The following is a 72,089-nucleotide window of genomic DNA, read 5'->3' as shown; positions in this document are numbered from 1 at the left end:
GCCTCAGAGTGCACCGCAGGTATTGTTCGTGGTAATGCACATGATGGGCGTAACCTCACCTCAGGTGGTTATACACTAATATCCTCTTCATCACTGTCATTTCCAGCCTCAAACGCCCCCAAGGTGTCAAACCATTCCAGTGAGATGGGTGTCTGGCGGAGGCCCCTACTCTCTTCCCTTTGTAGTGCCTCGCCCTCAGCCTTACCCCAACGTACAACTTCCGCCCTCCACATGTCAGGGTTGGGCGGTTTCGACGACTTCCACCGTATCGTGATGGCACGCTTAGCCAACAGTAGGGCCAGATCCGAAAAGCGCGCCGCCACGGTCCTGGTGCGGGTCGATGGACCCAGTCCTAGGAGCATGTGTTCAAGTGTAGGTGATCGGGTCAATGTACCAGCCTTCTCAAGTGAGTCATGGACTGTGGTCCAGAAATACCCCAGTTTGGGGCATTGCCACAACATATGCACCAGAGATGCGTCGTCTGCATCACACCGGGGGCAGTTGCTCCTGGATGTAGGGAACATCATATGTAGGCGGTGTGGTGTTAGGTAAGCTCTATGCAGCAACATCAGTTGTATGAACTTGTACTTGGGATTTCTAGCTACCTTTCTGGGAAATTGCAATATGCGTTCCCACTCCTTGTCCCTTAATGGCCTCCCAATATCCGCCTCCCAAGTCGCTCTTAGTGGTGCCAGTGTAAGCGCCCTCCCCGATTTAATGCTAACAGTGAGCCACTTAGTTAGATGGCTGCCCGTCCCCATGAGGTAAAGCATTGTAACCAGAGGATGTGCAATAGGCTCCTGCCCGTCGGGTGACCAGATGCGCAAGATATAGTGTCGGAGACCGGCATGCAGGAGAAAGGAGCCGCCGGGTATGCCCTGCGTGGTTTTGAAGTCTGCGAAGGACAACAAGTGCCCCCCCGCAAACAGGTCACCCACATGTGTCACACCCGCGTCATGCCAGGGCTCCAGTAGAGTCGTAGTAAGTGTGCCCGGGCCCAGTGGTACGCCCAGGAGTGGTATTGTGGGGGCATAAGGTGTCCCTGCGGATGTATATTTCAATGCCCTTCGCCAAAGTACGATCGCCAGTTTGAGTAGTGGCGTAGTGTTTCTAGGTAGATTCGATCCAGGCAGGAGCAGGGTGTGTATTCTCCCTTTAGCATGGTCCTCTTGGGTCAGATTAATCTCATGAAGATTGCGGCCCGCCACCCAGAAAGCCAACCATTGTAACTGACATGCATAATGATAAGCCCTAAAGTCTGGCAAGCCCATGCCTCCGGAGGTGGAGGGAAGCTGCAACTTAGCCAGCCCTATTCGCCTGCGGCCATGTCCCCACACAAGTTCTGTGAGCAGGGAGTCGAGGGTCTTGAATGTTACCGCTGGGATCTGGAACGGCAGGTTGGTAAAGTAGTAGATAAGACGGGGCAACATCACCATCTTGGAAATTGCCACTCTGCCGGGTATGGAGAGCGGCAATGTGAGCCAAAATTGAACTTGAGACTTCAGTGCTCTAATGGCCCTCCCCAGGTTGCCGTCTATCATCATGGTCGCCTCCCTATATATCTGTATCCCCAGGTAACGGAAGGTGGTCTCCGCCATCTGGAATTCATGTGGGGCAAAAGACAGGGGGGTCGAATCACCCGCATCTACAAAGGCAAATCCGTAGGACTTAGACTCGCTGATGGTGAGGCCAGATATTTCTCGAAAATCCTCAAAAACCTTGGAGACTGGGCCCAGCTCACCCCTCAAATCTCGGAGATATAAGATAATATCATCCGCGTATGCAGAAACAATGTGGTCCGTACCATGCCGCCGTATACCGTAATGGGGGGCTAGCAGCCTAAGTCTGCAGAGCAGTGGCTCGAGGGCAAGAACGAAGAGGAGGGGGGAAAGTGGGCAGCCCTGCCTGGTGCCTCTGGCAATGGCCATGGGGCCCGAGATTTGGTTGGAAGTGCGTACCCTCGCCGTGGGGATTGTGTATAATAATCTGACCCAAGCGAGGAATTCCGGCGGGATCCCATATTTTGATAATGTGGTAAACATATAGTCCCACCTCAGGGAATCAAAAGCCTGTTTTAAGTCCAGGGAGATGCACCCTTCGGAGCCCATGCCCGCCTCGTTCCCAAGCATGAGTTGGGCCAGTCGCCGAAGGTTCATGGCCGTATTACGGCCTGTGACAAAGCCGCATTGATCCTGGTGGACCAAATGTGGCACGTATTGTACGAGTCTTGACGCCAGTATCTTGCTCAAGATTTTTGAGTCAGTATTAAGAAGGGACAGGGGCCTGTAATCGGCCAACTGTAGGCCTTCTTTGGCCGGTTTCAAGAGGGACGTAATCAGAGCTTGCATGGTCGATTGTGGTAGAGAGGCTGTGCGTAGAGCTTCCAAATAAACGATGTGTAGTCGCGGGGCCAGGAGGTCCATGTAAGTGGCGTAGAAGTCGGTTGGTAGGCCATCCGTTCCAGGGGCCTTACCCTTAGGGAGGGTTCTAATTGCCTGTCTAATTTCTGCCAGCGTGATGGCACGCTTCAGGTCTTTATTCTGATCTGCAGTAAGCTGCGGGAGGACCAGTTCCGCCATGAAGGACATTAATGCGGGTTCGGACAGGGGTAGTGGGGGGCCATATAGTGCTGTATAGTAGTCTTTAAATGCTGTATTAATCCCCACTTGGGTGGTAGCCAGTTGGCCAGAGTGGTCCAAGATCCGCAGAATGGGTTGGCTGATCGGGGAGTCCCGCAAGATGCGGGCAAGTAGGGGGCCGGCCCGGTCGGCCTGTGTGTGCTGCCTATTCGTGTACTCCCTATAGTCAATAACTCGCAGCTCTTCCAGCAGCTCTGCATGTCTAATACGTGCCTCCTGCAGTGGTGGAAAGGGAGCGTTGGTACCCGCTGCCTCGTTCTCTAAGGATGCAAGTGAGCCCTCCACCTCCTTAAGCTGGCTAAGCACCTCCCGTTTCCTACCCACCCTAGTAGTCATAGCAGCCCCCCTCAGGCATACTTTGAAGGTGTCCCATTCTACCTGCCGGGAGCTAGCCGTGCCCGCATTCGTGGAGAAGTAGGTATCGATAGTGTCGGAGAGGGAGGACCGGAAAACCGAGTCTTCAAGAAGTTCAGGGTTCAGTCGCCAGGTCGGTATGGGGGCTAGCCTCCTACCCCACTGCCATGTGATTTCCACGGGGCTATGGTCCGAGAACGTTTTCCCCATGTGTTGTGTTTGGACAATCAACGCAGTAAGGGACCTTGAGCAGAAAATATGATCGATTCTGGTGTGAAGCTGGTGGGGAGGGGAGAAAAAGGTGTATTCCCTGTCCATGGGGTGAATGCTACGCCACACATCTGCCAAGTCCCAACCCTCAGCCCAACTCGCAAGCGCAGCAGCCTGTTTCCTGCTCTCAGTAGCCAGTAATGGGGGGTGTGACCTATCCAGTAGAACATCAAGCACAGCATTAAAATCTCCCCCTATCACCAGCGAAGGTCAGCCCAGTCTGCAAGCACCCCGTTGACACTGGACAGAAATTCCAACTGGTTCGTATTAGGCGAGTACATGCACCCCACAACAACTTCTTCCCCATCCAACAGACCCCTCACAAATACATAGCGACCCTCCTTATCCACCCGCTGCTCCAACAACTGGAAAGGAAGAGACCCACGCATCCAAATTGCCGCCCCCCTTGAGAATGCGGAATATGAGGTGGCATAGAGCTGTCCTCTCCACTTTTTTCGCAATTTCACCGCTTCAGCAGCGTTCAAATGTGTCTCCTGTAAACAGGCAATTTGTGTCCCTCTCCGATTGAGTTGTGCAAGGATCCTATGACGTTTATGCACTGATCCCAATCCACGAACATTCCAGGTGCACAAGTGGTAATTGTTAAGAGGTCCCATCCCCATCTGTGCAGTGTGTCAATGTGTAACAACTGGGCGACCCCACAAGTTCTGCTGTGCTGAAATAGAAGAGTGTCTCGCAAACAAGAAACCCCCAAACAAAAAGGTCCCTGAGCCAACGTACCCAGGAGCCAAACCATGGTGTCCAACGTGGGCACAACACAGTCAAGTACGTGTGCATACCGGGGGGTGGTGGACCTCCGACGGTTGGCACTGAACTGTCTGCGTGGGCACGAGAGCCCACAATATGGTGGATCCCTGCACACTCAACCCACCATATATGAGAGTGTCATACGTTACCACCTGGAGAGAAGTAATCGTGTCGTGGTTCAGAACTCCGCCGCCATCTGTGCCGTGATCTTCGGGAAAAGTTGCAGGCTGTCAACTGAACCAGACACTTCAGTATGAGTGTCAGTGGTAACGGTGAGTCTGTCTCCGGATGCTCCCGCGTCGTGGGCAGCCAGGGCCGCCTCAGTGAGACGCTGATGCGTGGATGAGGACGTGTGGTCTGTCGCCCGTTGTCCGAGAGTATGCGCCGCCCCCGATGCTCCATGAGGTGAGTGTTGTCCTGGGCTGTAAGCGTCTTTCCGATGTTCTGGTGAGCCCCCACGGGCGCCGCCGCGGTGGTCTGTGGACTGGTCCTGCGTCGTCGGCGGAGTCAGGGCGACCTCCATCCATTCAGCTGCTTCCTCAGGCGAGTCAAAGAAGTGGGACTTGTTGTTATGCAGGATTTTTAGCCGAGCAGGGAACAGAAGGGCATATTTCATGTTCCTGTCACGCAGTCTGCGCTTCACCCCCAAGAAGGTGGACCTGGCTCGCTGTACAGTGGGCGTAAAATCAGGGTAGACCGATATGGTCTTGTCCTCGAAGCGTATCGGTGCTTCCTCCCTGGCCGCCCGAAGGATAGTGTCACGATCTTTGAAATGAAGGAGACGAGCGATCAGTGGGCGTGGAGGTGCCCCAGCTAGTGGGGGCCGTGATGGCATCCTATGCGCCCTCTCTACACTGTAGAGAGCAGTGAGATCTCTCTGGCCTACCAGCTTCCTCAGCCAATCCTCCACAAACTGCGTGGGGTCACTCCCTTCGCTTCTCTCCGGAATGCCCAGGATGCGGACGTTGTTGCGGCGGGCCCGTCCTTCCGCCTCGTCCACTCTTCCCCACAGCTGCTTCAGTTGCTTCTCCACGCATTCCAGTTTCGCAGAGTGTTCCGTTTGCTGCGGGATAATGTCGTCCAGCGCTATTTTCTGCTCCGCCACTCGATCCGCCAATTTGTTGTGGTCCGCCTTAAGTAAGGATAGGCCAGTCGCCATATTATCTATGCGCGATTCTAGGGCTTCGCGCGTCGCGCGTATTTCATTCAGTATCAGATCCAGCTTGGCGTCTTGAGACCCCTTACCAGTCGGTGGGATGATGTCCATATTTGAGGAGGCTAGTGGGTCTTCCGAACCGGTGGACTGCACATCCGCTCGGGCGCCCTGGTCCTGAGGTTTGCCCTTCGTCCTGCCCATAGTTCTTGTTAGCAGGGTGGCGCTATAGTAGAGGCAGCAGCCCGCCGCGGTCCCTCTAAGTGTACGGCAATGGTTATGGCCTGACCACTATGTACTGTGGAGAGGCAGATGTAGCGTAGATCTCAAGGGCTGGCAAGGTTAGTGTAGACCTAGACGAGGCGTCAATGCAGGGTGGGTCGGTGCGCCACCGGTGTCCCTGTGAGGTCCGTAGAGGCGGGGAGGGGGGGGCAAGGGTGGTGGGAATCAGACCGTTGCAAAGCAAGGGTACCGTGCCTGTCGAGAGCGTAGTCAGGTCTGAGCTACAGCGCTGCAAGAAGGCGCCAAAGCGCGAGTTGCACCACCCCTGCACAGGCCCTCACACCCGCGTGTTGTTGGCCTCTAATGCCCGCCGCCCTGCAGAACGCGGCTGGCTCTGATTCTCTGACTGGCGGGTCCGTGGCAAATGAGGCAAGACTGCCAGGGTCCGAGGGTCTCCACGCAGCCCCAATGCAAAGGACAAGATGGCGCCAGGATTTACCGCAATGCCAGCCAGATCCGATCCGTGATGCTTGGATCCTATGTGGGACAATGCTGGTTCGCGGCGCCGGCAGTGCCGTGTTCGCCGCCTGTTCTGAGTTCTGTGGCCCAGTGGTGGTAACGCCGGAGTCCCGCTGACTTCTTGGTCGGGCTGGGGGACAGCACGGCGGCGCTCCCGCGCCTCGAAGGGGCTGCGCAGCAGCGTGTGCAGTCTGTGTTTTAGCAGCCGAGGGGGGAGGGGGGGGGAGCAACGGAGCCTCAGCGGGGGTATCGCACCCAGCGGTACTGGTCAGCGAAGCGGCAGCAGTCCGAGTCCGGGTCCCGATTGGACCGCGAAGGAGGATGAGGGTAGGCCGGCCAGGCCAGTCACTCGAGGCCGGGGCTTCACCTCGCTCAGCAGGCCGCGACAGGGTCCGTCGGCAGAACCTTCCACAGGAGCGGCCCGGGAGGGGCCACCAGGCACCGTTACACGCCGCTTGTCCCCGGAGACAACCTGGGTAGGAATCAGGTGGGTTGCAGGCAGGGGATCACAGGATAATCAGCTGGTGTTCAGGGCTTAGGACGGAGCTGGCAAACTACACGTCCACCATCAACGGCTCCAGGCCACGCCCCCCCGCCTTCTATTTACCTTCTTCCACTCAATACCATATTTATGTAGTGAAGAGGCAGACAGCAGTGGATCCGATAAGTAGATTTATTGCAGGAAAACAAGACTACTTAAACAGCCACCAACAGGAGCAGACAGCAAGGCTACCATCTTCTCCAGCACCTTGTGCAAATTCCACAAGGCTCCCCTCATGACAGACCTACATTTTAACATTACATACTTACATTCTACTAGCATTACATACTAACATTTTACTATTACTTATATTGGAATATTACACAGAGCACATGAGCTCATGGTTTCATTCACGAGTCTTGAGAGCGGTAAGGGTGAGAAGTTCGCTTCCCACTCCCTGTATTGTATAAACGCAAACTAACACTACTTCCACAGGTATGCTACACTGCCCAGAGCACATCACTTTACAGCAATGGGCTCAAGATTAAGGCTCACGGTTTAATCCCCGAGTCTTCAGACCTGTAGGAGTGAGTAGTTCGCTTCCCACTCCCTGTATAGTATAAACGCATACTAACACTACCTACACAGTTATACTACAGCCGCCAGTATGCTATAGCGCCCAGAACCCATCACTTTACAGCAATCAGCTTGGTTTGATCCCCGAGTTTTCATACCGGTAGGTGTGTGTGATTCACTTCCGGTATAGTATAAACGCTTGGTAGGGGTCAATAGTTCGCTTCCTACTCCCTGTATGGTATAAACACCTACTAACAATACCTGCACATGTATGCTACAAAGACCAGAGCGCATCACTTTACAACAATGAGCTCATGGTTTAGGCTCTCGGTTTCATACCGAAGTGTAGCAGCATCTCATCTCAGCACCATGTCATTCTGAGCGACACCGGACTTTCAGACCAGTAGGAGTGACTACTTCGCTTCGCACTCCCCCACAGAGGTTACAGTGCTCCTATCTTCCTCTTTCCTACTCCTTTCACCCTTTTTTCTCCTTACTCGTTTCAACAGACTCACAAAATGGCTGCCAACACTTCCTATTTGCAACTGCTTGCACAGCTCTCAGCCAATAAGCAACAAGCTCGTGCTCGTAACAACTCAGCCAATCAGATGGCAGAATTCCCAAATATCGATATCTGTAAATTTTTATATTTCTCCAAAACTACTGAACGGATTTACACCAAATAAACAAAAGCGTGCTTTCTAGACCAAGACCCTTCTCCCTGCCAAATTTGGAATAATTCCGTTCACCCGTTCGACCTGTAGCTTTGTCTAAACTTTCCTATGTAAATTGCAGGAAAAAAACACGTTTTGGGACCCCCCTTTTTTCTTGGCCCCCTTGTTGAATCACCCCCAAACTTTCAACATAGGAGCTGATATGAACAAAGAATTATTTTGGAAAATATATGAAGATTCATCAAGCGACGCCAAAGTTATAAGCAAAATAAAAAATGGTCTTCCTATGGAAACTTGGTCCTTACTATAACTACCTACTGGCGACGACCAGTAGGGAATATATATATCAGTCACCAGTAGGTAGTTATAGTTTGTACCTTTTATCCATAGGAAATCTGCAACATTCTATTTAGAATAACTTTGGTGCCGGTTGATGAATCTTTGCAAAATTTTCAAAACTTTTGGCCAGCTCCGGTCCGCTCCTATCCTGAAAAATTCACAGTGATTCCTCAAGTGGAGGCCGATAAAAAATGGGGGTCCCAAAATGCATTTTCCCCATGCAATTTCCCACAGGACCTTTAGCCAAAGCTACAGCCCGAACCGCTGAACGGAATTACACCAAATTTGACAAAGAGGTAGTTCTTAGTTCAAACTCATGCCTTTTGCTTAAATGGTGTAAATCCGTTCAGTAGTTCCTGAGAAAATGGCATTTAAAAGTATATATATATATCTATGGCCTCGGAGGGTCCGCGTACCCTAAGCACAGCCTAAGCGCTCCGTGCCGTGCACGAGCTGTATTTTAATTGGCTAACAACACTCCAAATCAGGAAGTTTTGGCAGCCATCTTGTGCCTTGGTAGAACCGAGGCACCAGAAAACTAAAAAAAAGTAGCAAAACGCGAAAAGGGGGCAGGGTAGAAATACCCTGACCCCCTAGGCCTCCTCAGGGGGTCACACAAGGACCCCAAGACCCCAAAAATGATTATATATTTTTTGAAATGGGAGGATGCGCGCAAGATACGCGCATCTTGTCGATAAAAAAAAATAAACATGGTCTCCCACTAAATATGCTAATTTGCCCCTGGGGTGCCAAATCCCGGGGGCATCATCAAAAAAAAAGTGGGGGGGTCCCAATCCCCCCACACTGCCTCTGGGACAGCCACCCCCGGGGCTTTAACTTAATATATGCGGGGGCTCACTGGGCCCCCACAGCCCCAGGGACCACCACACCCTGGGGCGTGTTTAAAATGGGTGGGGAGGCTCTCAGGCCCCGCAGGGACACCACCCCCGGGGCTTCGAAACATTAAGTGATGAGGGGCTCTAAGGTGCCCCCAGCCCCGGGGAGCGTCACCCCAGGGGCTTGTTTAATATAGGTGCCTACCCCCGGGACACTGTAGTTTGCAATGACCGGGCGGGAGCCTCGCGGCTCCCACCATGTCATTGCAAACTGCTTTCCTATTTGGAAGAGAGAGCTGGTTCCTGCTTTTCCACAGAAGACCCAATCATGGTTTGACTGCAATTGTAGGAAGGCAACGTCCTTATTATTGAGGCAATTAAAGCACATGACAGGACCCAAATTAAAACTAGGAGGCAGGAGTTTAAGCTGGCTATTGTAGAGGCTATAATATACAATGAGACCCAATCCAAATGGCGAGTAAATCTATCAGTGACATATGGGGGTCCAATACATCCCACTCCCCACTACTCTCTTATCCACATTATAATGAGATAATGCACTGTACTCTGCCCTGTTTAAAATATCTGTTCTCCAAGACAACCCAACAGAGCAAAGCTCTCAGAGTGACCCCAATCTTGGTTGTTCACAACAGTCCACACTACACATTGGACCTTATTCTAAATAGAGAAAAAATGTGCGAGAAGCAAGTGACCCCTCACGGAAACACCACCAAGCGGAGTAACTGGTATGCAATTTCCAGACAGGCCCCTGTCTCATCATCGGTGGTCACTCGCTCCTCGGGAAAATAAAGGTGATAGAAAAGAAGACGTGTCCAAAACAAACAACATATAAAAGTGCTACAGTGAAGTGCAGAAAATTCTGCTAGTGGCAAACACACACAAACATAATGATAGAGTGCCTAAAACCACACACAACACACCAATCCCTTATCCACTTTTATTCGTAGGGTGGTGATTGCGTGCTCTTAAGTATTAAAAAGGCTGGTAGCTAGTCATGCATTATCTCATTATAATGTGGATAAGAGAGTAGTGGGGAGTGGGATGTATTGGACCCCCCATATGTCACTGATAGATTTACTCGCCATTTGGATTGGGTCTCATTGTATATTATTGACTGTGAGTGGAGGGCGACCCTTTCCGTATTCCCTCTAAGCTCCATTGTTTTTTGAATATTGTAGAGGCTAAACAAGAATGGGAAAACTGTAAATGGGACAGTATTAAAACTGCTCTGGGGAATAGGAATATGCGGGAATTTTTGGGCAATAATGAGAACTAGATGTGGACATGGCGAAGTAGCAGACAAGCCGAATATTGCGCCTGAGAAGTGGATTGAACACTTCTGGCTGCTGTATTCGACTGAAACGGCTACTTCCACGGTGCCGACTGCATCTCACGTAGAACACACCGGTTTCTTATATAGCCCTGCGCATGCCCCCATATTTCCCAGAACGGAAACTGTTGTAGGTACAATGATAACCCTATTGGAGGTGGAGGGTGCAATCAAGAGACTCCCGATGGGCAAGGCACCGGGCCTTGATAAAATTCCCGGGGATCTCTTTAGGTACCAACCAGGAGTATGGATTCCATACTTTTGTCTGATGTTTAATGCTATACTCCAGGGTTCCCCCGTACCAGAAACCTGGCTGGGGTCTGAGATTGTACCAGTGTTTAAAAAGGGCTCTCCATTAATCCCTCGCAAACTACTGTCCAATCAGTTTGATCGACGTCACCCAAAAACTTTTTGCGCGGATTTTCCTCGACCGACTTCAGGCATGGATGGAGGAGTGTGAGATATTGAGCCCATACCAAGCCGGAATTAGGGAAAAAATATCTACCATATACCAATTGCTTAGATTGCAACTTCTGTATTGGAAAACGGTAAAGTAGAGGGTGGCACCCTCTACTTGATTTTTGTTGACCTTAAGACGGCGTTTGATTTGGTACCTCAGGAACTTTTATGGGTGGTACTGGAGGATATGGGGATCACTATCTACCTTCTCGATATTCTTAAAATATTGCATTTAAATAACTTTGCACTAGTCAGGAGTGGTAAAAGTCGTGTTTTAACACCTTGGTTTTCGGTCAATAGAGGAGTCAGACAGGGGTGTGCCTTGGCCCCCACCCTTTTTTGTCTTTTTATAAATGCCCTAATTGTCCATCTTAGGGGGGGTCAAAGACATTGATGCCCCGAAAATAGGAAATGAACAGGTAGTGGCACTGATGTTTTCCGATGACACCCTTCTATCGTCGAAATCCCCGATGGGAATACAGCGTGCTCTAGACAGTTTTGCCAGTTTTTGTAAGAAAAGGGGCTGGAAATTAACCCGCTAAAGACAAAGTATATGGTCAGTAATCCACCCAAGACCACCCGTCCCAACCCCTCCTTAAATGGCACTACTCTGGAAAGGGTAACGGTATTCGAATATCTGGGTGTCACCCTTACAGACAGTATGGAATGGGGCCCCCAGATTGCTAAGGCTAAACTTAGGCTGGCGTAGATATCGGGGGGGGTGTCCTAAAATTACACAGGGAATCCACCTCTAAACCAGTTGCCTCCATTCTTGAAATGTAAAAATCCCAAGCCAGAGGAGCTATAATCTATGGAGCGGAACTGTGGGGGAACTCTCAAGGCAGAAAACTGTTTTTTAAGATCCATATTGGCTCTTTCAACCTGTACTCCCCTTGTTCCCCTGAGAATGGATCTAGGAATTAGACTAGTAAGAGAAGAAATCGGCCTATGCCCATTAACATACTGGCGTAGACTGTGGGTCACCCCAGAACTGAAGCCCTTTAGATCCAAAGTTAAAGAACTTATGGGCCTGCCTGGGACAGAAAAACTCCAGTGGTTCGCTTACATAAAAAATGAGAGCAGGAGGCTGGGTAATTTAGAGTTTTAGAGCAATCCTAAAGTAGCCTGCGCAGAGATGTCACGCGCTGACCTGGTGAGACTTTATCGTAACCTCAAGACGATGGATATTCTTAGCAACTCTACGCTGGGTCCTTTAACCATAGAGTTTCTTAGTATTAAAGAGGAGTATAGGCTGGATCCCTTTTTGGATATGATTTTGCCCAGTCTAGCGAGGAAACTCTATGTACAATTTAGGCAGGGCACATTACCACTTAGGGTATTCTCCCATAAATGGTCCCAAACTAGGCTACTAAATTGTCCAGCATGTGGCGAACAGGGGGAAACTGAGCCCCATGTCTTCTTTTTCTGTCCATATTACAAACCTATCAGGCAACGTTGGCTTGTCCAACTATGTAGAAATCTGGGGTTTAAACATTACCATCAGGCATTCAGAATCCTGAAATGTGAGACTTCTCCTCCTGTGGTATTCTCAGTTTCCCGCTTCTTGCTCGCCATGTGGCGTAGGCGCTGGTCATTCATTAATAACATTTCCAGATGAAAATGTTATCCCCAGCCCATTTTAGGTGCCCTATATGTGTCTTGTTTGCTTAGTATCTGTCCTTGTTGTTCCTCCTTTAACCTTTTTAACTTTTGTACTTTGTTTTTATCTACGTTTTCAGCTTTTATGATCTCCGAGTATTTCTTTTTAATACTGATGTACATTGTCTTAAATGATGTTTTTTATCGATTATATGCTTGCATCTTTTATGGTCTATGACCGAAATAAAGATTATTTGAACTGAACTGTTATTGCATGAGTGCATGGGTACTGACTGGATGAAAAGAGATTAGAGAGGGAGAATGCATGGTGCAATTTATAAGTGCTTGAGTTTTGGTGGAGTGATTGGATAAGTACACACATGCCACATCAGTCCCGCTCCTTCCCTTTACCACTGTGCAAACGCGCCCCCTGGCAGGTTTTAAGTTGGGGATTATTTCCCCTTGAATCCTGAGGGTCCCTGGGGAACAACTAGCCCACCGGGTACCTCCAGTAAGAGCCACAGAGCTGCGTTACAGGGAGCTGGTCTCAAGGCCACGCCCCTTTTTTCACCTCTCTGCAACGCAACTCTGTTGCGCTTACTGAAGGTACCTGGTGGGCTAGTTGGCCCCCAGGGACCCTCAGATACAAGGGGACGTAATCCCCCAACTTAAAACATGCCACAGAGCGCTTTTGCACACATGTCAAATCAGGCCCGCCCCCTGCCTTCCCCACTGTGCAAACGCGCCACATGGCTTGTTTTAGGTTGGGGATTAAGTCCCCTTAAATCCTGAAGGGCCCTGATGTACAACTAGCCCACCAGGGATCTCCAGTAAGCACCACAAAGCTGCATTGCAGAGAGGTGTAAAAAGGGGCATGGCCTCGAACCACCTCTCTGCGACGCAACCCTGTGGCGCTTACTGGAGGTACCAGGTGGGCTAGTTGCCCCCATGGACCCTCAGGATTCAAGGGGACTTAATTTCCCAACTTAAAACATGCCACAGGATGGTTTTGCACACATGTCACAACAGGACCTACCCCCTCCCTTCACCACTGTGCAAACGCACCTCGTGGCACATTTTAAGCTGGGGGATTAAGTCCCCTTGAATCCTGAGGGTCCCTGGTGTCCAACTAGCCCACCAGGTACCTACAGTAAGTGCCACAGAGCTGCGTTGCAGAGAGGTGTAAAAAGGGGCATGGCCTTGGACCACCTCTCTGCAACGAAGCCCTGTGGTGGTTACTGGAGGTACCTGGTGTGCTGCTGTCTTCATGGTGCAGTTTGACTGCCTATTCCAATATCACAGTAATACTTCCTGATTTCCTAGTTTTCTCTTCCTGGTTCACTATTGATACAAAAGGCCTCATGGTAGGAGGAAATTTTAATATCAAAGGCTTTCGATTAATTTTTGTCCACGGGATCATCTCCCACTGCTTTTAATTGTATCCCTTGATTTTCTGCTTCTGCTATTTCCAAATTTGTGTTACAGTTCCGTTTCTTCCCGATTCTTTGCTGTGATTCCCTTCCTTCCTAAACCTCACCTGCCATTTTACTGCTCTCGGTAGTCCTTGGTTCCCTTTTTTGTGTCATCTTCAATTGGCCTACTGCCTTCCTGGATGTTTTTTACCTCCTTGTTTTTTTCCTCAGATTGATTCTGATTTTCTTGTAGAAGCACATCAGTTGGTGTGACTTTATTCATCAACCAGTACAGTGGGCACTGAAAGGGATCGCCTTACCTCAGGGACAAGATCTTCCATATAAATGAGCTATTGTCGTGACCTCACTTTTGCAGATTCTGGGAAATATTGGGACATATTTACAAGGAAATGTCAAAGCATGAAGCTTCTCCAAATTTGGCAGCACCACGCTCTGACATTTCCAAAATGCAGGTATGCACCATATTTGCAACAATATGGTGAACCCCTGTGTTTTCCTTAGTGCTGGTCCTAAATCTAGCTGTGTAGCACAATCACAGGCACCCTTGCACCATAGTGCAAGGGTGCCTGCGTTGCAGGGAATGATTGTTTATGTGCAGGAAAGTGTCCCTTCCTGCACATTAACAATCCATAATGGTGATTTGTTACTTCTATATGTGCTGCAGCATGAGCACAGATAGAAGTAGCAAATTGTTATTATTTAATGATTGTTTATGTGCAGTAACCTTTCTAGGTTCAGGAAATGTATTTGCCTACCCACCATTTAGTGGGTGGAGGACATTGTGACTGCCCAGGGTGTATGGAACTAATGGGGCTTTAATGCCATGCAATTTGAATTCTGATGTAGGTAGCCGAAGGGCTTTGTGTAACCTCCCTGTGCTTCCTGTGACTGAGGACTTAATACCTTCCGCTCCTCCTGTGGCTGAGTACTTGATACCTCCCCACTCCTCCCGTGGGTGAGGATCTTGTTCCTTTCTACCTTGGCATGCTCCAAGATTGAGATATTTCAGTAAGTTGATAGGCATATCCCCCTATGAATAATCTTTGGGGTCGCTTATGAGATATTCTTTTGGGGTGCACTCGAATTCAGATGAATGATTTTCAGCACTTTTTCGCAGTCGGTGTGTGTATTTTTTCACGTCTGCTTTACTGCTTGACTCACCTGGAATTTCAATCAACTATTTGACTACCCGTTCCTGGGGTATAATAATTAAGTAACATCTTTTTCTTTTGAGCACTGGTTGGACTCACACTTGCAACCTTGATATCTGTGAAATTTTAAATTTTTAATATAGTCACTTGACAGTTGTATCCAGCCGTGGCCCGTGGTGGCAGTTCCGTGGGGCAGACAGGCGGGGTGGGGGAGGGGTAGGGTGGGGGGTGGTAAACACCCGAATATGGATAATTGCAGGTAAGTAAACAATTAAATTTAAAAACGAATTTCGTTGCATGCCTTGGATCGCAAAATGCGATGCAGGGTGCGCTACGAAATTTGTTTTATTAATTTGATTGTTTACTTACCTGCAATCATCCATATTCTGGTGTTTACCACCCCCACCCTTCCCTCCCCTGCCCCACCTGTCTGCCCCACGGAACTCCCACCACGGGCCGCGGCTGGTTGGATCCACACATGAGGGACCATTTTAGTTTGTATGTACCATAACGCAGTCCATTTTGTAAATGATGTACATATTATGTATGCACTTTTTGTATAGGCATTCCTTCTTTCATTATGTCCTGAAGAGGACGATAAATGAAGGGCCGAAACGCATCAACACCGCACTATTGAAGTCTCTGGAAGGCCTGGACTATTGATACACCATGTGTTGTGTTAAGATCTATTACTTTCTGCTCTGCAAATACACACAGACCCCAGAGACTATTGTTCAGAGTGATTGTGTAGGAATCAGATGCACAGCCTCATACAAGTAGATGTGTGGAAGATAGGAGTCTTCCTTATAGAGACCATATTTTGCGTTGTATTGAGCTTTGTAACGTTTTGTATTATTTTGTTCAATTTCTGAATATAGTAAAATGTGTATGTTGTTTGTACCATAATTTGCAACAACTCTATTTCAATTTGAATAAATATGAATACTTGGAGAGATCCAATAAAAGAAAGGTCTTGCAATGTTCAAGCTGTGTCTATGATTAATTGATGTAATCAATAGAATTAATAATAGCTGTATCTTTCCCTGCTTCTCAGCCTTTTTCTGTTTTTCACATATAACTAGCCCTTGAGAAGTAGGTTTATTAGGGCTTCCCCCATTTCCTTCTTACTGTTTATGTAAAATAAGGCACACCTTTCTGCACATAAACAAGCATTCATGGCGTTTTGTTCTTCGTATGTGTAATGTACAATGCAGAACACATAGAAAAAGCAAAAAACAAGGAGAAATAAAAGTATTTCCCCTCATATCGCCATTCTAACACCTTCTCTTGAATGGTGTTAGATTTGCCGCTGCCTCAGATTAACACATACTTTTAAGTCTGGGGCAACGTCAAAAGGCAACAGCAACACCCATTGCATACCACTTTCACTCAGATACCTGCATGAAAGTGTACCATATCTACAAAGCAGTGTGAAGCCACAAAAAGGTAGCTTAATGCCACTTTGTAAATATGTAGCAGGACATTGCGCCAAAGCAACATCGTTAAAAGTGACGTTCCTGTGGTGCAATGCCCTTGTAAATATGTCTCATTGTCTCTTCTAATCAGTTTCTTCAGGCACAAAAACGACAGGAAAAACAAAAATGACACAAAATAGGTGAAACTCAATAATTGCAATTAATGCAAGATTATGCTCTCATAAAACAATTCTTTCGCCCCTAGGTTTTTTACAGTCCTGATTGGAATTGAACTTGCCAATGGCAACAAGCCTGCAGGATGCAGAGCACAAGCTCCCTCACATGAATTTCGATCGGCGCTTTCTCATTGTATTGTGGAATTTATAGCTATATATTTTACAGGTCATCTATTGCATCGCAGCTACAAGATGCAATAACCAAAACTCTACTTTAATTAGAACGTGTACTTGTGTATTGTGTTGCTCGTCTATTACATCAGAATGATAAGTTGCAATGGGCAAAATTCTCATGTATGTAGTTTTCTTGGAGTACAGTCACAACACACACACTGGCAAATGTATCTGCACCATGTTTAAAATACAAAAAGGCAATAAGAAAATAAGACAATAGGTTAACCTCACAGCAAAACATTTTAATTTAGTAGTATATTCTAAAGATGCTAATCAGTGTAGTTTTGAAGGGTATGGTTGTCTTCGCTCTATCAGCTTTCAAAACTCCAAAGAAACATTTCTTTGCACATAGCCACAGATATATTTGTGTCACCGAATTTTCCGGAGAAGAAACTTACTCGACTGAATCGCTCCTTCTTCTTATGCTAATTGTTAAGATGGATCTCGTACCTTATTGTAGTTTGGGTTGTAAAATAGGAGAACATTTTTGCTCTGTATTGATGTAAACCCCCTTCCTAGACTTTGACAGACAGTTTCTAAATCTTCCCTCAAGCACCCACCAGTACATGACTGCCCGCCTGATTTGGAGGTATGTTCGAATATTGTATTCTAACAATCCTATAGCACGATCCACACTATGCTCCCATTTTGGGTTGCTCAAACACCATGTCAAGTGCTGTCAGAAGGCATACCCTTGCCAGAGCTTTCAGTTTTCCCACTGCATGCCTCAGTGAGTCCCAGACTTGCCCCACTGCTATTTGTGCATGCACAGTAGACCTTGGACAAACCTTGCAGGCATCTCTGCTACCCAGAGACACGAACAGAAGTCTCCATTATGCCTGCCATTAAGATTTATTAACAATCGTTTGGATTACTATCCCCTGTAGTATGAGCCTCGGGATTGCAACATGCATCCAACACATTTCTGACAGAACCAAATGCCTTCTTGGGATTTTTTCCAGTAAACACGAACCCTAGAAAACATTACTCAAGTGATTACGGATGTCACCTGGGTCTAAGGAATCCTTGACCTTCATGATGTGTTGGTGGAAGTTTATCTTTGGCGTCTACAATGTGCTTTGGTGCTAGGGAATCCGTGATGTGTATTGCTGTATTGGTGGAAACTCAGGGATTCTCCAGACCCACCTAGCCTTATTTCTCTGCACCACCCGCTGATATGTATGTTTGTGGTTTTGCATTACATGAACCTAACTACAAATCAACAGAGATGCTCCATACAAATGTGGAAAAGTTGCCTCTGCACCTGCACCATATTACAGATGTGGGCCCAGAGCTAAAGGAGCTGTAAGAGGGTGCACTGACTGCTTACCACAAAGATGGTGCCCCTGCTCAAGGAGTTATCTCACAGGGGGAAACCCAATAAACCCTTGTAGGCTTGGGCAGTTTCTAGTTCAAAACATAAGATGCTACAAGGGACTTGTTTGAAAGACGTTGACTCTTGGTTAACGAGTGGTTTGACAATTTCCACCCTTGTGTATCCACAGGATATCTGGTTTAATTCAAAGCAACATAAATGCTGGGAAGGTAAAAATTAAAGAGAGCCGGAGAAGGTGGGTTTGTACTGAAATAAATCTTTACTTGAAATGAATGATACGGGATGAAAAATTAAGTAAATTCAAGCAGTGAGAGTCATGAACTAAGAAAGACAATCAATTTCTCAATAATTCATAACCCTAAGTATCAGCTCCAAATGATTCAAACAAACAACCCAGATCAAATAATAAAACGTGGTTGTAAGATGGCGTCGAACGACAGCATTTAAAGGAGATGATAACTAGATGTCGACGTTTCGGTCTTGGTTGTGTTCATCAATAAGACCTTCATCAGGACGATGTTATGTTTCAATGCTGTGAACAACTCCCTATGTAAAAATAAATCAATTATTATTATAAACCTCTTAAAAAATAAATCAATTCACAATTATTATAGACCCTACCAAAGCTCTGTAAACAAATAACAAAAAGTTTTTTATGAAGAGAAGTATCGACCCCTTCCCGGTGATACTTCTACCCAGTTAAAAAATCAAATGAACAGTCAATATGACTGAGTGTTAAATCATGCGGATATTTGCGTAAAACATCATGGATAAAACATATCAATCCAGCATTAGTAAATCATTTAAAAACAATCTCTAATCCTTACTTGGAGAGTTTTAAGAAAAGAATTTGTGAAAGACTTAACCTTAATGAAAATCATGAAGAAACCCTTGAACATGTATACTCTACTAAACATGTCAGGACATCTTTATCAAGGCATTTGCATCAATGATCATAAGGCACACTTCTTAAAAAACACCAACTATTGGGAAACAAAACTAAAGCAAAGTAATGGTGTCTTAATTAGACAACAGTTAGAAAGTCCAACACAGATTAATTCGTAGCGCATATATATACATTAAATGGGCAAAATAACATTTTTACATGTATAGGCAGTTGACAGGTAAATGAGAACACAAAGTTTAAAAAAATACATTCGAGTTTGTCATCATGAATCCCATTTCTATGTCGAAACATTCAAATCACAAACATGGCAAGGATAATTATCCATATCATACCGGAGAGTGTTAAGAAAGGGCCGCATACAAGTATTCAGGCGGTCTATGGGGCAATCTACAGAAAGAAAACAGATCCCATCAGTCTATATGTCAAAGACCGATAGTCAATCTAGATCAAAATGAATTGAGTAGTGATTACCTTATAACTAGACGGAGGTAAGCCCACGTTTTCGAATTGTGTTGAATAGTCCAGGCCAACTAGTGAGCTGTTAAATCTGGAACCAATAGAATTAATTGATATTAAGACCGTGGAAACGCGAAGGACTATTTATTTTAACTAGTCTACCTTCATTAAAGAATAACTATTACACAGGGGAGAGTTTGTGCAGTGATTAAGAAATTCAAGTACTGAATAGGTCTAGATAGTGACATGGCTCGACGATTTTAAAATAGGGATTAGGTTAAACTAACAATACTTATTTAAAGCGTGAAGCCTCGCATGGAGTTTGACTGACCATATTAAATCAGAGCGCAATGCCTCGCATTAAGTTTCACTAACGATCGTGATTTTAATTCGGAGCGCAAAAGCCTCGCATTGACTTGAGCTAACAATGCTGAATTAAAGCGTAAAACCTCGCATTAGTCTTCAGGGTGGACTTACTTTCTCAAGGACGCCAGCAACACGGGGAAAAAAACACCTTCGGTTTGTAGCAATACACAGACTGAGCCAATGGCCGGGGTTGTTTATACTCGCCGACCCGGAAGTAATTAAAATGCAAAAAATTACGAAGGAAAATACTTTCCGACGCTTAAATGTTCCATTATTTGAGCTGCTGAATAAATTAAAATTCTAGTTAAGGGACGAACACGTAGTGGTGGAAAATTAACAAAAAAGTCGGGTCCAAACTAGTTCAAAAAAGGAGCGCCATCTTAGAACTGCTAAAAATACCAGAAACTAACAGTGGACAATTCTTGAGATAAGAAAGTGGCCATATTGGACTGGGAATGAATCCGAATAGGTCCAAAAGGCCAGGGGAGGGTTTATGTTGCAAACAGAATTATGATTCATGGATGACAAAAACGATCACAAAAGGTACATATTTAGCCACAAGTAAACATTGGTTAAATAAACAGACATTCCTAATCTTCATACCAAGGACATATCTGGCAGTTGAATAATGTTTGCTATGTTTATTTTTAACTAAGGCAAGCCAGAGCGTGCCATTCTGTATATGAATTAAGGCCCTTTTTAACCGAGTCGGCTAGGCAAATCCAGCGTTGCTCTTTGATAGTTAGTAGGTGATCTACATTTGGTTGACGAATGTTGGGTTTAATGACTTCAACAACCCACCAATGAAAATCATTTTCAGTGTGGTTTGCAAGAGAGAAGTGCTCAACCAGTGGAGCATTTTCTGTATGGCAGCGAATCCTTGATTGATGTTGTAGGATTCTTTTTTTAATAGGTTGGGTTGTCTTACCGAAATACCTCAAGCCACAGGGGCATTCAATGCAGTACACGACATTGGTCGTATTGCAATTTGAAAAATTCCTAAGTTTATAGCATTTGTTGTTAAACTCAAATTGCTTGATGTTAGAGGTGGTGTTACATGCCAGACAATGGTTACATTTGTAATGTCCCTGTAAGGGACTTAGTTGCCGCATATTGTCGACAATATTAGGGTCTTTATTATATTTATATGCATGGACCAGTCGATCTCTAAGATTTTTTGCTCTCTTGAAGGCAAAAAGTGGCTTCTCAGTCAATTCAGGTAAGTCAGAGAGCAAAGACCAATTTTTGGAAATCACTTTTTTGATGGAATTCGTGGAAGTCCCAAAAGTTGTAACACAAACTAGTTTTGGTTCTGTGGCTTTGGCTTTCACTTGTAATAGTGATTCCCGATTGTTATACCAGGCCCGTTTCAAAGAATGTTTCAAAAGCCTGTTTGGATAGCCACGGGCCAGTAGTTTCTGTTTCAATATACCAGCTTCCTTAAAGTAATCAGTTCTTCTAGTGCAGTTTCTGCGAAGACGCAGAAACTGCCCAAAGGGCAAACCATCACGCAGGGCTTTAGGATGGCAGCTGTCATATTTCAGCAGCGTGTTTTTAGCTGTAGGTTTGGTGAACAAGGTCGTGTACAGGGTCTTATCATCAGTCACTTTAATGGTGATATCTAAGAAATCTATGTTCAGTTTATCCGAAACCAGAGTGAACTTAAGATTGGGGTTCTGAATGTTAATCCAATCATGAAAATTCTTCAATTCTAGAGCTGTTCCGTGCCAAATGAAAAAAATATCATCTATATAACGTAACCAACATCTAAGGTTGGTTACGAACGGGTTGTTAAAGCCATACACAAATGTATCCTCAAAATTGGAAACGTAGATATTTGCTATATCGGGCGCAAAAACTGCGCCCATGGCTACTCCCTTCTGTTGTTGGTAGAAGGTTTTTTTGTGAATGAAGAAATTTTCACAGAGGGGTATTCGTAGGCAATCGATTATGAAGTCAGAGGGAACCTGGTGTGGTCTTTCCCTGCTCTCCAGAAGTGAAAGTAAGATGGTTAACACTTCCTCCTGAGGGATATTTGTGTAGAGACTTTCGATGTCCATACTTACTAGAAGTTCATTGTCACTGTCAAAGGGGATACCTTCAACTTTATTAATGACCGCCATAGTGTCTCTTATGTTGTTCTCTTTCTCAGTAGCAAAAGGGCGGATGAAGAAATCTGCATATTGTGCCAGGGGCTTAAGAATAGAGTTGCACCCTGACACAATAGGGCGCCCAGGGGGACTGGTTATGTTCTTGTGGATTTTTGGCAGTATATATATTGCCGGGACTGTGGGAGCTTTGTTGATTAAAAAAGCTGCCTCCTTTTCACTTAACCAACCACTGTTAACTCCTGTTGCTGATAGATTTCTGATTTTAGCTTCCAATTCTGATGTTGGGTTACCTCGGAGTTTTTTATAATTAGCCGCCACTGAAAGTTGCGTTTCTAGTTCTATGTCGTATGCTTTCTCATCCCAGAGTACAATCCCACCCCCTTTATCAGCAGGTTTAAAGATGGTATCTGGGAGGGATTGTAGATGTAATAGGGCTTGCTGTTGTGCTTTAGTAAGGTTGAACGGAACCCATTTAGGATGTTTAAAGAGATGTTCAATCTCAGTCAAAACAACATTTTCGAATGTTATGATTTCTTTAGCGATTTGATTATTGGTCGGAAAGAAGTTGGAAACCGGGCGTAGCCCAGTCACATCGGCCGTTTGAGTTGAATCCCTACTCGCAAAGAAATTTTTAAGGCGCACAGTTCTGAAGAACTTGTAAAGTTCTAATTTGGTAATGAAAAGCTCATTTTTATACGTGGGGACAAAAGATAATCCTAGTTTTTGAACTAGTTTGGACCCGACTTTTTTGTTAATTTTCCACCACTACGTGTTCGTCCCTTAACTAGAATTTTAATTTATTCAGCAGCTCAAATAATGGAACATTTAAGCGTCGGAAAGTATTTTCCTTCGTAATTTTTTGCATTTTAATTACTTCCGGGTCGGCGAGTATAAACAACCCCGGCCATTGGCTCAGTCTGTGTATTGCTACAAACCGAAGGTGTTTTTTTTCCCCGTGTTGCTGGCGTCCTTGAGAAAGTAAGTCCACCCTGAAGACTAATGCGAGGTTTTACGCTTTAATTCAGCATTGTTAGCTCAAGTCAATGCGAGGCTTTTGCGCTCCGAATTAAAATCACGATCGTTAGTGAAACTTAATGCGAGGCATTGCGCTCTGATTTAATATGGTCAGTCAAACTCCATGCGAGGCTTCACGCTTTAAATAAGTATTGTTAGTTTAACCTAATCCCTATTTTAAAATCGTCGAGCCATGTCACTATCTAGACCTATTCAGTACTTGAATTTCTTAATCACTGCACAAACTCTCCCCTGTGTAATAGTTATTCTTTAATGAAGGTAGACTAGTTAAAATAAATAGTCCTTCGCGTTTCCACGGTCTTAATATCAATTAATTCTATTGGTTCCAGATTTAACAGCTCACTAGTTGGCCTGGACTATTCAACACAATTCGAAAACGTGGGCTTACCTCCGTCTAGTTATAAGGTAATCACTACTCAATTCATTTTGATCTAGATTGACTATCGGTCTTTGACATATAGACTGATGGGGTCTGTTTTCTTTCTGTAGATTGCCCCATAGACCGCCTGAATACTTGTATGCGGCCCTTTCTTAACACTCTCCGGTATGATATGGATAATTATCCTTGCCATGTTTGTGATTTGAATGTTTCGACATAGAAATGGGATTCATGATGACAAACTCGAATGTATTTTTTTAAACTTTGTGTTCTCATTTACCTGTCAACTGCCTATACATGTAAAAATGTTATTTTGCCCATTTAATGTATATATATGCGCTACGAATTAATCTGTGTTGGACTTTCTAACTGTTGTCTAATTAAGACACCGTTACTTTGCTTTAGTTTTTGTTTCCCAATAGTTGGTGTTTTTTAAGAAGTGTGCCTTATGATCATTGATGCAAATGCCTTGATAAAGATGTCCTGACATGTTTAGTAGAGTATACATGTTCAAGGGTTTCTTCATGATTTTCATTAAGGTTAAGTCTTTCACAAATTCTTTTCTTAAAACTCTCCAAGTAAGGATTAGAGATTGTTTTTAAATGATTTACTAATGCTGGATTGATATGTTTTATCCATGATGTTTTACGCAAATATCCGCATGATTTAACACTCAGTCATATTGACTGTTCATTTGATTTTTTAACTGGGTAGAAGTATCACCGGGAAGGGGTCGATACTTCTCTTCATAAAAAACTTTTTGTTATTTGTTTACAGAGCTTTGGTAGGGTCTATAATAATTGTGAATTGATTTATTTTTTAAGAGGTTTATAATAATAATTGATTTATTTTTACATAGGGAGTTGTTCACAGCATTGAAACATAACATCGTCCTGATGAAGGTCTTATTGATGAACACAACCAAGACCGAAACGTCGACATCTAGTTATCATCTCCTTTAAATGCTGTCGTTCGACGCCATCTTACAACCACGTTTTATTATTTGATCTGGGTTGTTTGTTTGAATCATTTGGAGCTGATACTTAGGGTTATGAATTATTGAGAAATTGATTGTCTTTCTTAGTTCATGACTCTCACTGCTTGAATTTACTTATGTTTTCATCCCGTATCATTCATTTCAAGTAAAGATTTATTTCAGTACAAACCCACCTTCTCCGGCTCTCTTTTGTATTTTTACCTTCCCAGCATTTATGTTGCTTTGAATTAAACCAGATATCCTGTGGATACACAAGGGTGGAAATTGTCAAACCACTCGTTAACCAAGAGTCAACGTCTTTCAAACAAGTCCCTTGTAGCATCTTATGTTTTGAACTAGAAACTGCCCAAGCCTACAAGGGTTTATTGGGTTTCCCCTGTGAGATAACTTGTTTTGGCGCAGATCACTTTCTGCTGCGGGTCACTTTTTTAAGTGGTTTTTCAAACAGTGAGACATTTGTCTCTATAGACTTTTGATTCTGTGTCAGCCGGCAACGTACATGTCTGAAGCCGAGACACTTTCCTACCCAGATGAATATATTCAGAAAATTTCTTCTGGTCCATCACTACTAGGTAACAAAGGACCTTCGGTCCCATTACCGTGTGAATCGGACTTGAATCAATTGGAAAGATTACGAAAAAAATTAGTTCGCACAGAGCTACATGCTAAGTTTTTAACTGATTGCCTTAACGCCAATATTATTCCAACTGGCCTTCAGATTAGAAACATCCCAATCATCTTCACTGAAGACGAAGACTTCAAATTACACTTTAGTTTTGCTTCGAACAAATGCTCACGCACCTGGATGGTGCTGAGCATAGAGACAGCTCTCAAACATATTAAAAGTCTGGTAAAACATATTGAAGCACTAGAGTTGAAAATTAACTCAGATTCCAGCATTGTGAAGGCCAAAGCATTGTTGGAGAAAATCTCACAAACTATCAAGGACTTTGAAATCTTTAACCAACAAAAAAAGACGTCTAAACTACAACTAGACATAAAAAGATATAATAAAGAAAGGACCTATCCTTATCTTAATAAAGATTTCTATCAACCACAAGGACAACAGCAAGGTTCCTTTCGTGGCCACCCTAAAAGAGTCACCTTTTCAGGCACTGATTCTGAGTCTGAAAACGAGGCTGGACCAGAATACCAACAAAGAGGGGCGCAAGAACAACCATCTACGTCAAGACAACCTTTTTTAGGACAGGGCCAGAGAGGACAAGGCCAACCAGTCCGAGGCCAACTGAGACAATCGCGCAGAGGATGGGGGCGCAACAACTACACCCCAGGGTACAGACGGACCCGGAACCAGTATTACGAGTGGTAGGAGAAAATGTAAGTGTACCAATATTTAACCTATCCTCTCACTCCCTCTCTACCGATGAAATTTTTATTCTTTCACAAGGATTATCTTTTGTCCCCACGTATAAAAATGAGCTTTTCATTACCAAATTAGAACTTTACAAGTTCTTCAGAACTGTGCGCCTTAAAAATTTCTTTGCGAGTAGGGATTCAACTCAAACGGCCGATGTGACTGGGCTACGCCCGGTTTCCAACTTCTTTCCGACCAATAATCAAATCGCTAAAGAAATCATAACATTCGAAAATGTTGTTTTGACTGAGATTGAACATCTCTTTAAACATCCTAAATGGGTTCCGTTCAACCTTACTAAAGCACAACAGCAAGCCCTATTACATCTACAATCCCTCCCAGATACCATCTTTAAACCTGCTGATAAAGGGGGTGGGATTGTACTCTGGGATGAGAAAGCATACGACATAGAACTAGAAACGCAACTTTCAGTGGCGGCTAATTATAAAAAACTCCGAGGTAACCCAACATCAGAACTGGAAGCTAAAATCAGAAATCTATCAGCAACAGGAGTTAACAGTGGTTGGTTAAGTGAAAAGGAGGCAGCTTTTTTAATCAACAAAGCTCCCACAGTCCCGGCAATATATATACTGCCAAAAATCCACAAGAACATAACCAGTCCCCCTGGGCGCCCTATTGTGTCAGGGTGCAACTCTATTCTTAAGCCCCTGGCACAATATGCAGATTCCTTCATCCGCCCTTTTGCTACTGAGAAAGAGAACTACATAAGAGACACTATGGCGGTCATTAATAAAGTTGAAGGTATCCCCTTTGACAGTGACAATGAACTTCTAGTAAGTATGGACATCGAAAGTCTCTACACAAATATCCCTCAGGAGGAAGTGTTAACCATCTTACTTTCACTTCTGGAGAGCAGGGAAAGACCACACCAGGTTCCCTCTGACTTCATAATCGATTGCCTACGAATACCCCTCTGTGAAAATTTCTTCATTCACAAAAAAACCTTCTACCAACAACAGAAGGGAGTAGCCATGGGCGCAGTTTTTGCGCCCGATATAGCAAATATCTACGTTTCCAATTTTGAGGATACATTTGTGTATGGCTTTAACAACCCGTTCGTAACCAACCTTAGATGTTGGTTACGTTATATAGATGATATTTTTTTCATTTGGCACGGAACAGCTCTAGAATTGAAGAATTTTCATGATTGGATTAACATTCAGAACCCCAATCTTAAGTTCACTCTGGTTTCGGATAAACTGAACATAGATTTCTTAGATATCACCATTAAAGTGACTGATGATAAGACCCTGTACACGACCTTGTTCACCAAACCTACAGCTAAAAACACGCTGCTGAAATATGACAGCTGCCATCCTAAAGCCCTGCGTGATGGTTTGCCCTTTGGGCAGTTTCTGCGTCTTCGCAGAAACTGCACTAGAAGAACTGATTACTTTAAGGAAGCTGGTATATTGAAACAGAAACTACTGGCCCGTGGCTATCCAAACAGGCTTTTGAAACATTCTTTGAAACGGGCCTGGTATAACAATCGGGAATCACTATTACAAGTGAAAGCCAAAGCCACAGAACCAAAACTAGTTTGTGTTACAACTTTTGGGACTTCCACAAATTCCATCAAAAAAGTGATTTCCAAAAATTGGTCTTTGCTCTCTGACTTACCTGAATTGACTGAGAAGCCACTTTTTGCCTTCAAGAGAGCAAAAAATCTTAGAGATCGACTGGTCCATGCATATAAATATAATAAAGACCCTAATATTGTCGACAATATGCGGCAACTAAGTCCCTTACAGGGACATTACAAATGTAACCATTGTCTGGCATGTAACACCACCTCTAACATCAAGCAATTTGAGTTTAACAACAAATGCTATAAACTTAGGAATTTTTCAAATTGCAATACGACCAATGTCGTGTACTGCATTGAATGCCCCTGTGGCTTGAGGTATTTCGGTAAGACAACCCAACCTATTAAAAAAAGAATCCTACAACATCAATCAAGGATTCGCTGCCATACAGAAAATGCTCCACTGGTTGAGCACTTCTCTCTTGCAAACCACACTGAAAATGATTTTCATTGGTGGGTTGTTGAAGTCATTAAACCCAACATTCGTCAACCAAATGTAGATCACCTACTAACTATCAAAGAGCAACGCTGGATTTGCCTAGCCGACTCGGTTAAAAAGGGCCTTAATTCATATACAGAATGGCACGCTCTGGCTTGCCTTAGTTAAAAATAAACATAGCAAACATTATTCAACTGCCAGATATGTCCTTGGTATGAAGATTAGGAATGTCTGTTTATTTAACCAATGTTTACTTGTGGCTAAATATGTACCTTTTGTGATCGTTTTTGTCATCCATGAATCATAATTCTGTTTGCAACATAAACCCTCCCCTGGCCTTTTGGACCTATTCGGATTCATTCCCAGTCCAATATGGCCACTTTCTTATCTCAAGAATTGTCCACTGTTAGTTTCTGGTATTTTTAGCAGTTCTAAGATGGCGCTCCTTTTTTGAACTAGTTTGGACCCGACTTTTTTGTTAATTTTCCACCACTACGTGTTCGTCCCTTAACTAGAATTTTAATTTATTCAGCAGCTCAAATAATGGAACATTTAAGCGTCGGAAAGTATTTTCCTTCGTAATTTTTTGCATTTTAATTACTTCCGGGTCGGCGAGTATAAACAACCCCGGCCATTGGCTCAGTCTGTGTATTGCTACAAACCGAAGGTGTTTTTTTCCCCGTGTTGCTGGCGTCCTTGAGAAAGTAAGTCCACCCTGAAGACTAATGCGAGGTTTTACGCTTTAATTCAGCATTGTTAGCTCAAGTCAATGCGAGGCTTTTGCGCTCCGAATTAAAATCACGATCGTTAGTGAAACTTAATGCGAGGCATTGCGCTCTGATTTAATATGGTCAGTCAAACTCCATGCGAGGCTTCACGCTTTAAATAAGTATTGTTAGTTTAACCTAATCCCTATTTTAAAATCGTCGAGCCATGTCACTATCTAGACCTATTCAGTACTTGAATTTCTTAATCACTGCACAAACTCTCCCCTGTGTAATAGTTATTCTTTAATGAAGGTAGACTAGTTAAAATAAATAGTCCTTCGCGTTTCCACGGTCTTAATATCAATTAATTCTATTGGTTCCAGATTTAACAGCTCACTAGTTGGCCTGGACTATTCAACACAATTCGAAAACGTGGGCTTACCTCCGTCTAGTTATAAGGTAATCACTACTCAATTCATTTTGATCTAGATTGACTATCGGTCTTTGACATATAGACTGATGGGGTCTGTTTTCTTTCTGTAGATTGCCCCATAGACCGCCTGAATACTTGTATGCGGCCCTTTCTTAACACTCTCCGGTATGATATGGATAATTATCCTTGCCATGTTTGTGATTTGAATGTTTCGACATAGAAATGGGATTCATGATGACAAACTCGAATGTATTTTTTTAAACTTTGTGTTCTCATTTACCTGTCAACTGCCTATACATGTAAAAATGTTATTTTGCCCATTTAATGTATATATATGCGCTACGAATTAATCTGTGTTGGACTTTCTAACTGTTGTCTAATTAAGACACCGTTACTTTGCTTTAGTTTTGTTTCCCAATAGTTGGTGTTTTTTAAGAAGTGTGCCTTATGATCATTGATGCAAATGCCTTGATAAAGATGTCCTGACATGTTTAGTAGAGTATACATGTTCAAGGGTTTCTTCATGATTTTCATTAAGGTTAAGTCTTTCACAAATTCTTTTCTTAAAACTCTCCAAGTAAGGATTAGAGATTGTTTTTAAATGATTTACTAATGCTGGATTGATATGTTTTATCCATGATGTTTTACGCAAATATCCGCATGATTTAACACTCAGTCATATTGACTGTTCATTTGATTTTTTAACTGGGTAGAAGTATCACCGGGAAGGGGTCGATACTTCTCTTCATAAAAAACTTTTTGTTATTTGTTTACAGAGCTTTGGTAGGGTCTATAATAATTGTGAATTGATTTATTTTTTAAGAGGTTTATAATAATAATTGATTTATTTTTACATAGGGAGTTGTTCACAGCATTGAAACATAACATCGTCCTGATGAAGGTCTTATTGATGAACACAACCAAGACCGAAACGTCGACATCTAGTTATCATCTCCTTTAAATGCTGTCGTTCGACGCCATCTTACAACCACGTTTTATTATTTGATCTGGGTTGTTTGTTTGAATCATTTGGAGCTGATACTTAGGGTTATGAATTATTGAGAAATTGATTGTCTTTCTTAGTTCATGACTCTCACTGCTTGAATTTACTTATGTTTTCATCCCGTATCATTCATTTCAAGTAAAGATTTATTTCAGTACAAACCCACCTTCTCCGGCTCTCTTTTGTATCTTTACCTTCCCAGCATTTATGTTGCTTTGAATTAAACCTGCTCAAGGAGGGCTATGGTAAACTTCTTATGGGGCAACCCAGTATCCCTCCGAACCTGGGCAATACAATGATATTATCAACAATGGTCCGGTCGGGTATGAACCAAATTGCTTCAAATACTGTACATATCTCAAAACATATTTACGACATAATAGTACTACTTATTATGACATCTAGATTAAATCATTAAGTGCAAACCAAACAAGAGAAAGGGTCAGAGCATGTTTTAATCAATGAATTATTTTTCATTCATGATTTGTCTTTTAGTTATCAACTGACACCTTAAGATATGCATAGAAATTATTTACAAATACGGCGCATCAATTCAAATCAGTGAAAGTTGTGACATAAAGTGAAATATTGTGACTGAGTGACAAAACAATTAGTGATCTATATACATGTGGATGGGGGATATTGAAGGGGAAGGAATTTAGAAAGCCGATCTCTGGTTTAATAGTTCTCAAATCCAACACGCTATACTAGTTAGCTATGATACGCTGGACTCGGTTGACTGGTCCTTGTGGTATTTTGTCGACGTTTCAACCCTATAGACGCCTTAGTTATGGGTCTCTGGTGGGTCTTCTTCAGGACGGGGGCAGGGAGAGTGATATTGCGCCGGATATTTTGACACCAGCCTGGGTCCCCTCATAGGCTGGACACCTTGAAGTTATGCTGGTTAGGGTCTCCTCTTCTGTGTTGTTTAATCAAATGAGAACAGATATGTGCCTCTCATAATGATTCAATCCTGTTGACCTAGGCATTTCCTCGTTTTAAATCGTCTGTCAATTATTTCCGACGATCATCAGATTGCCTCCGTTAGTCTGGGAGACGATTCAATATCTTAATCTTGCTGCACTCACAGAGTCCGTTAATTTTTTGCGGCAATCATAGCTTAATTTCTGGTTGTTCCTCAGGGAGTCTGGAAACGGCCACCATCCGTTCTGCTCTATCAATCCTAAGCGGGCTCCGAGCGCGCGGCCGCTGATATATTCTCTTCCGCGTTTGCCTCAAGGACATAGCCATGTCGCTAGACAACCACACTTCTGGGATCAGTATTACGCAAATCGCGGTGATGGGCTTCCCAGATAACCCCTGAAGGTGGTTGCAGTCACTAACACCATGGGCCTGGGAGCGATCTCTGTCCCTGTTTGTAGTATTTGCTAGTCATGTTGCCACCTACACAGTGAAAGATGGACAGACTGCTTCAAACTGCTGTTCAGCCATTCATTAATGCACAGTTTGCAGCTGCATTAGTGCATTAAGGACAGTGGATTAATTGTGATGGGATACATTTACCAAATCTGCGCCTGGCACACGCAGTTAAAGTTCAGAGTACTCAGAGCAACTTGCAGGATGAGCCAATGTTGTTTTATATATGTGACCAATTTATCAGGAGTATTCTAGCTCTCAAAGGAGACCTTGAGGATATCTACTGCTGAAGAGAACATGCATCAGATTAAAGTGGGCACCTATGGTGAACTTTCTTCCACTAAATGCAGGTCATAACGGAATTGCCACAAAGTGGATGCACATTGAAAAATGGATCTTTCTAAAGTTGCTAAATAAGTGCTACCTCATGATATCATGAAGTCACTGAAATTACTCTCTCTTCAAGAGTATCACTGGCATCTAAAGATGCACATGACATGTTGTGGACTGATATAGATTATTGGGGTTTTCACATCAGCTGAATGGGCTCTTGAATTTAATTGATTCCAGAGCCTTCAATCAATTGCACAGTGTTCTAGCATCCTCCACAGCTATGACATATACATGGGTTTTTTGAAGGAAACTGCCAAAAGGGTCAAGTCCAACACAACCCCCTTCTAGCCAAAACGCAGGGCAGACCAATCCCTCCCTTGATGGGCTTCCCTGCTTTGGGCGATAGAACACGGACGCGGGCCCACACGGCAGGGGCACCTTCCGGTTCTACACCGCTCTGAACCCACATAGTTTCCTCTAAACAAGAACTCTCTGGCCCAACTAGGATACCCCACTGGTACTCTCTAGTTGTCCATGGCCAGTACCAGACCCTTGGCCATCCAGATGTTACAGGTCCTGGCCAATCCACAGTGGGGGGTAGTAACCTCTAGCACACTATAGCCATTCTCAACTCTCCCTCTCAGTGTAGCTACAACTACCACGGATCCTTCAACCTAGGGTCCGCACTCTCAGGCTGACCACAGGTCACGGGTAAGAATGCCCCAACCTACCTCTACTTCTGGGGTTCCGCACCTTCCCAGGGAGGCACCCTCCAGAACACAATTCTCCCACCAGTCCAGGACCTATCTCCATCACTGGTCTACCACCTGGGATCTACAACCACCAGATGCACCGGGGTCAGAGGCGAGGACTCCCTCCATCTGCAACCCCTTCCAGAGTTCTACCCCCTCCCACTGTAGAGCAGGGCCCCCCTCCTTTAAGATGGGCCTCACCTGCTCTCAGGGTAGTACTACCCTAGTCAGCTAGGGACCCTAAGGATCCCCACGAGGCCTGCACCATCCCTTCTGGGAAACACAGGTTCCCTCTCCTATCAGATGGGTCCTTCCTTTGCTGACAGGGGTACCCCTAGAGGCAACCTGGCCAAGACACTGATTACAGATGGCCTGCCTTCCAGGTCAGGCTACAAACCCGAACCTGGCCTTCCCATCCTCTGGGAATTCCCAGCGAACCAGGACTTCACTGGGAGCACTAATGTGTCATGTGACAGTCTGCCTGGCTCTCAGAACAGAACAGAACAGAAGTGGTGTCACCATGGTCACTCACGGAAGGCTCAGCCCTTCTGGCTGGCCCCTGACCCACTGGCTTTTCCACTGGGGTTGGTTGTCCCCCTCTCACCCCTCAACCAGGACTTCTGCACCCTCCACTTAGGAGCGTACTGCCCAACACCAGGATCGCCGGAGTCCTGGTAACAAAAACTCCCCGTCCTCTAGACACAGAAAAATCCTCCTCAAATGACCTGAAAGTACAGCCTAGGCCCCCGACCTGGCGCTCCCTTAGGGAACCCTCCAGGCCCTGATACAGGGTTTCAGACACATGGAGACACGCAGTCCCTCCCACTCCTTCTCCTCAGAGACAGGACGTGGGCCCCTACAACCCTTCCCATTCTACTAGGACCTAGCTGGGCTACACATGAACCTCTTCTCCCACACAGGACCAGAAGATATACATGTCAATCCTGTTGGAATCACTCCCCAATGCCTCTGCATGACCTCTAGCTCACCGCTCACCGCCAGAGGTCCACCTTCTGTGCAAGCTTCTTATCAAACAAAGAACTCACACTCACTCGTCAAGTGCCTTTGCAGGAACTCGAGCACACCAGAGGTACACCTCCTGTGCAAGCTTCTTATCAAACAAAGAACTCACACCTACTCCTCCAGGGCCTCTGCAGGACCTACTGCACACCACCAGAGGTACACCTCCTGTGCAAACGTCTTATCAAACAAAGAACTCACACCAACTCCTCCAGTGCAACACACCAATGATCCACACACGCCCCCTCCAGACTGGTGAGACAGTTCCCCACTGCCCCTAACTCTCAACCTGTACCCCTCTTACTGAGCACCAGGCACCATACTCTGAGAACTGGGAATGGGACGTCACACACTAGACACATTTTTGCTACCACCACTGGCTCCCACCATACTGGGGAATCCAGACACACACACACGACACTCAGGCAATAACCACCCTCCTGAGCTAGCCATTTCTCCTCCACATCCCCTCTCTCCTATCTCCCCACACCTCTGTGACAGGAACAGGGATTGGGCACTGGACCCAGCAAGGGACTCCCTGTCATTTCTTTTCTTCTGCCACTAAACATCAAAGTGCAGGAACACCATTTAAAGATGACACTCAAGGAAAAACAAAATCAAAAACAATAATCCCCAACATGTGACTGTCGAAAATGCAGAGTTTTGTAATGTAGCCAGTTGTTGCTGTGGTACTGCGCAAACACAAGTCCTAATCCTCACCGCTGATCACCAGTGTTAGAACTGGGATTTCTGGTTGGCGAAGGCTTGTGCCAAAGCCAGGCAGAAGCCACCACTCTAGTCAGGGCAAGGGAGTTACACGCCAAAGATAATCCCTACTCACCCCCTTGGTAGCTTGGCACGAGCAGTCATGCTTATCCCGGAGACAATGTGTAAAGCGTTTGCGCACGCACACACAACAACATCCCAGGCACACTACAAAAGGAACTCCACACAAGGTTATATGAAAATAGCCTTTGTAATCACACAATATACATTGTGCCAACTGGCACGGGCAATATTCTCAAGGGATGATTTACACAGGACAGGGCCATGTGGGCCACTGTCAAGATCAACACTTAGCAGAAATTGGTACAAGTAAAAATAGATCATAAACCTACAACCAGTAGCCACTGGTAATCACTATACTCCACCTCAACCTTTAACATAACTTTACATTATGCACTGTCACATCAGGCGCAAATGATATCCTGCGCCAACCTCACCAGCATAAACACATTATATATTCTCTCACTAGTCTAAACACATTAGACCCTACCTCCTAAGCATAACTCACATTAGGGGCGTAAATCTCAGAGTGAAACATAACCTCACTGGCATAACCACATGGAATGCAAAATAACCTCATAATCATAAACCACAGTTTAGAGGTATAAAACACAGGGTGCATAAAATCTACTAAATGCATTACATTTCCTAGCATCAAAATCGTTTCAGCACATAAACCACATTAGGGCCTTGCACCCTATACATCTACTAGCCCTCTGGCCAACTGGCCATCTAAGAAGGGGCTCAAATGCCCTGTGTCCAGAATGTCAGGACGCGCTGCCAATGCAGCACCAGGCAGGGGTGTGCCATCTGCGCAAACCTAAACATTGCAGCTGCCCACTAATTGCTGGGCAGCTGAGAACAAGAACAGGGCCTAAACGCTGCAGCTGGCATTAAATGCTGCGCAGCTGTGGAAGGCCTGGCACCTCTGTGCCACTTCTGTCCCTCTGAGGGACTCTCACTGGAACTTCACCTAAACGGTGCAGTTGCCCACTACTTGCTAGATAGCTGTGAAAGTCATAAATGCAACATGGGCTCTCACTGGCCCTTGGGAGAAACTGCGCCAAATGCTGGAGCCCTTCGGCTCTGGAAATACAGACTGCGCACATTGGAGCCCTCTAGGCTCTTAAAACAAATGTGCTGTAAAAGGTCGGAGCCACACGAGGCTCTTAAAATGCACATGCCCCCTAGAACTGGGGCTTTAAACAACATATGCCCTCAAGTCCCTCATGGGGACTCTAAGATAACTGGGGGCCTCATTTGAGCCATCTGGCTCTGTAAATCACCAGTAAAACATTGGGGCGCCCCACTGCCATCTGGGGCCGCCCTAAATGCACCCTTGCCACTATGTAGCGCACTGGCGCCACCGTATGCCAGGAGCCCCCAGTCCGTTTCCACTTACCGGGCTGCTCTCCTCCAGCGGGGCTCCTCCGGGTAGGCGGCAGGACATCTTCTGTGTTTGCGGTGGGGGCGGGCCTCGGCAATGTGCCTCGCGCCCCCTCCGTTGTTTACCGGTGTTGGCTGGTGCCCGCAGGGCTCTCCTTCAGCAATGGGAGCCCCTCTCCTCGGTGCAGCGCTCGTCCTTCACCCGGCCCCCTCCTGGGACCCGGGACTCCTCATGGCCACTCGGGGAGGTGGGGTAGGCTCCCGTCCTCCATACGCAGCACCAGCTTCCGGTTTGCCGGCATCACTTCTGTCAGGCGGCCCCGCCCACAGTCAGTCGGGCCACGGACCCTTGACTCTTTCGGCAGAAAAACGAGGGGTAGGCTCCATCGGTGCGAGAGCCATAAGTAGAAGTGGGGTGGGCACCCACTAAGGCTCCTATAAACGGGGTGGCACCCATAATAATTTTGCCAAATAAAATGAAGACGCAGGGTGGGCACCTACGGACACGGGAGCATCACATAAGCAGGGTGGGCACCCGCAAGGAACACAAGGGGGGGGAATCCCCAGGCCAGGGAACCCCTCTCAAAAGGGATGTAGCGCCGCATTGCTCAGCCCCCAGTCTCTCCCTTTCCCAGGGAGGGTAAATCAAAGCGCCCAGTCCAAAAATAAGGCGCAGGAAGGCTGTAACAAGGCTAGGTAAAATCCACAAAGGAGGAAATAGGTCCCAGAGGTCCTGGGAATAAGATATGGAGTACAGCAGCTTCCAGCAAAGGAAATTCCTACAGCATCCAGGGGCTGGGCAGGGCCCAGGGAGGCAAGCCTTCCCCTGGGCCCCAGCAGTAGCACGCCCCTGGTAGATTCGAGTTGGAAACAAGAACTTTTTCATGGGGTCACAGCCCCTGTTTTATACACAAAATCCTTTGTCTCCAAAGGTGCAGGCAAGGGGCGAACCAGATGCAACTGGTTCTGGAGCACTTTTTGCTCAGCCCCTCTGCCTATTCACAGGATGGTTCAGGAACATCAGACACATCACAGGGGGTGGAGCAAGCATTGTGGAGGGAAGGCCCAGCCGTATTCAGGTCCCAGGTGCACTCCTCCCTCCCATCAACATGCAGATCTCTCAATGCCCCACCGGGGCAGACCCATCCTGACTTCTGGAGCCAGGCACCCCAACCAGCTCTAGCCAATCACAAGCCAGACAGTCAATGCACATTTACTGCACAGACATGCCAACTTCTAGAAGTGGCATTTCTCCACTACACACAATAAATCCGCGCACATCTTCGCGCAGCATTTAATCTCACGAGTTTGCACAAACCAAACTCGCCCCTGCACTCCCCACACATCAGGATCTACCATGGACACACATATTCCCCATGCATTCCTAAGGGATGGCAGGCCACTCTCACCACACATACACAGAGGGCGCACACACTTTACACTGGACCACAGTGAAAAAGTGTGCAGTGGCCTAAAATCACCAACACCAGGTTACAGAGACAGGCTAGGAAAATGCAAAAAGTTTTGGGGTGAACCTGCTAAAAGGGTCAAGTCCAACAGGCAGATTCGGAGAATCTGCCCCTTTGTGACTGGTATTTTGGCATCCGGGATGCATCATCCCAAATGCAAAAATCGCAAATGGCGATTGCATTTTAGGAATCGCAAATTGCAATTCCTTAAATGCAATGAAAGCTACCATTTAAAATAGTGATTTCGATATTAGGGTCCAGTATTTACCGAAAAATAATGCCAGGTGGTAAATAGCGAAAACTTTAAAAAATGCACTAAAGTGCATTTTTCAAAATTGCATGTTACACACACACATGTCCTTGGGGCATGTGTGTGCGCAACATGTGTGCACATATTAATTTCAGGGGTGCAACAGGGTGTCCTTTTGGCACCCTTGAAATTGCATACACAATTGCAAGTACCTATTGTGTACTCGCATATAGTGCATGCAATTTCCATTCATTCCTACGGGCCTGTAGGCCCTTTGAAATGAATGAGAAGCCATTCCTTAATTGCGACTCCCAATTTGCGAGTCGCAATTAAGGAATGTTTGGGAATCACTATTTTTTAAGCGATTCCTACATGCATAGGCTTTTGCGGTTCCTTAATTGCGATTCTTTATTAATCGCAATTAAGATTAAGGAATCGCAAAAGCCTACATTGTTGCATGGGCCCCTAAGTTTTTGAACAAAAGTGTATACAAGTCTGCCCCTCATTTTCTTCCAGTAAAATACCACTCCTCATTCAACCATTATTCAGCTCAACTTTGTCTCTTTGCGGTTTCGGCTTTTCTTATATCTACAATTGGAGGTCATGCTTTCTCAGTTCTAACACCTTGCAATATCGAAATAAACTTACATTTTCCCACATTCTTTTCAGAAAAAAAATTACAAATATTTTTGTTCAAATTATTGAATCCTACTTTACTGTTAAGAATGTTGGTAGAGTTTATATAACATGACATGATATATAGCACATGACGTTACAATGACACATGACATCACATAACACAGCAGAAGATAGCATAACATAGTATAACATATAACCATAGTTACCCTTCAACTTTCAGCCTCTGTTAACTTAATTGAGGTGTGTAGGAAAGTGCTTCTTTGGATATGGTTAGCCCCCACTTTTGCATGGAACATGATATGATTTTGAATGAAAGTGCACTGGGTTCCTGCTAAACAGGCTCCCAATGCCATAGCTCTTCCTAAATCTGTCCCATGAACGGCACAACTTCAGCAATCCCTGTAAATGTCTAGTAATTGGTACCTCTGGTACCTTCTGATTCAGACAGAAGAGGGCCCACTAGGGCTGCAGCACAACTTGTGCCACCCCAGAGACCCCTCACCAAGACCATTCAAAGTGCCAGGCCCCCAGACACTGCATGAGGTATAGGTAAGTCACCCACTACTGTAAGCAGGGTGCGCTATACCACATGTGTGGACATATCTGCCTTATATTTCATAGTTACCTCTGATGAAGGGCAATTTGCCCGAAATGCATTAGGTACATCAGTACGGTTACCTTAGTTGAAAAGTGGATTCCCACATGCTGTGCATTTGAAGACTTGAATCACATTGCCTTTGAAAAAAGTTTGAAAACTTTGAAGAAAGTGGAATAAAACATTGATTACTATGGTTCAGATCGGATTTATTTCCTCCTTTGAAGTTCAGTGCGCCTTGCATTTGGTGCGCGACTGTGCACCCTTCTGTTATACATAATGCACATGATACTCGGGCAGAGCCTGTAGCTGAGTTTGCGTGCCAAAATTTGCCTTACACCACGTATAAAGATTTTGCTTAAGATAAAAATTTGGTGTGCACTCATTTTGATAATCTATATTACTGTCCCAAATGACTAATCAGCACCCTGGCATCTAAGACTAAAGAAAAAATTAAACAACTTTACAAAGACAACTTGGGAAAACCGGATTGCAACAAAAGCACACCAGTGAGAAACAATCAGTAAACATTGATGAGGACTGTTTTTTCTTTTCTCTTTCTCTTTTTCTTTTATGCACACACTGAGCAACACATACATTGCAGTATTTTGAATATGTACTCACAAACACTGTTCACTATTTATTAGGTTTGCTTTTAGGATTGAGGAGTTGTTATTTATTATGAATTTATTTTTGTGACATTGATTGCATTAAAGATTATATCATGTTTACGTTTTTTACATTTTGTGCAGAGCTCGTTTTAATCATTTGGTTCATGTATATTTTTCATGCACGTTCTCGGTACGGTGCAGGGTTAGTTGAAAAGTGAATTCCCACATGCTGCGATAAAAGGGCTGGATGGGCATTTGAAGACTGGAATCACATTCCCTTTGAAAAAAGTTTTGAAAACTTTGAAGACAGTGGAATAAAACATTGATTACCATGGTTCAGATTGGAATCTATTTCCTCGTTTGAAGGCTGTGCATTTTGGAGCTGGTGCGTGATGGCACACCTTTCTGTTGTACCCATCCATGTGTGCTAAGCCTCCAGACACTGCATTGTGGCCCCCTCACAGAACTGACCTTCAAAAAGATGCCCAAGAAACTTAACTGGACAGTTAGCTGTCAAAATGCTCTTGACACCCTGAAGGAAGCAATGTGCTTAGCGCCCATTCTAAGAACTCCAGATTATACTAAGCAGTTTCATAGTGTAGACAGGTGCATCGGAACATGGGATAGGAGTGGTCTTATCCGAAACCAGTGATGATGGCCATAATCAACCTGTTGCTTTCATTAGCAGGAGGTTACTCCCTAGAGAGCAGCTTTTTTGTGGCTTGGCCCCTGAAGGAGCTGATACCATACTTGTTTCGTTCTCCCTTCCTAGTGCAGACTGACCACAGGCCTCTCAGATGGCTCATGCAAATGAAAGGTGAAAACCGAAAACTGGTCAGGTGGTCTCTCCAGGGAATGGACATTACAGTCTCCGGGACTGACCATGGAAATGCAAATGGCCCTTCCAGGTTCTTCCATTTAGAAGATGAAGACTCCCTAGCGAAAGGTACATTTCATCCCCTTTCATTTGGAGGGTTCATGTGGGAAAGTGCCTCTTTTGACATGGTTAGCCCCCACGTTTTGCTTAGAACATGATGTGATTTCAAATCAAAGTGCTCTGGGTTCCTGCTAACCAGGTTCCCAGTGCCAGAACTCTTTCCTAAAACTTTACCATGATTGGCACAACTTCAGCAACCCCTGTAAGTCCCCCAAAAAATGGTACCTCGGGTACTTAGGCCATTGGGACTGAAGAGGGTCTACTGGGGGCTACAGTGTGAATTGTGCAACCCTAGGGACCCCTCATCTAAACAATGCAAATTGCCATATCAGGCTGTGTGTCTTGGTGGAAGACAAAATTGAAGAGTCAGCATGGCACACATCCCTATGTGCAATGCCCCCAGACACTGTCTGAGATAGAGGTATGCCACCCCTTACTGCAGGACTTACTGCCTTAAGGCTGGGTGCACTACACCACATGTGTAAATCTATTCCTAGATATTGTTAGTGTGAAAGGAAGCCATATAGAGTACATGGGTTGTACACCCGTCAATACAGGTTCCCCAGTACCATGATTGCTTTATTGTACCCAGGGACATTTGGTACCAAACATCTCATCTTAATAACTCCACACTAATGCCATTGTTGGATGTATTGATTAATGCACACAGAGGGCACCTTAGAGGTGCCCTCTGAAAACGTACAAAAGACTAGTGTGGTTAGTGGAGGATGCCAACCCCCCTGTCCTGCTACAGTTTTGGCGAGAGGACGAGGGGAAAATTAGTTAAATTAGGAGGTGGGCCTACATTCAGCAAGCACCACCCCTAAGGTGGGGTAGGTGATGTGAACCCCACTTTTCCAATTCCTCCATCTTATGTTGGAGAGAATTAGCCACAAGGGTTGGGGTTATGCCTACTTCCCAACAGAAGTGGTCATAGGAGGGTGTATCCTAAAAGACTACTACCTGGTACTCCCTTAAACCACTCTAAATTTAGTATTCAGGTGGCCCCCCCTGGACCCTGAACTTTAGATTCAATGGACCTAGGAAGAAAATGGACAAAGAAGAGCCATCACCATTTTTATGTTGCTGTGTTGCAACTTTTTTATCAAACCCAAATTCATTAATAGAGTGGGGGAACCGTGAGTTTGGCGGACAGCACATCCACCACTTTATGCCAGAATTCCATATCAACCAAATCTAAATGAGGCCCTAAGTCCTGGTGCACCATGCACAGCTTCACATCAAGCTTAAAGGCGATAGAAAATCCAAGAACGGACCATAGAATAGAGCTGAACCAGAGCAGAGTAAGGCGAAACCCTGCCTCTATAAGCCTGCACTGGCAAATGGCATGGCTGACGGCACAACATTTTGCGGAAAAATCTAGTAACATAAAAGCACTGCAACCCCAACATCTGTCTTAATACAACGCTCATCCAAGGCAGCTACAATTGTGAGTTTAAAAGGCTCCTTGGGTACTTTACAGGATCTCTTTTAACCTGGCTAGCCCCCAATGAATTCAATGCATTAGCTACTAATGGCACGGCTGGATCTGATGTATTTGGTCAATATTTACCCATGATTTTGTCCAAAAATGTTTATCAATGTTTGCATCAATTTCCATGTTAGGTCAGGTCTGTGAGATGTATTTCTTTATGTCCTGGTTCAAGCAACACAAGGGCTTGTCAGATTTACTAAGACTCCTTGGTGGCTCTGCGTGGCTTAGTAAATCTGGAGTAACACAAGCATTGCTCTGCATTAAGAAGATGTTTCATGGGTGGAGAGAAGGTGCAGCAATGCATGCACCGAAGGAGTTTGGCTCATTCCCAGATTTACAAGGACGAATAAGCCTGGGAATGCGTCAAAAAGTATCAAAAAGTAAAAATATATTTCTTTCTCCTTATTTCATCTAACTACATGTGCAGCACTCGTAGAAAGAGAAAAATGTCTTTAAAGATAGTTTTTGTGCAGGAAGGTGTCCCTGCACAAAAACAATCCTTCCTGTAATACAGGCTCCCAAGGTGCCTCTGTTGGTGCTATTCAGCACTCAGTGTGCCAGCGCAGGGAGAGAGGAGGAATGTGTCACATCTTAGTATATATGTTACAGTTAAAGTGTGAAATCCCGGTATTGTATAGAATGCCTAGGTAATGTATAGAATGCCTGATGGTTTTCGGCAAACTATGAAATATACGTTTTTTGTGAAAATGTTACATACTTTTCCTAGGCATTCTATATAATTCCTAGGCATTATACAGAATGACCAGTACCATTTACACAAAGATTTAAAAGGGCACAAGATGAGAAGCCTTTATTAATTAATACAAATTTGAAACCGAAAGAACAAAACTACAAGCTAAAGCACAGGATATTCTTACCGGAAAACAATGAAAGCAGAACTGAGATTGAAGTACTTTTTACACTAAGAAAGGTCGGATTAACACGTGGAATTGTACTCACTTTTATTCTTCACACAAAAACACCTTCTATTTTGGCACTTTGATCTTGTACATACATTTCATGACTTAAAGAAGAATGCGAACAGAATATTGTTACCAGTGAAACACAAAGCAGAACTGGCATGACCTACTTGTTGCAGCAGAGAAGGCTAGAGTGACATTTTGAATTGCACTTAATTTTCTTTTTCACACAAAGGCACCTTATATTTTGGCATGTCGTCTTGCACATACACCTGACGAATCCTTGGCCGCTTCCTGTGGACTGAGAAGTAGCTGCAGATCAGAGAGGCATTTCGTGGTCAGGAACATCTTCAATTCTCATTAAGTTCTTTGGACATACGGTGAATTGTGATCTGATGTAGAGTTGCTTCAAGATTCCTTGTGCAGTTCCAAGTCGGTAAAAGCCATCTTACGTCACATTCATAACAACGGCCAATAGATTGCGTGAGTCACCCTGCCCTTTGTTCACGTTGGGAATCGGAACTCGCACAGTGGCACCCAAAGGCACAGTGTGGTAAAATCGATTACCAATACATAATTTATAATCAATAATCAATAAGAATAACTCAGAGAAATAAGAGGCAAAATCCGGGATATTGAGGTTAACTCAAATGGGTTTTATTCCTGTAAAAGGAATTGGGTTATTGGCTCGAGCCAAGGTGGCATAACCATTCCATCACCACGCAGGTTCAGGAAGGGACAGACAGACAACATATTGTTTACAGAAGTACATATATATAGTCAATGCATTACAATGTATGAGCATGTAGTAGGCGTAACAGGAGAGATAACACATGGAAAACGTCATGAAAAAGGCGTTTACAATAGGCGTGCATGAAGGCGTGTACTAGAAACGTCACTTATCATGAGGTCACAAGTAGGTGGATCCGTAAGAGAATCCTGCAATGTCAGCAGAAATATATGACAGAGATGCGCGCGCAGCAGCTTGACGTGAGTCTGACGTATAACTGGAGGAACTTGACATTTAGCACTACAGGGGTAGACATAAGTCGTGTAAGTGTAGACATAAGTCTAGGATGTCAGATCAACCTAATCCCAAATCGTATCTGATATCATATATTTAAGGAACTGTAATATCTGGAAGGGAAAAGGTCTCTCGGGCGGAGACTACACTATACTGGTTGTGAGTGCGTATACATGTGTCTACGTGTCGGCCTGCTAGGTGAGGGGGCATGGGCCTATCATGGCAACGGAGTCTATGAATTACTTGCACGGAGACGGAGGGACCGGGCCCTCTGCTCCTGCAGCTGGGAGGATGTTTACTTAAGCTACGAGACAGGAATGTATTTTCGAGGAGTGGAGCAGATAATTCGAAGGTTGAATGCAGTCTTGGCAGGCAGAGGCTAGGCTATGCGCCGGAGCCGCGCAACGAATAAGGTGGGGGTCACTGGTACAGAGGTAGCCTGGGCTGAGGCCCTCGGAGTCAGGAAGCAGGAAAGAACTCGGAAAAGGCTCAATGGCATAATCTGGGCCTACTTCGCCAGAGCTGAAAAACGTGCAAAGTGCACCACAAAAAGACGGTGGCACGGTATATATAGGAACTGAATATTCAATCCGTTCATGGCGAATCTGAAAGAGGACATGTTAAGGATGGACGCAAATGTATTTGCGTCTTCATAGTTGGCACAGGAGGGAAATTACATGCACTGTAAGCTAGTACATGGAGACGGTGGGGTACTTGCTGGGGAACACTACTCGATCAAAAATTATATTTCCTCATTCCCTCCTTGTTCCCCACGGACCCTTCATGATACATCGATTCTCATTAATTGATCAACTTGTTCACTTAACATCATTTGCTCTTCTTTTACGCGCTTTGAATGGGAACTTGGATGCGGGACACATGAAGTGGCACACAGGCCGCAAATCGCCGGACCACATTGGAGACACAGGCAACAACTGAATACTACGAGAAAGCCAATACCTAGGAGGGATAGGATCTTCCACCCCCAGGCTGACAACGTTGTCCAGAACCAACCGGACCAAGTCCAGGTGCCTGGAGTCTGATGAATTAAACTTGCAATTTTATGGAGACGTGTAATAGCTTTATACACGGTTGGCGCGTTATTAGGAATGAAAATACAGCAGCTTGACCCGATGACCTTACAAGCTCCACCCCTATCTGCCAAGATGACGTCAATAACAAGACGATTTTGAAGAACAACAACCCGCATAGCGGACTGTTCCTCCGTTAAGTTACCTAGAGCTGAAGTGGTCTCAAGTACCACTGCTTCGAGGGTTCTGGTTAGTCTACGAATTAGTTTACTATTTGAAACAGTACCTAGGTAGGGGAAGAACCCTTTATTGAAATCTGTATACTGTTCCCATGTAGTTTCAGTATAATCGACAAGCGGGAGATCTCTCTGGTATCTATGCTTACCCAGATTGGTGTTTCTATGGTAGTCAGGAGGGGCTAGGAAAACAGGTGGCAGAAGGAACGCAATGTAACAGGTACCATCCCAATCTAGAGGCAAACGGACATATGCAGTATGACCACAGACAAAATAGGAGTGACGTAAGGCCCTAAACGTGGATCTACCATGATCAGTGAAATCGACTACAGTGCTACATTTACTATGACCTAAATGTACGGAACCATTCTTGCGAACACAGAGTTCACCAGTGACGGGCAATACTTCAATAGCAGGTAGAACAGGAGCAGCTTCGGATTCAACAGACAAAATCATAAATGTAACTGTGTAATTACCTAATCCATATACTTCATTTTCTAGATCAGTTCCAGTATCTACGGGGAGTCCCTCCTTGTCAGGGTAGCATACCTTAAGCAGGACTAAGTTCAGGTTTCCCCAAACCCAGTTACCTTCGTAAATAGCAGCAGTAGAAACTAGGGAATTGAGCATTTTAAACCATGCACCACACGTGCCATTGTGAGTGAACGGGTATGGGAAAAGGGGCAAAACACCCTTGTTTTCTTGGTAAGGAGGGAGACGACCACATATCCAACAATTAGTAGCATTGGTAGTCTGATGGGAGTGATGTAACATACTAATAAAAGTGTTATTGCGCAGCGCAAGTCTGTAGGACAATTCGTGAGGCGGTAATTCACTAAAAGAATGTTCAGCAGTGGCATTATAGGCAGATTGTGTACGCTTGAATACAGGATAGTATATGTGTAGCAGAACACTAGCAGTAATAACCAGCAAACTTAAAAAAAACATAACAAGTAGTGTCACTATACAGCGACTACGAAGTGATTTGCAATATGCATTTCTCTTATGTTGTCTTTGTCTATCTCTCTCTCTATCTCGATCTAGGGGATACATGTCAGAAACTAATTTAACCGATTCACCTAGGGGAGGACTTAAACAATTAAACTGTCTGACTTGCTAGATCGTAATTTCAGTCTGTAATTTTCTGAAGCAGTTTTCTCAGCCAAAGGGAGTTTCGTGTCAGTTTGTGGAGGAGGGCAGGGCTTAGAGTCCAAGTCCGAAGGAAGTCCGAAATATTTTTTAATATGGCTGGAATGCAGCCATCCCTTCCTGCCCTCTATTTTCACAGCTGTCCTCGTCGTGAGCAGAACCAACTTCGGGGATTGCCAGCGGGGCTCCAGTGGGCTCTTCCGATCAAAATTCCTGACGAAAACGTAGTCACCAGGAACCACCTCATGGGGCTTCGTCTCGGTGTTGTCGGGAAAGGCTGCAGCTACCTGTGAACGACAAGATTGTAGTGCAGACATCAAGGAGGCAAGGTAATCTGTCAGCATAAGACAATCAACATCAGTTATTTTACGTGGAATAGGCGTCCCCCACATATTCGGTGGCCTACCAAAGACCACTTCGTACGGGGATAGCCCAGAACGGGAATGGACCACCATCCTCATATAGAAGAGGGCGACCGGCAAGGCAACTATCCAGTCTATACCTTTGTCTCTACAAATCTTGGAAAGTCGGATTTTCAGTGTCTGATTGTGGCGCTCCACGAGACCTGCTGCCTCGGGATGCCGAACACAATGGAACTTCCACTGGTAACCTAACAGGAGTGTAATGTTTTCCACAAGTGCGGATGAGAACGGCTGGCCATTATCTGAGTACACGATACGGGGCAAACCATACCGTGGGAAGTATTCACGAACCAGTTGCTTGGCAGTGGTCGGAGCAGTATAATCGGGAACTGGGTATGCCTCTATCCATCGGGAAAGAGCACACACGACTACGAGGACATACTTAAATCCTCGACAACGTTCCATCTGGATATAGTCCATCTGGAGGACTTCAAAAGGGTGATCGGGAGGCTGAAATCCACCTTGCTCTACGGGGATGCTTTTACCTGGATTGAACTGACCACAAATCATGCAAGTACGCACTTTCTGTTTGGCTGCTGCCCGTAAGTTTTTATTGGACCATATGTGTTGGATACTGTCTAGCATTGCCTTCTCCCCTAGGTGTGCGGGACTATGTATTGTGTTAATAATGACTTGTACCATAGAATCGGGGAGAAACCATGTAGATTTTCCCTTCGTCATCCATCCCTGATCTGTTTGGACCCCTCCTAGTTTAGTCCATTCCTTAATTTCATCTGGTGTTGCATGTGACTGTATGTCGATCACATCATGTGCGGGATCCCTAACTGTCATACAATGTGATGGTACCACTATTTGTGTCTTATCAGTTACATGAGTTCGGTTCTGAGCAGTTTGCTTTGCTGTTCGATCTGCCAGGTCGTTACCCTGGGAAATGGTGTCAGTAACCTTGGTATGTGCCTTACATTTCATGATAGAGATTGCAGTGGGTAGATGTATCGTATCTAATAAAGCTTGAATGAGGGGACCGTGTTGGATGTTGGCACCGTGGGAAGTTAAGTAACCTCTTTCTCGCCAAAGGACTCCAAAGTCGTGAACGACTCCGAAGGCATAACGTGAATCAGTATATATGTTGGCTCTCTTATTTTTGGCTTGAATACATGCTTGTGTCAGAGCGATGAGCTCTGCTGCTTGAGCTGACAAAGTGTCAATACAACTGGTTTCAATGACTTCCGTGTCTGTCGTGACAGCGTAGGCTGCCACTAATTCACCGGTCCTTGTTCTCATACATGAACCATCCACATACAGTGTCAGGTCTGGATCCGGTAACGGAACATCTGTCAAGTCTTGTCTAGGCTTTGTTGTGATAGTGATAACTTCAATGCAATCATGTGCCAATGGATCTACTCCACTTACTGGCAATAACGTGGCAGGATTCAATGTGCTGCAGCGTCTGATTTCAATATGAGGTTGGAACAATGTCAGTTCGTAACCTGTCAATCTTGCTATAGTCAGGTGTTGGGTCTGAGTGCGATTTAAAAGAACCTCTACAGAATGTGGAACCTGTACTGTCAATGGGTGTCCTAACACAATAGAATCACTCTGTCTGATAGCTAAAGCTGTTGCTGCAACTGACTTCAAACATGCTGGAAGGGCTTGGGCTACTGGATCTAATGTGCTAGAAAAGTAAGCACACGGCTTGTGTGAACCTGCTTGTTCCTGAGTGAGGACTGACAAGGCAGTGCCTTCACGTTCTGTGACAAAAAGTGTAAAAGGCTTACTGTAACATGGTGTCGCTAAAACGGGTGCTCGACATAAGGCTTTCTTCAAGTCTTCAAAAGCTTGTGTATGTTCCTGAGTCCAAGGGAGGACAGACGAAGTCGCTGCCTCCTGTGTCGTTAACTGAATGAGTGGCTTTGCTAGAAATGCATATTGGGGAATCCATTGTCTGCAGTATGAAGTGAGGCCTATGAAAGCCCGCACTTCCTTTTGTGTTCTGGGTGGTGACATGTTTACGATTAACTGAATGCGATCGGGTGTGAGCTGTCTCCCCACTTTGGACAGCAAGTGACCCAGGTACACAACTTGCTGAACACAGAATTGTAGCTTCGAAGGAGACACCTTGTGTCCTTTGTCGGCCAGGAAGTTCAGAACAGTCAGAGAAGCAGTTTCACATTCGGGTTCGCTTCGAGCGGTGATCAACAGATCATCGACATACTGAAGCAGAGCAGTGTGTACCGGCATGTGGATGCTATCGAGTTGTTTTTTCAGTGCTTGACTATAGATGCTGGGGCTTTCTGTGAACCCTTGAGGTGCACGGGCAAATTTGAAAGATCGTCCATTTAAACTGAATCCGAACAAATATTGGCTTTCCGGATCAATAGGAACACTGAAGAAGGCGTTCTTGAGGTCAATTACAGTGAAGAACGTCGCTTCTGAGTCAATAGCAGTTAGTAATGAAGAGATATCTGGGACCACAGGGTATTGTGGTACAATGCATTTATTCAATTCGCGTAGATCAATAACTAATCGATAAACAGGTGGAGCATTTGGGTCAGTACGTTTAAGAACAGGAATGATAGGAGAATTACACACGTTGGAGTCAGTTTCCACAACCACTCCTTGTGCAATCAGTTCGTCAATGATTCTCAGTAAAGCCACTACAGCATCTGGAGGTAACTTGTATTGTCGAATCCGTGGTAATACCACTCCTGCCTTGAGTGTGACTCGATACGGGGTAATGTGCATGCAACCTACATCAGTGGGGCCCTGCGCCCACAAGTGCGCAGGGACGTTCTGCAACCGGGGATCCATATCTCTCAATACATAATGGCCTTTGAAATCTCGCAAGAACAATCGTACTCCCTCAGGAGAACAACAAATAATCGCTCCTAGAGCTTTCAGTGTTTTAATGCCTAACAGGTTTTCTGGACATGATTTCGTAAGCAATAAATCTGTAGTCCGTGTCAGAGGACCTACTGCAAGAGGGAGGGGTTGCGATACTTCGTTAATAATGGGTTTTCCTGAAAATCCAAGGGACACGTTCTGGGAGCCTGAGAGGGGTGCCCCTGGTACTTCGTTATGGCTTATCGTGGTTCTGCTTGCCCCTGTATCAATGAGGAACTTTCTGTCTTTCCCTAATACCTGACTATGTACGTAGGGACCATTCTGATCTACAGGAACTTCAATAAGAGGCAAGCGGAATTCCCTCTCTAGGCTGTTTCATGTGTATCGCTGGTAATCAGGGTAATCGTTCTGTGCATACTGATACATTTGCTGTGTTGTGTTTTGTGTTGCGGTAATGGGCTGTTGCTGGGGTATCGCTACGGTCTGTGTGGAGGCTGGCATGGGTGCAATATGTTGTACATTCTGCGGTACCTGTTGTGAAGTCTGGTCTTGTCTAGGAGGACGCGGTCTCTCTTTAGTCTTACCCGTGGCGATATTATGTTTCAAAACTGCACAATCGTTTATATAATGACCTGGCTGTTTGCAATAATTACATACACCTTTTACAGGAACTGTTGGATTCCCGGGATGGGTCGCACCCTTTTTCTGACCATCGGCGGGAACTGACTGAGCAACTAACATTTTCATTTTTGTATCTTTCATGCGTCTTTGTTCATGTTCTTGTTCTTCTCTAAGTCTATTCTGGTGGTACTGTAACATTTGTAACATTTGTGCAGGGGTGTTAGCTTGCCAAGTGCTTTCTACTTTCAATACTCTATTCTTAACTTGCGGCAAGGAATTCTCGACTAGTTTTGTTACAAAAAGATGTGGATATGACTCGCTACTTGCTTTCAAACCGCTATTAATACCAAAACATTTCTCAAATCGTGTATAAAAATCACTAGTATCTTCATCGGGTTTCTGTTTACATGCTGAAATTGCACCCCAATCCTCCTTTTTCGTACTCAATAAGCGTGGCAACACTTGTACTAATAAACCAGGTAACGCTTTAACTTTATCTCCAAGCCCTAGGCCTGGAACTCGAGTATCCTCTTCATTTTGTAATCCAGCCCAATCAATCTTTGCATTTCCCACCTCCCACTCTTTTTCTTTGAGTTTCTCGTATATGCCTGGAGGTAGTAGTACTTTCAGTATTTTCATAAGGTCAGGATAAGTGTAATCGCCCATTAATAACATGTCTTTTATTTCACGGTGAAAACCTGCAGGGTCTTTATCATGACTAGGTACTAGTTTCTTCATCTCTAACAATTCAATTTTAGTTATAGGTGTATACACAAACACGCGTCTAAGCGTGTTGTCTGCGTTCTGTACGGGGTGCACTTCTCGCAACGGATTCTGTCTATCCATGTAATACATGGTCCTTCGTTCCATAACGGGTGCTGAGTTGATCTGCGGACATAGGAACGCACTATACTTGTGACGGTGTTCTAGAATTACTTTAATCAGGTCAGTACTTAGACCTTTCCATCTGTTCGTGACCAGTTCAATTTGTATATCAGGCAGAGGGCCTGGATCAGAATGTTGGCTTTTATACAATAAGAGCAGATGTTGTATCATGTACATACCGGCTAAACGCTGTTCACTCGGTGTCAAGTTCAAGAACGTATGTGCTAGCGCATCATCACCATATTTCTCAGAGCTGTCAGCCCATTGCACGGCTGACCTGGCTAATTCTTGTTCATCCATGGAATCGAGTACATGGTACCCCATGCGCTCTTGAAGTACTCTGTCAGTAGCTTGGAATAAGTGTTCGGGTGTTCTGGGATTACACATGGCTTCCTGATATATTCTTTTACTTTCCGGGCGCACTGGGCGCATAGAATTATTATATGGTCTTCCTTTACCTACGTAAGCCACCATTTCTCTAGCTGGCAACTGGGTTTGTTCTGGTGTCTCGGCTTCCTCCTCCGCCTCCTCCTCTGAGGACTCCTGTTTGTCTGACTCTATTTCCGGTACGGGCTGCCTTTTCTCATGCATCTTAATTATTGACTTTCTGATTCTTCGGTACATATTATCTATACAGGCATCTTTGTCATGCTGTCCATCCGCTATATGCTGACCCCATTTGTGGAGTGCTTTTACATCCTCCGGGTTCATACCCGGCCTATCCACTTCTCTAATAAAGCAGTTTATAAGAAACCGCAATAACTTGCCTTTAGTATCCACTTTCTGATAGGCCATGGCCTCTTTAATACTTTCAGGCCCTACTCCTGTCTGAACAAACGTATATAGGGTGGGTAGGTCCTTTGGTACTTCTGGAGAGGCCTTAGGCAGGCCTTTTGACAATATAGGGTACATGCCATTCATAAGTGTATTTCGCTGTCTGTCTACTTGTTCTAATTTTACTCTGATACCTTCCTCAACTAATACGTTTTCTTGGGCCTTGTCAGGCTCCTCCTTATTCTTTCCCTCTAGTCTGTGAGCTTTTTCTGTGCGCCTATGCGACTCCTTACGCCATAGCTCGATGGCATCTTTCTGTGACTGTCTGGCTTTCTTTTTCCATAATGCTTCTTCTACTCTCATGATGCAATCTGCATCCCATGTCCCTGCAGCGGGCCATCTCTGATTCTCCGACAAGTCTTTAGTGTAGTCTACCCACAAGTCGAGAAATAAAACAGCATCTAGGCCGTGTTTATGGTACATAAAGTACCCTGGAGTGTCCCTAGGTGGAATGGGAACAGCTTCTTCTAGAACCCCTTTACGGGTTTTTTATTTGTCTTAGTTTGGAAAACAACGGCATTCTGAAATCTGGCTACGTGGTTCTTACTTCAGATATGAACATGAACACATAAGACACGTTTAAGCACAGTAATGAAGATCGAACATTCACTCATACCACGACATTTGAATGACACATCAAAACATTTCGAAGACAAACCACATTAATTACAATGACAAACCTACCAACCTAGTGCAACTGGATGTACCGCTAAACGGCACAGATACACCTTTTGCAGGTGCAAACTAGATATACTGCTATACAGTACAGATACACTGCTGAACAGTGCAGAACAGGCTCGTGTACCCGAACCCGTCTTGACCGGCACAAACTAATGCGCACGTCAGGATGCGTCCCTAGCAACGGTACTCACCAGGAAGCACGGAAACAGAAGGCCTCGGAAACCCTGGACTGGACTGGGCTCGGACTGGATTCGGACTCGACGCAGATACTTCGGAATCTGGTGGGCCTCGGTATACCACGGATCTTGCTCTCTCAGCTAGGCTCAGGTCGGGATCCTCCGCACTCCTCACCGCCTCGTCTGGGTGTCGATCGCAGCCTCAGTCACCTCCGTTGGCCTGAGGGAGATACAGGAAATCCTGCGGGTACGCGTAATTGTCCGTCCGGCTGTGGCAGGGGGCTAGGCCTGCAACGCACCTCCGGCGCGTGGGGTGGGGGAGGAGTCCCTGTTCGGGCGCCAAAACTGTGGTAAAATCGATTACCAATACATAATTTATAATCAATAATCAATAAGAATAACTCAGAGAAATAAGAGGCAAAATCCGGGATATTGAGGTTAACTCAAATGGGTTTTATTCCTGTAAAAGGAATTGGGTTATTGGCTCGAGCCAAGGTGGCATAACCATTCCATCACCACGCAGGTTCAGGAAGGGACAGACAGACAACATATTGTTTACAGAAGTACATATATATAGTCAATGCATTACAATGTATGAGCATGTAGTAGGCGTAACAGGAGAGATAACACATGGAAAACGTCATGAAAAAGGCGTTTACAATAGGCGTGCATGAAGGCGTGTACTAGAAACGTCACTTATCATGAGGTCACAAGTAGGTGGATCCGTAAGAGAATCCTGCAATGTCAGCAGAAATATATGACAGAGATGCGCGCGCAGCAGCTTGACGTGAGTCTGACGTATAACTGGAGGAACTTGACATTTAGCACTACAGGGGTAGACATAAGTCGTGTAAGTGTAGACATAAGTCTAGGATGTCAGATCAACCTAATCCCAAATCGTATCTGATATCATATATTTAAGGAACTGTAATATCTGGAAGGGAAAAGGTCTCTCGGGCGGAGACTACACTATACTGGTTGTGAGTGCGTATACATGTGTCTACGTGTCGGCCTGCTAGGTGAGGGGGCATGGGCCTATCATGGCAACGGAGTCTATGAATTACTTGCACGGAGACGGAGGGACCGGGCCCTCTGCTCCTGCAGCTGGGAGGATGTTTACTTAAGCTACGAGACAGGAATGTATTTTCGAGGAGTGGAGCAGATAATTCGAAGGTTGAATGCAGTCTTGGCAGGCAGAGGCTAGGCTATGCGCCGGAGCCGCGCAACGAATAAGGTGGGGGTCACTGGTACAGAGGTAGCCTGGGCTGAGGCCCTCGGAGTCAGGAAGCAGGAAAGAACTCGGAAAAGGCTCAATGGCATAATCTGGGCCTACTTCGCCAGAGCTGAAAAACGTGCAAAGTGCACCACAAAAAGACGGTGGCACGGTATATATAGGAACTGAATATTCAATCCGTTCATGGCGAATCTGAAAGAGGACATGTTAAGGATGGACGCAAATGTATTTGCGTCTTCATAGTTGGCACAGGAGGGAAATTACATGCACTGTAAGCTAGTACATGGAGACGGTGGGGTACTTGCTGGGGAACACTACTCGATCAAAAATTATATTTCCTCAACAGGAGGAATTTTTTGGGCCTGAATCTCAAGGTTCAATTTCGATTCCATTTTACTTTGGATAGCTTTCTCAATATTGAAGCAAACATTGCACAAAATGCTAACCCCATAACCTTCCACTTCGTCGCCGTCATCGTCTTTAGGAGAATGTCCACAGATGGCATGAACATTTCGGCCACACTTTCGACATGTATGAGCACCGCTGGTTTCTTTTAAGCAAACGCAACAGAAAGCGGAAGAAGAAGGATTTTCGGTAACCACGAAAATGGAAGACTCTTCGATAACCATGGCTTCATCACTGTTTTGATTTCCTCCAAAATGGATTGTCTTCTCAGCTATGTCTTCTGCAGGGAGCTGTGCCTCTTGCATTGATTCATCTCGTCTTTCTTCCTGCTGTTGTGTTGTTTGTATGCTCTCTATTATTTTTTTGAGCTCTTCCTCAGTCTCTACGTCTTGTAAAACGTTGTCAGGCAGGGACGACGTCGAGAGACCTACTCTACCTTTGCAGCCGAACAGAGCTTCGTATGGTGACCTCTTAATACCAGAATGAAAAGCTCTGTTCTTCATAAGTTGGATGAACCGCAAACCCTCACTCCAGCAGCTAATTTTTTCATCTTGCATCCAAGCACACAGCATATTTTCAATGTCCTGATTAGCTCTTTCGACGCTCCCCTGACTTAGCGAGTGGCGCGGCTTACCATGGACGATCTTTAAGGTGGGCCAATACTCCTTTAGGCTGCTTACCACATTGTTTGCAAATTTCCTGCCGTTATTGGACTGTAGAATCGTTGGAGCACCAAGCAACGTAAATATGTCGACGAGCTTGTAGGCTACTTCTTCCGCTCTCTTTGATTTCAGAGCCCTGAGAACTACAAACTTAGTGAGATGATCTTGGTACACCATTATAAACTTGTACTCTCTCTCAGGATGGGACTAAAAATCGATGAGATCGACCTGACAACGGGAGTTGAATTCAGAAAAAAACATTGGCTTGACCACAACATTTATTTTAACACCTTTTTTGCTTCTTCTGGCAAGGCTCACAAAGGTGAATGTAGAACTCAATATCATGACGGGTAATGTTCTTATACTTTGGTGAAAGTTCTTTCAACATCCTGTCCCGTCCTCCATGACCAATAGCCAAATGGGCCTTATGGAGTACGTCAAATAACTTGGAGTCCCCTATGTAAAACTGAATAGCACTCGTACCTTCTTTAACAGGATAGATCAAGTTAGTCGTATTCTTGACCATCATTACGTCATAGTGTTTCACCAGCCAATAGTCCTGTGGTTCCTTCTTAATGGTCATCTTAGCCTTTTTCACATCGTCCACTAACTTTTGGTAACTGGTTTCGGTTAGGAAAACACAGTTTTTAGCAGCATTGGCTCTTACTTGAGATAATTCATCGCAGAACCGTTGTTGCATGTTAGCATGGCGTGATTCCTGTATTGGCACTACACTCCCTTCCGACATGGTGGTACTAGAACCACGGGAACGAATGACGGCAGAGCATCTGTGGAACCTCAGCCGGATGCTATACACGACCTCTGACCCTGCTTCCAGGCAGATCGCTCCCCACACCAACGCACTTCTGCCACCTGCTCTTTGCCTGGTTACTTGTGCTGTCTGTGCCCCTCGCTTGCTGGCAACTTGTGCTGTCTGTGCCACTCGCTTGCTGATAACCTGTGCTGTCTCTGCCCCTCACTTGCTGATAATTTGTGCTGTCTCTGGGATTAGGTGTATTATATACTTTGCCGGCAGACAATCCGGCAAAGTATACAATGCCTAGGCAATGTATAAATTATCAATCATATCATACTTTGACGTTCGATTTTCAGGCATTCTATACATTACCTAGCCATTCTATAGAATGCCGGATTTCACACATTGCTGGGCAGAAATAAAATGGCGGGATTAGGCGTATTATATTCTTTGCCAGCACACAATCCGGCAAAGTATACAATGCCTAGGCAATGTATAAAATATCAATCATATCATACTTCGATGTTCGATTTTCAGGCCTTCTATACATTACCTAGGCATTCTATAGAATGCAGGATTTCACACTTTGACTGTAACATATATAGTGCATTCCTGCCCTTGCCCTGCCACGCAGCACAGCAAATTGTCTTGATGCGTTGCGCGACTTTTTAAGAAATCTGGCCCACTGTGTTTAGGCATTTGTAATTCATTGTAGGAATGTAGTCAAATAATATTTTTTATTATTATTGATGTGGTATTGATCCATATTCATAATTGTTTTGGAATTTTCGCATGAACTTCTCATGGACTTTGTAGTCCCTGTGTGTGATCTTCGAGCAGGCCCACTTTCTTCCTCAGACTGATTTGTCGATGTTCATCCTTGCCAGTTCCACTTGGATGGGATCACCTGTTATTATTTTTATTGGTTGTTAATGACACGGCTGCGATTGTACCCACTCCTCAGTGGAACCAGGCAGGGCGTGTAAAAAATGACACCTGAGGAAATGAATGCCTTGCTACCTCCCTCGTTTATTTCGTTAAACCCCCCCAAAAAAGAACATATATTTTTCTAACAGAAGAATAAAAAGAACGGCACTCTTTGGGTTAAAGAACATACAGTTATGGGATAAACCGGGATTCTCCATGGTCCCTTAGTCTCCAGCGAAAAGGTAGAAATGAACTAATTTATTAGTAAAATCACATCAGAAGCAGTAATTTCATGTTCGTGGATTTGCATGTAATAGCATTAGATCCCCAGCCTCCCATATCATCGCAATGTGGCCCTCGCGGATGATGAATGGGCCGCCTGAAGAAAGATGATGGCTTGATTGTTTTCACAGCGGACGGATCAGCATTTTAATTCCTCGCCTCTGTGTTTATTGCTTATTTGGCCTCTTGCTCGGCTTGTAAAAACTTGGCTAAATGGAAAATGAATAAATGTAATTACTGCGGGTGACAGTGGTAATCTGCGCGGGATTTGATATTGGCTTTGCCAGCGTTAATCTAATCATCCGGGGATATGTGTCACTGAGCGCGCGCGCTGACAGGAAGCAGATCCCTCTCCGCGTGCCAAACGCGCACGAGGTTCTGGCCGGGGAGCTGTTTTCTAACAGTTTTCCGCCCTGGTTTGTAATGAGGGGGGTAGGGGGTGTTGGAGTGAAAGGGCATCGCCTTGTCACGAGCTTTAGTGCAGGGTTCCTACTGACAGTAAAAAGCTGACGGGAGAGGGAAGTGGTTATTAAACAGAAAGGGCAAACGTGTCTCTTTAAATCTCTTCCTGTGTTCAGTCTTTCTACTGCTATGATGCCGGCTTAATGGATTTGCTCTACTTAAATACCTGCCATTATATGAACACGATGCCCTTAAGAGCACATACATCTTCGGTGCAATTCTAAGAAAGGTTAAAAAAGAAACATGACATGGTCATTAGTCAAAGGACGTTTAGGGGATGTTTTGTGATTTAACTGTGTGTTTAGATGTGTGTGATGGTTATTCCAGCTGGAAATATGTTTTTTGCATAGAAAACCAGTTTCCACGTGTTTGTACAAACACATAACGTGGGAGGGCACATATGGGCAGGTTCAATCATCTTTGCAGTTGGCTTTAAAAACAGAGGCTCTGGGGTGAACTCTTGAAGGGAATCTTCCCTCTTGAAGGGAATCTTCCTTCTTAAAAAGACATCCTGATCAATGTCTTTAATCCCCTTTATTCTAGATTTTGGATGCAGGGTCCCCAGATTTTTCCACGTTCCTTTCAGTTATACGCACATACAACCAGTTCATTTCAGAAAAACTTTATTTCGGTCATTGCGACCTAAAAAAAAGTATACAACCACATAATTACTCACACATATCAAAATGGGACATTTGAAAAGAGAAAAACGACATTCCAACTATCTTCAAACTTCGTGAATAAAGTGTAAATCAGTAGGGATACTACAAACAGGCGAGCTATACAATTACATATCGGGAAGGCACATACAACCAAGCTCAAGTCACCGATAGATTGTGGGGAAACTTTTCTAGATTTATGCAGCCAACATCTGACTCATGACTCCCCTATAGAGGACAATGGCTCCTTGCTCTACCCTTCTACCCTCAAACTCATTTATTCAAGTCTTTAAGTCATAAACCAAGGAGCTACCCCTCTACCCTCAATTTCATTCATTCTAGTCCTTAAGTCATAAGCCAATGGATAAATAGGAATTGTCCAAAACAAAAGCAACCAAGGCCAAAGTGGTCATGATTTGGAACCAGGCATATCTCTCCATTACAGACCTCGGACCCTAGCGCCTTCACCTGATTGTACTACAGAATATCTACTCCCAGTGTATCATGATACACTGGGTACAAAACATTGAAAGGTATGTGCATATAGGGGATTTACTATTCCTTGCTCCACATCAAAGCACCTTGAAGACATGTACAGCATAGGTACATATGAGGAGTTAAGTGTTGAACATCTAGACTTACTTGCCTTTCCATATTTGTTTATATTTTGTCCATACAGTGCCCCATTGATATTCTGGGGTAAAAAATCAGGGGGGTATACCCCTCGGCTTGTACTCAGAGCAAGTGGAGTGTTAGACCTAGCCATTTTTGCAGGTTTATCCCCAAACGTTTTGCCTTTTGCCTCATATTTTTCTGACCCTGTTTTTTATTGGCTATCGGACTCTGGGCACTTTACAACACAGCACAGTGCTACAACACAGATGCTCTTTGTGTAAATTGTGATTATGATTGGTTATCCATGGTTGGCATATTTAATTTACTGGTAAGTCCATAGTAAAGTGCACTGAGTTTGTCTAGCCTGCAAATCAAATGCTACTAGTGGGCCTGCAGTGTCCGCACGCACAGTTTTAAACTGCCATGTCAACCTGGCAAGTGCACCCACTTGCCATCCCTAACTATCTCTTTTCTTACATGTAAGGCAACCTTCAGGTAGGCCCAAGGTACTCCAATAGGCAGGGTGCAGTGTTGATGTAAGGTAGAATACATGGCGGTGTATTTTGCATTTCCTGATAGTGAAATACAGTGCATTTCGTTTTTCACTATTGAATGGCTGTCTGTCCCATAGGCTAATATGGGAGCTGCCTTGTAACATCTTACAAGAGTAACTTTCCATTGGGAAAAGATAGAGAAATGGAGTTTAGGCTCTCTGAATTCAGAACTAATAACACACCTTTTTCGTCCTGACTTAAGCATGCAGCTCAGATTTCCCCGGCAATGCTCCTGTGTGGCCGGCGAGGATCCCCTTGGTTATGCGAGATGCGGAAGGCAAGGAGAAATCCCCTCGACCTCTGCATTGTGCGCCTTCCACCCAGCTGCTGGACAGGAGCCCTGCAGGCATAAACTGAAAGCGGAGCAGAGGAACTCCGCCGGTGTCATGGAGTGGGCAGAGTCGGCCTGCTCGGAGAAGGTGTACCAGTCTTTCACAGTCTGAGAGTTGTGCCCCCTTGGGGTGTGAGGACTAATCCGTGACTCAGTAGAGAGTCTTGGGGTAAGTGACCCAGCTATCCTGCATCCCGGCTGGGGGCGGCTCTGGTCTTTTCTGGTCAGTGGCTGTTGCACTGTGTACTAACAGCAAGTGCCTTTGCATTCCCAAACATGCAGGGGACATAGCGAGATCTCCATGCAGGATTTGATATGGGTGCGCACCTTGTGGGGACGCCTGGCTGCAGTGGTGGTAGTAGCATGAGGTACACTTTGATGGAGGCCAGTGCTCCCTTTATGAAACATGACGGGAACTAACACAGTCACTGATGTATGTAGGCAGGGGGCCCTGCCACCTACATGTTGTAGAAGATTACCCTATTATGGGCATTAGAAGCACAGAAGCACTGTTACCTCATAATATTTGGTGATTCTGAGTTTTACCTCTCCCATTCTTCATGTTTCTATGATCATACTTGGTGATAAGGTGTTTTATTTACGACAGACTGCACATGTGTGATGTTACTTGATGATTTATGTGGGCTTCCTCTAACCCTTCTTGCATGTTATGCCCTGATGTTATGATTTACGTCATTCTAGGCCTTGTAATGACAGGATAACGAGTATCATTTCAGGAACTGCATATTATATACCGTGATGGTATTTTCATAATGTATGCAACCTATAAGTATTTTCTTTATTGCACTAACTGTGATATTGTGACAATTGCCTGGTTGGCAAAGTGATTTATTAATTATGTTATTGTGGTGTATGTGTTATATACAACATATGAGATTGTTTTTAAATAATCCTGGGTGGAGTCAATTTTGTGGTGTGTTTAATGTATCACTTCTGTTTGTGTGTTGCACACATCCATTACACACTACCTGACTGCTCATGCCAAGCTGCCAAGGGAGTGAGCAGGGGTTATCTTGGGCATCTAACTCCCTTACCCTGACTAAAGTGGTGGGTTCTACCTGGCTTAGTTGCATACCATAGCCAACCAGTGTGAGAAGTTGGCCCGATATGCAGCGTTCGCTATTGTAGCGACCACTATGTATCGTTCCAAACGACCCTTATGGTGATTGGTTGTAAGTCAACCTTAGACCAGCTATCCTAGTAGCGTGGCTACGAGCAGTCTTCGGGCTAAACTCTAGAGGGCGTGTTAAGCCAGCTGTAATACCATCACATACCCCTTGAACCCCAAGTGAAAGGACACCACACAAGTGTTATGAAAATAAACAGTATATTTATTAAGAATCACAACAGCCCTGGACTCTTGTGGAATTTTAAATTTTCGATCTGAACATTATCTGCGCCAGCTTGTCACCTATGTACTACGTGCATGGCAGCCATTTTCTTTTAGATATCATGGTCTCCCTGTCCACGATCGATCGCCAGCACGTCCCTCTGACCCAGCAAGCATCCTCCGCGCACCCTGGCTCCCCCTCCCTCCTCCTCCTTATGAGCATGACCCTTCTGCATGACCCTGTCCTTGGGAGTCACGCCAGCGCCTGACCAACACCTCCTCTCCTCCCATGAATGCCCCTCTGTTGATAAACCTCCCTCCTGCGCTGGATTGTCCACGCAGCATGAATACCACTCCATTGATGGCCCCTCACCCCGTGTCCGACTGTCAACACAGATCCGAGGCCATTGCCTAAGCCGGGAGATATCATTTACTGCCCTTTATTGTATGAGGTCGCTCTCCTTCAAAGGACCCTCTATTGATCCAGGCCTCCCCACCCCCTGTGATATGATCAGGCGCACACATCCTAAGACTCGACGGAACACTCAGCTGCGTGATGGTCCCCTCCTCTTATCAGCAGGTTGAGAACCTCTATTGTGAAGGTATATGGGGGTGGGATTGACACTAGGATTACGGGGATGTCTTTTTCTCTTGCCTTACAAAGACTTGATTGTATTAAAGGAAGGTCACATGCCATAAACCAGTGTATAAGAGGCCAGGCCTCCGAGAGGCTGTTAGAGCACCTCGACATGATACCTTGTTGTCTGATCTGATGTGTTCTGCTCCGTCGGAATAAACTTCTGTTTCCTGCCTTCTGGTCTCCGGCGCCTGCCTCATTGCTTGGTAAACTTGAATGGTACAAGGGCGGTTAGCGCCGGGCAAATCTTGAGAAAGGTCCTAGCCCTACCTTTTTCCACAATTGGCGTCCCAAAGCGTGGGGCCCATCAGCGACACGTGGATCCAGTGGGAGAGGTCCCGATGACAGAGTGAACGACTGCAACGATCGGGAAGAGCTCGTGTCCGATAGACCCTCGTCTGACAGCCGATCATCCGACCTTCACTAGTTCTGAACAGACCTCTCTCGAGTGATCTACGGTCCTGACTGGGAACCATCAGGAGTGCCGCGAACAACACGAAGGAGAGAGGACGATCGGGCGCTGGATCCAGAGGACAGGAAACCGTCCATGCGGTCCGGGTAAGGTCGTGTAAACACGACAAATTAAGGAAAATTGTTTTTGTTTGGATAATACTAGTATTACGCTTTGTTGAAACCCTCTGGAGATTCACTGTCTGCAAACGGGGAAAAACAAACAGGCTCTCTCTTTGCAAGCAGTGAAGGATAGGTAACGCAGACTTTTGTCCCCATTGTAAACCGTCGTGCCTATCTTCCTCCCCCACTGTTTCCCGAACTATTGTTCGTGGATTATTGTCTGGAGATTCTTTGTCTGCAAACGGGGAAGAACAAGGCCTCTCTTTGCAGGTAGAGAAAGAGTGGGTAACGATAATTTTTCGTGCCCACTTATTCTCCCCACTGGATTGTTTGATTGCCCGATTATTCGGTATTGGTTCTTTTGAGGTATTCACGGCCTCCAAATAACGTAGAATAGAAATATTCTGTCTAGTCTTTGTCCGCCGTGATAAGACAGGTAGTGCAGACTTTTGTCCCCGTTGTAATCCGTCATGCCTGTCTTCTCCCCACTGGTTGGTAGCCTGTTTAGCCCGGACCGCTTATTAGAGATGAACCATCCAGCTCCACTGGAGGGCACCCCTAATAAGGACATGTTCACTAAGTATGGACTAGTCGCTATAGCTTACACTAAACTATGGCATAAATATACGAAAAAGAACCCTGAAAGTCAGTGGCCACTGATAGGTTCCTTTGACGAAAATAAAATAAAAACATTAGAAATAGCGCTCCAGAAGAATAAGACCACGCCCACTATGCTCGACAGTATCGGCATGTGGCGCAAAGAAACGGAACAACGAAAGAAAAGAGAAGAAGAAAAAATAGGGAAAGAATTACAAAAGGCAGCCCACCTAGCCGCAAAACAACTAGAAGAAGAAATAAAAGAAAGAAAGGAAACCACGCGAAACCAAGAATCAGGGTCGACAGGCCAATGTCCTGTTAGGACCCCCTCTGCGCTCTACCCTGAATTGCCCTCCAAACAACGGACGAACGATGAGTTGCTACTAGGTCCCCCAACCATCTACATGCCCCCTCCATATGCCCCCTGCCGACAAAGCTTTCACGCTCCAAGTGTGAGCGAAAGCGATCTCAGGGCTAGTGCACCAGCCCTCACGGCCTTTGCACCAGCCACATTAACAACCTCATCAGACGACCCCGAGTCTAGCAAACAATCATCGGCCAGACTAAATAGGTTGAGCAAAGATGAGCGGGATGGGATTGACAAAATAGCAAAGACATTAGTAGAACGAAGGGAGAGCGAAGATTATACAATGAGCGTATATAATTCACATGCCGACAGTCACAGACGGCATTTCATCTTGCGATTCAGCTACTACACCCTGAACGCGTATGAAGATAGGTATCAGAGTAAGGGACCCGCTAAATTAACAACACTGTATAGGAAAATTGATGTTGGAGATGGGACTGAACGTGAGGCGACGGAGCTCTTCATGCAGATGCTTGAGGTCTTCCGCCGCCTCACAGAACAGAAACCAGAAGCCAAGGTTACGGTCCCTGAACCAACCTCGGCGGAAGTAGCCAATACTATGATGCCTATCAGAGAAGCGGCTCCTTACTGGATCCCGCCACGGGGCCAGGGAACGAGCGATGATATTAATAATGAAAATGCAAAGGGAAGGGTTGTGTACAATTGGGTTTACCAACCATGGGACCGACAAGATATCCTAACCTTTAAGCAAACCCTGCCCGACTTAAGAAAGAACCCGACAGCATTTTATACCGAATTAGGCACAGCCTTGGGTTCGACAATAATGACTTTAGCAGATATTGACTTGTTCTTTGGGCTATGTCTGCCAGCTGACGTGTGGAAGCAAATCCGGAAGGCTGACCACACGGATCTGTTTGGACATACCTGGGACCAACTCGGTAAACTAGACAGACAGCGAGAGCCGGGGAGTAAACCAGTGAAGGACATACTGGAACTCCCAGATAAAATAGTCCAGAAATTAAAAACACTGGTCCCGGAAAGAAAAGTAGACTGGTCGATAGTCACGGCCTGTCGACAGAAACCCCAGGAAGATGTGTCAGAATACTTCTCCCGATTTGAGACAGTGTTCTCCGACTACAGTGGCCAGGACATGACCACCGCAACCGGACAGCACCTGTTTGTGCAAAATTATGTAAAGGGACTAACTCAAGAAGTCTCCCAAAAACTACAGACGAGTGAGAGTAGTTGGGGGGCCTCCAAACCCGCAGCCATCCTTCAGATGGCTCAGTATTACGAGCACCAAAAGAATGAGAATGATAGGGCATCCGAGAAAAAGAAGAAAGATTTAAAGGAAAGGGTAATGATAGCCCAGATACAGGGTATAGCGCTAGGACGGGAACATCAAAGGGGGAACTACCAATCAAACACCCCCAGAGATCTACCTCCTAAGGATCACACCCCGACATCTCACCCTGGACGGAGAGACGTTAGCAATGACCAATGCGCTTTCTGCAAAGGGCTCGGCCATTGGAAATTCCAGTGTCCGGTTTTGCTAGAGATGAATAGAAATAGGGATTCCAGGGATGTGGCAGGTGGTCCGAGGAATAGAGTACAGGGTCGGGGGAACTCCAACGACACTAACAATGACAGATCAGGAAGACTGAATACATTTGACCGTCCCCGACAGAATCAATATCAGCTATCCGAAGGTGAAAATGCCCCCGATTTTGCATAGGACTGCCAGGGGCAAGGGAGGGATCCAGTCGAGCTCTGTGTTGACCAGCAAGGTCCTTATGTCACCGCTAAGATCTTGGGTACAGAGTCTCCATTCTTGGTAGACACTGGGGCGACACGTAGTGTGTTATCAAAACGACTGATTCCAAGGGCACCCTTGTCTGGCTCACACATAACGTCGATAGGATTCGATGGGACGCCCTCCACTAACCCCCTGTCCGTACCTATTACCTTTGACCTAGAAAGCAACACTGCTGACGCGACATTTCTACTCTCCTCCAACTCCCCTGACGCCATTATGGGCATTGACTTACTGAAACATTTTCGAGCTACCATTAGGTGTTCCCCAGATGGAATACGAGTCATTCTGTACGACAACCCAGACATGCCCAGATCCCGTCCCCCACGACACATGTGCTGCATAACTAACGCTGACCTGTCCCTGCTTGACACCCTGCCTCCGTACCTGTGGGCCAAAAATGACTCTGATGTGGGGCGAATGATGATTGACCCTATTCACATAACTGTACGACAGGACGCTATGCTCCCGAAACTCCCGCAATATCGGATATCCCCAGAGGGTGAGAAGGCACTGGTAGCAATCATTCGGTCTCTGGTAGATGCAGGAGTGGTTGAAGAAGTGGTTAGCAACGTCTGCAACAGCCCAATCCTACCTATTGTTAAGAAGCAAGGTGAAGGAGATGAGAAAGCGTACCGCTTCATCATCGACTTACGAGAGATTAACAAAGTGGTTGTACCCCAATATCCTGTGGTCTCTGATATCACCACCATTCTGACCCTCATCCCATCCACTGCCACCACCTTCTCTGTTATCGACCTTAAAAACGCATTTTTCTCTATCCCCATTCATCCAGACAGCCGTTATCTTTTCGGCTTCACTTTAAAATCTCGCTCGTACCGATTTTGTAGAGCTCCCCAGGGGTACACTGAAAGTCCCAGCATTTACAGCCAGGCTCTCAAAAGACAGCTGGATGCCTTCCAGCTACCAGAGGGAGTGGTGTTGATCCAATATGTCGATGATATCCTTTTGGCGGCCGACACCACCCCTAGACACCCCCATCCCAAAAACACAAAAGCAGGTCCGCTCTTTGGTCGGCCTAACCTCTTTTTGCAGACAGTGGTTGCCTAATTACAGCCTCATTGTGAAACCATTACTTGCCCTGCTGACCAAAGATGTCCCCTCCCCGCTTCCTTGGACCACTGAGTGTCAAGCCTCCTTTAAGGAATTACGGGATGCACTCTGCTCAGCACCCGTCCTCGGAACGCCGGATTACTCCAAACCCTTCTCCCTCTTCACCCACGAAAGGGAGGGATGCGCATTGTCTGTCCTGACTCAATCGATTGGCCCTAAGCAGCGCCCTTGTGCCTACTTCTCCGCCACTCTTGATCCTGTAGCCAGAGCTTTACCTGCCTGCCTTCGAGCAGTAGCTGCCGCTGCTGTCTCCATCCGTCAGAGCGAGGGAATCGTACTTTCCAACTCCCTCACTGTATTAGTGCCCCATGCAGTTGACACCCTTAGACCCAACACCTGACTAGCGCACGACTGACAGGGTACGAGTTGACTCTGCTTGCACCCCACATCACACTAAAGAGATGCACGACTTTGAATCCTGCCACATTGTTACCCCTGCCTGAAAACGACCCCGATGTTCCTCCCATACACGACTGTGTGACCCTCACAGACGAACAGACTAGGAGTAGGGTTGACCTCCGAGACACTGCTTTTCCTGACCCCGATGGAGAGCTATGGGTAGACGGCTCATGCATCAAACTCCCAGATGGCACCACTTCAGCTGCCTATGCAGTAACGACAGCCCGAACAGTAGTTGAGACAGCCTGCATCACACAACGATCCGCCCAGGCAGCAGAGCTGATAGCCCTCACCCGAGCATGCATCATAGCCGCAGGGACCACCGCGAACGTATATACGGACAGCCAGTATGCCTTCGGAGTGGTCCACCATTTTGGGCTCCTGTGGAGGGAGAGGGGATTCCTGACGTCCCACGGTACCCCAATCCTCCATGGAGATTTAGTGTCCGCTCTGATTGAGGCAGTTCTCCTCCCCAAACAATTAGCGGTGATCAAATGTCAGGCACACAAAAGAGTGACAGACTTAGTCGGACAAGGGAATGCATTAGCCGACATCACTGCACGAACCACAGCTGAGAATAGGACAGTGACACGCATATATGTGACTAGGTCACAAGCAGAAAAATGGAGTGACACAAGGGAAATGATCAGAGACATACAGTCGGCCAGCACCCCTCACGAATTGACTAAATGGGCAAGGGTGGGTTTGAAGGACGAAGAGGGTTGCTGGCGAACAAAAGATGCAAACAAATGGTTGCTGCCCGACTCATATCTGATTCCCATACTGACAATGGCTCACTCCCCCGCACACATAGGATCTGCACCCATGATCGAACTCGTTTCCAAAGTCTGGCATAACGACAAAATCCCGACTCAGCCAGACGCCTAGTTCAGCAGTGCCTCATCTGTCTGCAACACAACCCCGGGAAAGGGACTGTAGTACCCCGGGGAGGGTTCGGGACCCCCAATCACCCCTTTGAGGTCCTTCAGATGGATTACATCCAACTAGAGAGATGCCAAAACCTGAAGTATGTGCTAGTCATTGTGTGTGCCTTCAGCAAATGGGTGGAAGCCTATCCAACCCGTGACAACACTGCCATGACTACTGCCAAAGTACTACTGAAGGAATTCTTCCCTCGCTATGGCCTTTGCCGAATTTTATGGAGCGACAATGGCCCCCATTTCATAGCTGAGGTTATCCAATTAATCCTAAAAGGGTTGGGGGTGAAGCAACGATTTCATGCGGTCTTCCATCCCCAATCCGCTGGTCTAGTGGAACGCCATAATGCCACACTGAAGCTGAAACTGGCAAAAATAGTGGCCACCACTGGACTTAACTGGCCGGATGCCCTCCCACTGGCCTTGTTATCGATGCGCTCCACTCCCACCAAGCACCATTTGACCCCCTACGAGGTCGTGTTTGGGCGTCCGATGAATCTCTGGACTGCCCCCAAACCAACCTCCATTCATGACGTCCCAGACGTCCTACTATCTGATTATTTGTGCAAGTTAACTAAAACGTTGTCTGTCATTCATCAACAGGTGCAGCAGGCTATCCCCGATACTTCCAGGGGCCCCGGCCACGACATCCAACCGGGAGATTTCGTATTGATACGAAATTTCCAGCGAGCCAAGAGTCTGGAACCCCGGTGGACGGGCCCCTGGCAAGTGCTGATCACCACCCGAACGGCACTCCGAGTGGAGGGGAAGAAGCACTGGCTGCACGCGCATCATTGCCGAAAGGTCTCTACGAACCTGGCCACGACAGAAAACGTCAGCACCCAAGAAGAGCTCCTGAGCAAAGACCGACCGATATTGGACTGTTATCCCGATACTGAGGCACTCGAACTTGCAAAATTCTCCGATCCCACTGTGCCATCCAGAGAAGGGTATTTCCTGCGTCGAAAGGAGGGAGTTTCGGCTAAGTAGGCCACGGACTAAGTTAAATCTCAGAACGGTGACCTAAACACAATCAAGGGTTGCCGGGAGAGAAGCTAAACGAAGTCTGTGGTTCTGCCCGCTACCGAGCTCCCTTGAAGGTGATGGAAGCGCCAGATAAGAAGATGATGGAAGCGCCAGATAAGAAGATGATGGAAGCAACAGGAAATACCCAGTATAGAAATCCAAAGACTGACAACTTGCACAAATCAAAGACAATCGCACTCTTCATTGTCTTCCTCTTCTGTCTCCTCCTCATGACCTCCTTCTGGATTCTGGAGGAAAGCACACTGGCACATGAGGCATTGCTACCTACTGCACAGCCGACCCCCCTGAAAGAGCATCACCTAATCTCTCTGTCGCCTCAGCTCCGAGAAAGGCGCAGGGAATTCTGGAACAATTCCTTCGTGCAACTGTTGCACCAACACAACATTGCTGCAAATGCTACAAACTGTTGGATCTGCGGGTTGCTCCCGCATGCCACTGGACACTCTATTCCCTTCATCCCTTCACCCTTCTCAGTTCACGGCTCTTGCCTCGCCTGGCTGATCCTCATGCAAGAGAGCCACAAGGACAACGCCACCTCCGGCCGGACAGTGTCACACTTCTACTCTGGGTTCTGGCTGAACAGAACCGGAAAGACTCCTGCTGCCCTGTGTCCTGCGCTCGCAGGCGCCACCTTCATCAAAAACATTCCAGCCAAAGAACGAGTCGAAGTACAGGTGCTCCACAATCCAGCCAGGACCACCTTCTCTCATCTACAAAAACAAACTACCGCTACACTGACTGTGGCTCTGTCTGTCATCAATGTCACAGGTCTCGTGTGTCTCGAAGGCCATGGAACGCAGCTGGTGGGTCACAGCGCCTGCCAGATCACCAGAACATTGGACTCAGCTGACCCCCCTTCCTTTGTTGCTTCTCCAAACATGTACGTTGTGTGTGGCACCAAAGCTTACACCTGGCTCCCGAAGGGTTGGAAGGGTACCTGTTACATTGCCTTCGTTCTTCCACCCACATATGTAGCCCCTGCCAACCATCACCGGCAGAGGCGTGCAGACGACCTTGGACAAGTCGACTCCACCGGAGCACAGTTCCTAGATGCAGCAAAGGGACTTGTTCCTCTGTGGGGCCCAATGGCAAACAGCCGTGCTATCCGGCACCTGACCCAGGCGGTAGAAACAACGATCAACATCACTGCTGGTATCCTCGCCAACAACACTGCGGAACTTCAGGCGGTCCGCCTCGTGACCCTCCAAAATAGACTTGTCCTAGACGTGGTCCTAGCCGACCGAGGAGGAGCATGCCGCATCATCGGATCCAGCTGCTGCACATACGTGCCTGACAACTCGCCTTCAGTCTACAAAGCCATTGAACACCTCCACAGACTTTCCTCAGAGGTTCACCAAGAACAAGAAGGATGGTCACTTGGGAGCTGGTTTTGGGACACCTTGAAGAATTGGGGTTGGAAGTTGTTTTCCTTCGTGCTGATACCTGTTGTAATATTATGTGGGTGTTGCTTAGGTGTCCAATGTCTGCCCCCTTTGTGCGGCCTTGTTTCTAACTGTATGTGCCCAAAGACTTTGGACTTCCGAAATGAGCACATGAGTCCCCTCTATGAAGTAGAAATACGTGGCCTTATGGGGATAAATCCAAACTGACAAGTTGGCGAGACATGTTAAAAGGGAGGACTGTGGAATTTGAAATTTTCGATCTGAACATTATCTGCGCCAGCTTGTCACCTATGTACTACGTGCATGGCAGCCATTTTCTTTTAGATATCATGGTCTCCCTGTCCACGATCGATCGCCAGCACGTCCCTCTGACCCAGCAAGCATCCTCCGCGCACCCTGGCTCCCCCTCCCTCCTCCTCCTTATGAGCATGACCCTTCTGCATGACCCTGTCCTTGGGAGTCACGCCAGCGCCTGACCAACACCTCCTCTCCTCCCATGAATGCCCCTCTGTTGATAAACCTCCCTCCTGCGCTGGATTGTCCACGCAGCATGAATACCACTCCATTGATGGCCCCTCACCCCGTGTCCGACTGTCCACACAGATCCGAGGCCATTGCCTAAGCCGGGAGATATCATTTACTGCCCTTTATTGTATGAGGTCGCTCTCCTTCAAAGGACCCTCTATTGATCCAGGCCTCCCCACCCCCTGTGATATGATCAGGCGCACACATCCTAAGACTCGACGGAACACTCAGCTGCGTGATGGTCCCCTCCTCTTATCAGCAGGTTGAGAACCTCTATTGTGAAGGTATATGGGGGTGGGATTGACACTAGGATTACGGGGATGTCTTTTTCTCTTGCCTTACAAAGACTTGATTGTATTAAAGGAAGGTCACATGCCATAAACCAGTGTATAAGAGGCCAGGCCTCCGAGAGGCTGTTAGAGCACCTCGACATGATACCTTGTTGTCTGATCTGATGTGTTCTGCTCCGTCGGAATAAACTTCTGTTTCCTGCCTTCTGGTCTCCGGCGCCTGCCTCATTGCTTGGTAAACTTGAATGGTACAAGGGCGGTTAGCGCCGGGCAAATCTTGAGAAAGGTCCTAGCCCTACCTTTTTCCACACTCTTTATGAGGACAGGGTACTAAGCACAGAACAAAACTCTTAGGAAAATACTTCAAGTGCACAATTAAAACAAGTACCCGAGGGCACAGAAAGTTCTAATGGTCTCGGGCGGACCCGATAAGGCAAGTCGGAAGCGAGGGACTCAGGACCCTAGAGTAAGGAGGCTATGCAGGCACCGAAATGCCGAAGTTACCTAGCCACGAGGGCTGCGGCTGCACCAGTCTTACAGGCGTCGGGGGTCTTCGCTGACGAGCCAGGAGCCGGAAGAAAAGGAGTTGCTGGCCGGCGACCAGTGATGAATAGTTCGTAGAGATCCAAGCCTGGATCAGTGATCGTTGATACCTGAAAGCAGAGGGGACCAAGTTCGTACTACTAGCCAGTAGTCAGAGGGTACCAGGAAGGCACCGGATGGCCGTCACCTCGACTAGGTGAGTGGGCGACGCTAGGCTCTGCAGTCTCACGGACCCGGAGGCGTTGTCGGCGACCAGGATGGAGGTACGAGCTGTCCCACGAAGGTTGATGCTGTCGGCGTCGCTGAGCCCAGGATTGGGGCAACAAGCCTTGGCAGATTTCAGGGCCACGTGGTGGTCCTAAAATGGCGTCTTGAGTGGACCAGGAGGGTCCGGAGTGCTTCTCTCAAAGATGGAAGCAAAGGCCAGTCTGGAGCAACCAGACCAGCAGCGTTGGTTGTCGGATGTCGTCAAAGAAGGGCACAAGCCAGCGGCTAGTGACCAGACAACGTGCTGAGCAGCGAGCAGAAGGGCCCCACGCAGATCGTGGAGATGCTGGGAGACTGCACTTCGGTGCTGGAGCTGCTCAGGGTCGGGGCTTCTCGGACCCCAGAGCACTCACCAGAGGATTCCTTCGGTGGTCGTGCTGGATTAAGAAAGCGTGCAGGTTTTGATGATGGCCGGTCCCTCGAGGTCTCGTCGCACCCACAGATCTCAGCTGAGCTGACGATGTGGGTAGAGGTAAGCTGGGTCGTCGGATTCCTGAGGAAGGACTTGCAGCAAACCGCAGAGTTCTTAGATGGTGCCTGCGGATGCAGGGTGACTACTCCTTAGCCACAAGGGAGAAATCTTGAGAAGAGTCTCGAATGTCCTTTCGTAGAAAGTAGTTCTTGATTCAAAGATGATCTAAAAAAAGGGTCCCCGCTCCGGCCTTTATCCTAAAGAAAGGGGTGGGTACATGACTAGGTCCTGCCCTAAGGGTGGGACCAGGAAGGGGGGTAGTTACACCCCTCTCCCCTGCCGGATTTTCCCCAGGTCAGGGGCTGGCGCCCCTGGAACTGGTTCTGACCGGCAGATGCGTAGTGAGCACCGGGGTGCCACTCCGCAGTCACCTTCTCGCACCCTGTCTGGGACGGTGCGAACACCGCCCTTGACAGGAAACCCTTTGTCCAAGCTCTCCTCGCTGGAAGGACTCCCAGCAGCAGGAGGTCAGACTCGTGTCTGTGGTGGCAGCATCCATTTTGTGGAGCTGAGGCTTTAGTTAACTTTAACCGGGGTTCACAGTTACGTACATGTCGTGTCCCTCTAGAAGGGTGGAAGGCTACCCTCGTCGCCAGAATTGGTGAGGGGGTAGCATCCCGATTCGTATGACACATTACTCGACATGTCTTG

The sequence above is a fragment of the Lissotriton vulgaris genome, chromosome 6, assembly GCF_964263255.1.
Source record: "Lissotriton vulgaris chromosome 6, aLisVul1.2, whole genome shotgun sequence".
NCBI classification, from domain to species: Eukaryota; Metazoa; Chordata; class Amphibia; order Caudata; family Salamandridae; genus Lissotriton; species Lissotriton vulgaris.
Note: the sequence above shows the minus strand (reverse complement) of the source record.